At 39.1% G+C, this 72,089-nt stretch overlaps 4 non-coding genes across 4 annotated transcripts; all 4 read right to left on the bottom strand.

Annotated features, from left to right (window-relative positions):
• Positions 1-16,733: 16,733 nt before the first annotated feature.
• On the bottom strand, positions 16,734-16,841 carry LOC112700570 (small nucleolar RNA R71). Its single transcript, XR_003153476.1, has one exon. It is a non-coding gene; the product is annotated as a small nucleolar RNA R71 (small nucleolar RNA).
• Positions 16,842-32,887: 16,046 nt separating this feature from the next.
• On the bottom strand, positions 32,888-32,991 carry LOC112700293 (small nucleolar RNA R71). The gene has a single exon (XR_003153203.1). It is a non-coding gene; the product is annotated as a small nucleolar RNA R71 (small nucleolar RNA).
• A 7,487-nt stretch (positions 32,992-40,478) lies between these two features.
• LOC112700078 (small nucleolar RNA R71) lies at positions 40,479-40,587 on the bottom strand. The gene has a single exon (XR_003153000.1). It is a non-coding gene; the product is annotated as a small nucleolar RNA R71 (small nucleolar RNA).
• An 18,533-nt stretch (positions 40,588-59,120) lies between these two features.
• LOC112699690 (small nucleolar RNA R71) lies at positions 59,121-59,228 on the bottom strand. Its single transcript, XR_003152633.1, has one exon. It is a non-coding gene; the product is annotated as a small nucleolar RNA R71 (small nucleolar RNA).
• Between the last annotated feature and the right edge of the window lie 12,861 nt (positions 59,229-72,089).

Here is a 72,089-nt window from a genome sequence, read left to right as displayed (position 1 = left end):
TGAATGTCTTAGAATGAAGTGTGAGTATGCATGTGTTTCAGCAAGCAAGGTTAAGGATACAATAAAGACACAAGAGATACAAACAGAGACATTTTGATTGCATTAATAAGTGGTGTTGGCATGGTACTTACATGAAAGTTAAGTGGCAACACCAAACTTAGTGTGCCACTATCAATTTAGAATGTTGCAAGTACCCAGTGAAGATTGAAAATCAAATTGTTGCATAGCAACACCAAACTTAGAATGCAATCATATGCCAAATTATTGAAAGTAAGCTAAGCAAAGCAAGGAAATGTTACCTACGGTTGGGTTGCCTCCCAACAAGCTCTCTTTTAATGTCATTAGCTTGACATGTTGTTCATGAATTTCTTCCTCTTCTTCCAGTTTGTTAAGAGGAATGACCTCAAGAGGAAAGAGGAGCCAGTTAATGACCCTTGTTTTGAGTGCCTCTCCCCAGCAAGCATTCTTTTGTTGTTAGCTTGTGTAAACTTGCTTGTTGGGGTAGGGGTGGGATGGCTTTTGGTTGACCTTTTCTTCTTCATGGATATTGTCCTTCTTTTCTTGGTCACCATCCTCTTTTTAGTGCTCATGTTGATTGCTTCACCACCTTAATTTCAGTACTTGGGTGTTGTATAATGGTCGGAGCATCCTCTTCATCAAGAGCTTCTTGAATTGGTGGTTCAATGAACTCACCCTTTATGCAACTCTATGTTTCATTGGAGTGTGGGCTCCCTTGATTGACTTCCTCCCTTTCTTCTACATGATGTTGCATTGAGTCTTTTGGGAGTGAGTTTGCATGTTCTTTTGTCCCCACTAGTAACCTCTGTGGGTATGGAGCCTTAGGCTTATATATTCTCACAACCTCCTCTTCCTTCATATGAATCTCACTTGGTATGGGTGCCTCTTTTTCTTGTTCTTCTGATTCCTCCCTTGGGTTTGCCATGGTACCACTGAGAAAATTGTGGGTAGTGATTTCCTTTGATAGAAACCCAACTTGTGCCTCAAGCTTCTTAATGGCAACCCATCGGTTCTGCATAATGGTTTTTACTTCCTCTTGGAAGGTCCTTGTGTCCTTAGATTCTTCCAAGAGCATTGCCAGTAGGTTCTCTATCCTTGATAGCTTATCCTATAGGGGAGGGTGTGCAGCTGGGGTGAAATTTGGAGGTTGAGGGTGGCTACTTTGTGAATGGAATTTGTTGTTTTGTGGTTTTATGTTCTGAGAGTAGTATGACTTTTGTGGGTAATGATATGGGTCTTGTGGACTGTGAGAAGAGTTTTGTGTGTAATGGCATGAATTGTGTGAGTGGTGAGATGAATTATATGGATGTGGGAAGGAATTTTGTGTTGAGGCATATCCAAGTGGTGAGGGGTTTTGATGCGAAAAGCTAGGAGGTGAGGTTGAATAATTAAAGGATGATGGCTCTTGATGAATGGGATATGAATAAGTGAAATTTCTTTGGTTTTGATCTTCCCAGGCACAGCTTGAGTAGTGATTGATGAGCGGATAATTTATACGCTTTTTGGCATTGTTTTCATATAGTTTTTAGTAAGTTTGAGCTACTTTTAGGGATGTTTTCATTAGTTTTTATGTTAAATTCACATTTCTGGACTTTACTATGAGTTTGTGTGTTTTTCTGTGATTTCAGGTAAATTCTGACTGAAATTGAGGGATTTGAGCAAAACTCTGAAGAAGGCTGACAAAAGGACTGCTGATGCTGTTGGAATCTGACCTCCCTGCACTCGAAATGGATTTTCTGGAGCTACAGAACTCCAATTGGCGCGCTCTCAACGGCGTTGGAAAGTAGACATCCAGAGCTTTCCAGCAATATATAATAGTCCATACTTTATTCGAAGATTGACGACGTAACTTGGCGTTGAACGCCAAGTACACGCTGCTGTCTGGAGTTAAACGCCAGAAAAACGTCATGATCCGGAGTTGAACGCCCAAAACACGTCATAACTCAGAGTTCAACGCCAAGATATGCCTTAGCACGTGAATTCATCAAGCTCAGCCCAAGCACACACCAAGTGGGCCCCGGAAGTGGATTTATGCATCAATTACTTACTCATGTAAACCCTAGAAGCTAGTCTAGTATATATAGGACATTTATCTATTGTATTAGACATCTTTTGACCATCTTTTGACCACTTTAAGTCTTTCATTATTCGGTCACTTGATCATGGAGAGGGCTGGCCATTCGGCCATGCCTGAACCTTTTGCTTATGTATTTTCAACGGTGGAGTTTCTGCACACCATAGATTAAGGGTGTGGAGCTCTGCTGTACCTCAAGTATTAATGAATTTCTATCTTCTTTTATTCAATTCTCTTTTATTCTTATTCCAAGATATTCATTCGTACCCAAGAACATGATGAATGTGATGAGTCAGATTACCCTCATTATCATTCTCAATTATGAACGCGCGTGATTGACAACCACTTACGTTCTACATGCAACAGAGCTTGAATGCGTATCTCTTAGATTCCCCAACAGAATCTTCGTGGTATAAGTTAGATAGTTGGCGGCATTCATCTGGATCCGGAAAGTCCAACCTTGTCTGTGGTGTTCCGAGTAGGATCCTGGGAGTCCGGAAAGTCCAACCTTGTCTGTGGTGTTCCGATTAGGATTCCGATCATGAATGACCGTGACGTGCTTCAAACTTTAACCTGCTGGGCGTTGGTGACAGACGCAAAAGAGGGATTCTATTCCAGTAGGAGCGGGAACCAACCGGTGATTAGCCGTACTGTGACAGAGTGCGTTGCATAGTTTTCACTGCGAGGATGGGATGTAGCCATCAGCCATGGGTGATGCCTCCAGACTGGTTAGCTGTGCGAGTGACAGCCGCACAGGTTATTTCCCCGTGAGGAATGAAAGTAGCCACAGTTGATGGTGAACCCCTATACAAAGCTTGCCATGGAAAGGAGTAAGAAGGATTGAGTAGAAGGAGTAGGAGAGCAGGCGTCCAAGAGCTCTACAGCATCTCCATCTGCTTATCTGAAATCCTACCAATGAATCTGCATAAGTGTTCTATCCTTTTTATTATATTCTATTTTATTATTTCTATTTTCGAAAACCCATAAACTATTTTAAATCTGCCTAACTGAGATTTGCAAGGTGACCATAGCTTGCTTCATACCAACAATCTCTGTGGATTCGACCCTTACTCACGTAAGGTTATTACTTGGACGACCCAGTACACTTGCTGGTTAGTTGAACGAGATTGTGAAGAAAATAAACAATGCCCTCAGAGTATACATCTTTTATAAATACATACAAGTGATCACAATTTCGTCCACCAAGTTTTTGGCGCCGTTGCCGGGGATTGTTCGAGTATGGACAACTGACGGTTCATCTTGTTGCTCAGATTAGGTAATTTTCTTTTCAAAAATCTTTTTCAAAATTTTTCTTTTATTTTTCGTTTTTGTAAACTTTATTTTCGAAAAAAATTAATAAAAAAATACAAAAAAAAAATTAATTAGAAAATCATAAAAATCAAAAATATTTTATGTTTCTTGTTTGAATCTTGTGTTAAATTTTAAGTTTGGTGTCAATTGCATGCTTTCAAAATTTTTCTTGCATTTTTCGAAATCCCATGCATTCATAGTGTTCTTCATGATCTTCAAGTTGTTCTTGACAAGTCTTCTTGTTTGATCTTGATGATTTTTTGTTTTGTGTTGTTTGTTGTTTTTCATGTGCATTTTTGCATTCATATTTTCCATGCATTAAAAATTTCTAAGTTTGGTGTCTTGCATGTTTTCTTTGCATCAAAAATTTTTTCAAAATTATGTTCTTGATGTTCATCATGATCTTCAAAGTGTTCTTGGTGTTCATCTTGACATTCATAGCATTCTTGCATGCATCTTGTGTCTTGATCCAAAATTTTCATGTTTTGGGTCATTTTTTGTGTTTTTCATTCAAAATTTGATTTCAAAAACATCTTTTCCTTATTTCCCTCCAAAATTTCGAAATTTTGGGTTAACTTGGTCAAAAATTTTTAAAATTAGTTGTTTCTTACAAGTCAAGTCAAAAATTTCAATTTTAAAAAATCCAAAAGGAGAAGGACCAAAAGGACAAAGGAGAAGAAAATCCAAAAGGAGAGTGCAAAGCCATTGACTTAGTCAACATGGCCGAAAGCACAAAGGAGGAGAAGGACGAAAATCCTAGTGAGGAAGACCTCCTAGGACGTCCTTCAAGCAAGAAGGAGCTTCCTATTAAGGATCCTGAGGAATCTGAGGCTCACACAGAGACCATAGAGATTCCACTAAATCTCCTTCTGCCATTCATGAGCTCTGACTATTATTCATCCTCTGAAGAGGATGAAGATGTGACTAGTGAGCAAGTTGCTCAATATCTAGGAGCTATCATGAAACTGAATGCCAAGCTGTTTGGTAATGGGACTTGGGAAAGTGAACCTCCCTTGTTCATTAGTGATTTGGATACTTGGATTCAGGAAACTTTACCTCAAAAGAGACAAGATCCTGGCAAGTTCTTGATACCTTGCACCATTGGCACCATGAGCTTTGAAAAAGCTCTGTGTGATCTTGGGTCAGGGATAAACCTTATGCCACTCTCTGTAATGGAGAAGCTAAGAATCATTGAGGTACAACCTGCCTTGTTCTCATTACAATTGGCAGATAAATCCATAAGACAAGCTCATGGGATAGTAGAGGACGTGCTTATAAAAGTTGAAAACTTTTACATCCCTGCTGATTTCATAGTCCTAGATACTAGGAAGAAAGATGATGAATGCATCATCCTAGGAAGACCTTTCCTAGCCACAGCAGAAGCTGTGATAGATGTCAACAGAGGAGAGCTAGTCCTTCAATTAAATGGGGAATACCTTGTGTTTCAAGCACATGGCCATCCTTCTGTGACAAAAGAGAGTAAGCATGAAGAGCTTCTCTCAGTTCAGGGTCAAGAAGAGCCCACACAGTCAAACTCTAAGTTTGGTGTTGTGAAGCCACAACCAAACTCTAAGTTTGGTGTTCAAGCCCCATATCCAAACTCTAAGTTTGGTGTTGGGACTAGACAACATTGACTTGATTGCTCTGTGGCTCCATGAGAGCCACTGTCAAGCTATTGACATTAAAGAAGCGCTTGTTGGGAGGCAACCCAATTTTATTTATCTAATTTTATTTTATTTTGTTTCTTTGTTATTTTTGTGTTTAATTAGGTACATGATCATGAGGAGTCACGAAAAAAATCAAAAAAATTAAAAACAGAGTCAAAAACAGAAGAAAAAAATTTTCACCCTGGAGGACGCACGGGCCGGCGTTCAACGCCCAGAAGATGCATCTGGCGGGCGTTCAACGCCAGAACAGAGCATCTTCCTGGCGCTGAACGCCCAAAACAAGCTACATCCTGGCGTTTAACGCCAGGATGCGCACGCAGAGGACAATCTGGCGCTGAACGCCAGAAACAAGCTTGAAACTGGCGTTTAACGCCCAGATCAAGCATCACATGGGCGTTTAACGCCGAGAACATGCACCAATGGGCGTTTGAACGCCAGAATGGTGCATGAAGGCAATTTACACGCCTATAGGGTGAAGGAATGGTATTTCTTTTCACCTCAGGACCTGTGGACCCCACAGGATTCCCACCTCAGGATCTGTGGACCCCACAGGATCCCCACCTACCTTTTAATCCTATTCACACTCTCCTAATCCAAATCTCATTCTCAATGTCACCCTTCCCAAAAACCTTCACCAATCACATCAATTTCTCTTCCCAATTACCCCATGCACCATTCACATCAACCTCCTCTTCCCCATAAGCCCCACCTACCTCCATTACATTCAAATTCAATTTCCCACCCAAAATGGCCGAAACCTAACCCTCCCCCCTCCCTATAAATACCTCTCCTTTCTTCTTCATTTTCACACAACACTACCCATTCTCCTCTCATATAGCCGAACCCACTTCTCTCCCTCTCTTCCAAATTCTCTTCTTCTTCTTCTACTCTTCTTTTCTTTTTGCTCGAGGACGAGCAAATTTTAAGTTTGGTGTGGTAAAAAGCCTAGCTTTTTATTTTTCATTCACCATCAATGGCACCCAAGACCGGAGTTTCCTCAAGAAAAGGAAAAGGGAAGGCAAAAGCTTCCACTTCCGAGTCATGGGAAAAGGAGAGATTCATCTCCAAGAGCCACCAAGACCACTTCTATGATGTTGTGGCAAAGAAGAGGGTGATCCCTGAGATCCCCTTCAAGCTCAAAAAGAATGAGTATCCGGAAATCCGACATGAGATCCAAAGAAGAGGGTGGGAAGTCATCACCAACCCCATGCAACAAGTCGGATTATTGATGGTTCAAGAGTTCTATGCTAATGCATGGATCACAAGGAACCATGATCAAAGTATGAACCCGAATCCAAAGAACTATCTCACAATGGTTCGGGGGAAATACTTAGATTTCAGTCCGGAAAATGTGAGATTGGCGTTTCATCTACCCATGATGCAAGGTGATGAACGCCCCTACACAAGGAGGGTCAACTTCAACCAAAGGTTGGACCAAGTCCTAATGGACATTTGTGTGGAAGGCACCCAATGGAGAGTAGACTCCAAAGGCAAACCAGTCCAACTAAGAAGACTGGACCTCAAGCCTGTAGCTAGAGGATGGTTGGAGTTCATCCAAAGATCCATCATCCCTACAAGCAACCGATCTGAAATTACTGTGGATCGGGCCATCACGATTCATAGCATCATGATTGGAGAGGAAGTAGAGGTTCATGAAGTCATAGCCAATGAACTCTACAAAATAGCTGACAAGCCTTCATACATGGCACGGCTAGCCTTCCCCCACCTCATATGCCATCTATGTTATTCAGCCGGAGTTATCATAGATGGAGATGTCTCCATTGAAGAAGACAAGCCCATCACCAAGAAAAGGATGGAGCAAACAAGGGAAGTCCCTCACGGCCCCCAAGGAGAACATGAGGAAGTTCATCAACAAATGCCTCATGGAATGCACTTTCCTCCCAACAACTATTGGGAGCAACTCAGTACCTCCTTAGAAGACTTGAGCCAAAACGTGGAACAACTAAGGGTGGAACACCATGAACACGCCCTCACTCTCCAAGAAATAAGAGAAGATCAAAGAGCTATGAGAGAGGAGCAACAAAGGCAACGAAGGGACATAGAAGAGTTGAAGAACATCATTGGTCCTTCAAGAAGAAGACGCCACTAGAGGTGGATTCATTCCTTGTTCTTTATTTTCTTTCTGTTTTCGGTTTTTAAGTGTTATGTTTATCTATGTTTTTGTGTCTCTACTTCATGATCATTAGTGTGTAAACCATGCCTTAAAGCTATGAATAAAATCCATTAGTCTTTCACCTCTCTTAAAAGAAGAATGTTTTAATTCAAAAGAACAAGAAGTACATAATTTTCGAAATTATTAGTGAATTTAATTTAATTATATTGATGTGGTGGCAATAATTTTTGTTTTCTGAATGAATGAATGAACAGTGCATATTTTTGATCTTGTTGTCTATGAGTGTTAAAATTGTTGGCTCTTGAAAGAATGATGAACAAAGAGAAATGTTATTGATGAACTGAAAAATTCATGAATTGATTCTTGAAGCAAGAAAAAGCAGTGAAAAAAAAAAAGTGGCGAAAAAAAATAGAAAGAAAAAGCAAGCAGAAAAAGCCAATAGCCCTTAAAACCAAAAGGCAAGGGTAGCAAGGATCCAAGGCTTTGAGCATCAATGGATAGGAGGGCCCAAGGAAATAAAATCCAGGCCTAAGCGGCTAAATCAAGCTGTCCCTAACCATGTGCTTGTGTCATGAAGGTCCAAGTGAAAAGCTTGAGACTGAGTGGTTAAAGTCGTGATCCAAAGCAAAAGAGTGTGCTTAAGAGCTCTGGACACCACTAACTGGGGACTTTAGCAAAGTTGAGTCACAATCTGAAAAGGTTCACCCAGTTATGTGTCTGTGGCATTTGTGTATCCGGTGGTAATACTGGAAAACAAAGTGCTTAGGGCCACGGCCAAGACTCATAAGTAGCTGTGTTCAAGAATCAACATGCTTAACTAGGAAAGTCAATAACACTATCTGAAATTCTAAGTTCCTAGAGAAGCCAATCACTCTAAACTTCAAAGGAAAAAGTGAGATGCCAAAACTGTTCAGAAGCAAAAAGCTACAAGTCCCGCTCATCTAATTAAATTAATATTCATTGATATTTTGGACTTTATAGTATATTCTCTTCTTTTTATCCTATTTGATTTTCAGTTGCTTGGGGACAAGCAACAATTTAAGTTTGGTGTTGTGATGAGCGGATAATTTATACGCTTTTTGGCATTGTTTTCATATAGTTTTTAGTAAGTTTGAGCTACTTTTAGGGATGTTTTCATTAGTTTTTATGTTAAATTCACATTTCTGGACTTTACTATGAGTTTGTGTGTTTTTCTGTGATTTCAGGTAAATTCTGACTGAAATTGAGGGATTTGAGCAAAACTCTGAAGAAGGCTGACAAAAGGACTGCTGATGCTGTTGGAATCTGACCTCCCTGCACTCGAAATGGATTTTCTGGAGCTACAGAACTCCAATTGGCGCGCTCTCAACGGCGTTGGAAAGTAGACATTCAGAGCTTTCCAGCAATATATAATAGTCCATACTTTATTCGAAGATTGACGACGTAACTTGGCGTTGAACGCCAAGTACACGCTGCTGTCTGGAGTTAAACGCCAGAAAAACGTCATGATCCGGAGTTGAACGCCCAAAACACGTCATAACTCAGAGTTCAACGCCAAGATATGCCTTAGCACGTGAATTCATCAAGCTCAGCCCAAGCACACACCAAGTGGGCCCCGGAAGTGGATTTATGCATCAATTACTTACTCATGTAAACCCTAGAAGCTAGTCTAGTATATATAGGACATTTATCTATTGTATTAGACATCTTTTGACCATCTTTTGACCACTTTAAGTCTTTCATTATTCGGTCACTTGATCATGGAGAGGGCTGGCCATTCGGCCATGCCTGAACCTTTTGCTTATGTATTTTCAACGGTGGAGTTTCTGCACACCATAGATTAAGGGTGTGGAGCTCTGCTGTACCTCAAGTATTAATGAATTTCTATCTTCTTTTATTCAATTCTCTTTTATTCTTATTCCAAGATATTCATTCGTACCCAAGAACATGATGAATGTGATGAGTCAGATTACCCTCATTATCATTCTCAATTATGAACGCGCGTGATTGACAACCACTTACGTTCTACATGCAACAGAGCTTGAATGCGTATCTCTTAGATTCCCCAACAGAATCTTCGTGGTATAAGTTAGATAGTTGGCGGCATTCATCTGGATCCGGAAAGTCCAACCTTGTCTGTGGTGTTCCGAGTAGGATCCTGGGAGTCCGGAAAGTCCAACCTTGTCTGTGGTGTTCCGATTAGGATTCCGATCATGAATGACCGTGACGTGCTTCAAACTTTAACCTGCTGGGCGTTGGTGACAGACGCAAAAGAGGGATTCTATTCCAGTAGGAGCGGGAACCAACCGGTGATTAGCCGTACTGTGACAGAGTGCGTTGCATAGTTTTCACTGCGAGGATGGGATGTAGCCATCAGCCATGGGTGATGCCTCCAGACTGGTTAGCTGTGCGAGTGACAGCCGCACAGGTTATTTCCCCGTGAGGAATGAAAGTAGCCACAGTTGATGGTGAACCCCTATACAAAGCTTGCCATGGAAAGGAGTAAGAAGGATTGAGTAGAAGGAGTAGGAGAGCAGGCGTCCAAGAGCTCTACAGCATCTCCATCCGCTTATCTGAAATCCTACCAATGAATCTGCATAAGTGTTCTATCCTTTTTATTATATTCTATTTTATTATTTCTATTTTCGAAAACCCATAAACTATTTTAAATCTGCCTAACTGAGATTTGCAAGGTGACCAGAGCTTGCTTCATACCAACAATCTCTGTGGATTCGACCCTTACTCACGTAAGGTTATTACTTGGACGACCCAGTACACTTGCTGGTTAGTTGAACGAGATTGTGAAGAAAATAAACAATGCCCTCAGAGTATACATCTTTTATAAATACATACAAGTGATCACAATTTCGTCCACCAGTGATCAAAGTCATCAGAATATGGACTATTTTGTGACCCTGGGAAGCAACCCATTTCATGTTCTTGATACTCCCATCCACCATGAGCATAGCAAAGTGAATCATTTTGTGGTAGTGGAGAGTTTCCCCTGAAATTTGATTGACCAATGGATGATCTATACTCCATTTTTCTACAAAATATTCTATATCAACAACGATCACCAAGATAAAGGAGATTTGGAATTCCCCTTGTCACAGATGAGGAAATTCCCAGTGAGGCAATATCACAAACAGTTGGTTAGCAAAAGAAAATAAAGAAACAAAAGAAAGACAAAAATAAAAGAAAAGTGTCTAATCTAGTAAGTCAATCAACCGGCAGTTTGTTAATCACAGTTAATCCCCGGCAACGGTGCCATAAACTTGATCGGGGGAAAATTTGTCTCTCAACAAATCTCCATTCGGCAAGTGTACCGATTTGTCGTCAAGTAAAACCCACAATAGAGTGGGGTCAAATCCCACAGAGATTAACGGATTAAGCAATCAATGGTTAATTGATTATCCTAGTTAGACGATTCAGATTTGGATGATGAGCAGCAGGAATTTTAAATTTACAGAAAAGTAAAGAAAGCAATAGAGTGCAGAGAAGTAAAATGGCAAGAAAAGTAAATGTAAGAACTAAAAATAAGATGAACATTGGGATCAAGAGATATTGCAATCCTCCGGATCAAGTTCATTCTCATCTCTTCCTCAATCATTCATTGATCTCCTTGGCAATCTTAAGTGATCGAATTACAATTACTTGTAATTCAATCTCTCAAATCTTGATCAATAGCCAATTCCTTGGTCAATTGCTCATGAGAAGAGATGAAGCATGGCCACTGATTATACCACATGCATTTCCCAAATCAAGTGTTGGAAGGATTATAGTCACATATCCATCCACACCCAATTTGGTCCAGCGTGAGAAAGCATTTCTAGCATGATCTCTTCATTCCTTTTTCAAGGTTCAGAAGAGATCCAAGTATGAATAGTTTCTTTTCCAAGATAACTACCCAATTGGATGAAGATCGAAAGCTCTCTAGTAAAATCAAGAGAAAAGAAAGAAGAAGAAGAAGAACTACACTTAATCCATTAAATCACAATAGAGCTCTCTAACCCAATGAAAAGAGTTAGTTGGTCATTGCTCTAACAAAATAGAAAAGAAAGAAAGTGCATAAAAGTAGAGATGAAGATTAAAACTGAAATTGAAACTTCAAAATTCATAAAATGAAAAGTACAAGAAAAGAAAGAAAAGTGTGTGAGGGGAGGGAGTCCGAAGACCCCTCCATTCCAGGATGCTTTCAATGTAAAGAATAATGCCTTTATATAGGCTCTCCTAAATTACAAAATGAAATTAAAAGCAAATTACAATTAAATGAAAATTCCTATTCTAGATGCTTCTTGTGGTCTTGATTGGTTGACAATTGTGGGCTTGCTTGCTTGGGCTTTGAAGTGGACTTGAGAGAGAAGTGAGTCAAGTTGAGGTCCAGGTGTTAAAGTTAGTGCTAAAGTTAGCCACTCTAACGCTACAAGTGTGGCGTTAGTGCTAAAGTTATTGTGGCTAACGTTGCACTTGCTGCCCAGTTGGTGTTTTTGGGGCTTAAAAGATGCCTCTTGTTTGTGCTCCAATTTCATGCCCACTATAGAGTATTATACATCATTGGAAAGCTCTGAATGTCAGATTTCTAACGCAACTGGAATCACCTCAATTGAACCTCTATAGCTCATGTTATGCTCCTTTGAAGTGGACATGGTCGCTGGCATATATGCCAACGTTACTGGAAATGTTGATTGCCAATAACGCTAGCGATCAGGGCTTCATTATTGCCAGTTTCTGAAGCTCAAACTTAGTGTCCACCCCATACTATTATATATTTTTGGAAAGCCCTGGATGTCTACTTTCCAATGTTTTTGGAATCGCATCATTTGAAGCTCTACAACTCGAGTTACACTTCTTGGAAGGTGAAGAGGTCAGTTGACCTTAATACAGGTTGATACCATGTTCATCATTGCACTTTCGAGGCAGGTTTTCTCCCTCAAATTTAGTGTCAACCATGTAGTGCCATATATGCTTGGAAAGCTCTGGAATCATACTTTCCAATACCACTGGAATCATCTCATTTGGAGTTTTGTGGCTCAAGTTATGCGTGTTTGAAGAAGGCATGATCAGGCTGTCTGGTACCACGTTAACTTCCATATTAACTAAGTTAACGTGGGAGTTAACATGGTTCATGGTGGCAAGTGTGGCTCCTTCCAACGTTAGTGACAATGTTGGGTGTCACTAACGTTGGCGAGCACCTTCTTTTTTCACACGTTAGCCTCCACGTTAACTAAGTTAACGTGGAAGTTAACGTGGCTCCTTGGGGGGTTGTGTGGTTGCTTCCAACGTTAGTGACAATGTTGGGTGTCACTAACGTTGTCGACCACTTTGTTCCTTCATGTTAGCTTCCACGTTAACTAGGTTAACGTGGGAGTTAACGTGGCTTAATGTGCTTAGGCCAACGTTAGTGACAATGTTGAGTGTCACTAACGTTGGCTTCCCCCCTTCCTTCTTAACGTTAGAGGCCACGTTAACTAGGTTAACGTGGACTCTAACGTGGCCACTCATGAGCTTGGTCCAACGTTAGTGATAATGTTAAGTATCACTAACGTTGGCTCCATTTCTGATGAGCGGATAATTTGTATGCTTTTTGGCATTGTTTTTAGTATGTTTTTAATATCTTTTAGTTAGTTTTTAGTATATTTTTATTAGTTTTTAGCTAAAATTCACTTTTCTGGACTTTACTATGAGTTTGTGTGTTTTTCTGTGATTTCAGGTATTTTCTGGCTGAAATTGAGGGACCTGAGCAAAAATCTGATTCTGAGACCAAAAAGGACTGCAGATGCTGTTGGATTCTGACCTCCCTGCACTCGAAGTGGATTTTCTGGAGCTACAGAAGCCCAATTGGCGCGCTCTCAACGGCGTTGGAAAGTAGACATCCTGGGCTTTCCAACAATATATGATAGTCCATACTTTGCCCAAGATTTGATGGCCCAAACCGGCATTCAAAGTCGCCTCAAGAAATCCCAGCGTTAAACGCTGGAACTGGCACCCAAATGGGAGTTAAACGCCCAAACTGGCACTAAAGCTGGCGTTTAACTCAAAGAGGAGTCTCTGCACGAAATTTGCTTCATTGCTCAGCCCAAGCACACACCAAGTGGGCCCGAAAGAGGATTTTTATGTCATTTACTCATTTCTGTACACCTTAGGCTACTAGTTCTTATAAGTAGGACCTTTTACTATTGTATAAGAAGACTTTGGTAGTTATCTTCATTTTGTATGCTATCTTAGATCATTGGGAGGCTGGCCATTCGGCCATGCCTAGACCTCATGCTTATGTATTTTCAACGGTGGAGTTTCTACACACCATAGATTAAGGTGTGGAGCTCTGCTGTACCTCGAGTATTAATGCAATTACTATTGTTCTTCCATTCAATTCCGCTTGTTCTTTGTCCAAGATATCACTTGTTCTTCAACTTGATGAATGTGATGATCCGTGACACTCATCATCATTCTCACCCATGAACAAGGTGACTGACAACCACCCTTGTTCTACAAGCGATCAAGGCCCTAGTGAATATCTCTTGGATTCCTGATTGCACGATGCATGGTTGATCGCCTGACAACCGAGTGCTCGTCTGACAAACGAGCCAACCATTCCGTGAGATCAGAGTCTTCGTGGTATAGGCGAGAACTGATGGCGGCATTCAAGAGAATCCGGAAGGTCTAACCTTGTCTGTGGTATTCTGAGTAGGATTCAATGACTGAATGACTGTGACGTGCTTCAAACTCCTGAGGGCGGGGCGTTAGTGACAGACGCAAAAGAATCACTGGATTCTATTCCGGCTTGATTGAGAACCGACAGATGAATTCCGCTATGCTGGGACAGAGCATATGCAATCGCTTTCACTGAGAGGATGGGAGGTAGCCACTGACAACGGTGAAACCCTTGCTTAAGCTTGCCATGGAAAGGAGTAAGAAGGATTGGATGAAGACAGTAGAAAAGTAGAGAGACGGAAGGGAAGGCATCTTCATGCGCTTATCTGAAGTTCCTACCAATGAATTACATAAGTATCACTATCTTTATCTTTTATGTTATTTTCGTTCATCACCATTACTATTTGAGTTTGCCTGACTAAGATTTACAAGATGACCATAGCTTGCTTCAATACTAACAATCTCCGTGGGATCGACCCTTACTCACGTAAGGTTTATTACTTGGACGACCCAGTGCACTTGCTGGTTAGTTGTGCGAAGTTGTGTAATGCCATGGTATTGAGCTACCACGTTTTTGGAGCCATTACCGGGGATTATGAGAGTTGTGAAAAAGTATTGTTCACAATTTCGCGCACCAAGTTTTTGGCGCCGTTGCCGGGGATTGTTCTAGTTTTGAGCAAGCTTTTGGTAACATCAGTGCCAAGATCCGGCAACAACATCAAGTTTTTGGTGTTATTGCCCGGGATTGTTCAAGGTTGGACAACTGACGGTTCATCTTGTTGCTTAGATTAGGTATTTATTTTTTTCGAAATTCTTGAAGATGAATTCTAGAGTTTCATGATGATTTGTTGAAGTCTGGCTGGCTGAGAAGCCATGTCTAATTTCATTGGACCTAGGTTTCAACTTATCACCACAAAAGCTTGTTGATTTTTATCAATCTTGCTTTTGGACCAATGATCTGCTAAGGCTTGGCTGGCCTCTGGCCATGTCTAGTGTTTTGGACCGAAGCTTTCTTTGAAAGCTTCGCTGGCTGTGAAGCCATGTCTAATTCCTGGACCGGAGTCTTAGACTAGCATTGCACTGATTCCTGGAATTCTCATTAAGAATTTTGATATCTTTTTCCACTTAATTTTCGAAAAACACAAAAAAAAATTACAAAATCATAAAATCAAAAAAATATTTCTTGTTTGAGTCTAGTGTCTCATCCTAAGTTTGGTGTCAATTGCATGCATTCATATGTCTTAGTGATCTTCAAGATGTTCTTGATGATTTACTTGCTCTGATCTTTGAAATTCTATTGACTTGAGTGTTTTGTGTGTCTCATATGCATTTTCATTTTGTTAGTGTCAGTAGTATACAAACTGCTAAGTTTGGTGTCTTGCATGCATTGTTATCTGATTCTTGTTGCATTTTGGTTTGTCCTTATTATTAAAAATCCAAAAATATTTTTAATTTGTGTCTTTTCAAGTCAATAATACAGAGAATTGAAGATTCAGAACATACAGCAGAGGAATTGCACAGAAAAAGCTGGGCATTCAAAACGCCCAGTGAAGAAGGACAGACTGGCGTTTAAACGCCAGCCAGGGTACCTGGTTGGGCGTTTAACGCCCAAAAGGGTAGCATTTTGGGCGTTAAACGCCAGAATGGATACCATTCTGGGCGTTTAACGCCAGGATGGCTAGAAGGGAAGATTCTATTTTCAAATCAAATTTTTTTATTAGTTTTCAAAATCTTTTCAAAATCAAATCTTTTTCAAATCAATTTTTCAATCAAATCTTTTTCAAAACCAATTTCTTTCCATTTTTAAAGATACTTACTATCAATTAATGATTTGATTCAACATTTCAAGTATGTTACCTTTTCTGTTGAGAAAGGTTTAATGTTTGAATCATATCTTTTCTTGTTAGTCAAGTTTCTAATTTTCAAACCAAATCTTTTTAAAATGTTTTTCAAATCATATCTTCTTAATCACATTTTTTTTAAATCAATCATATCTTCTTAACCACATCTTTTTCAAAATAGTTTTCAATCAAATCCTTTTGATTTCTAATTTCAAAATCTTTTTCAAAATTCACTTGATTTCTTTTTCATTTTCATTTTTTCGAAAATTAAGTAATGTTTTTCAAAAATGTTTTCAAAATTTTTCACTTAATTTTCGAAAATGACTTCCCTCCTTCTCACATCCTTATATTTATGGACTAACACTATCCCTTAATGCAAAATTCGAACTCCATCTCCTTTGTTAAGTTCGAATTTTCCACTTCTGTCTTCTACTCTTCTTTTCCTCTGACACCTTAAGGAATCTCTATACTGTGACATAGAGGATTCCACATTTTCTTGTTCCCTTATCTTTCTTATGAGCAGGAGCAAAGACAAAGGCATTCTTGTTGAGGCTGATCCTGAACCTAAAAGGACCTTGAAGAGAAAGCTAAGAGAAGCCAAAGCACAACTCTCTTTAGAGCACCTGAACGAACTCTTCAAGGAGGAAGAACAAATGGCAGCCGAAAACAACAACAATGCCAACAATGCAAGGAAGGTGCTTGGTGACTTTACTGCACCTACTCCCGATTTCTATGGGAGAAGCATCTCTATCCCTGCCATTGGAGCAAACAACTTTGAGCTTAAGCCTCAATTAGTTTCTCTAATGCAACAGAATTGCAAGTTCCATGGACTTTCACTGGAAGATCCTCATCAGTTTTTAGCTGAGTTCTTGCAAATCTGTGACACTGTCAAGACTAATGGGGTTGACCCTGAGGTCTACAGACTTATGCTATTCCCTTTTGCTGTAAGAGACAGAGCTAGAACATGGTTGGACTCTCAACCTAAAGAAAGCCTGGACTCTTGGGAAAAGCTAGTCAATGCCTTCTTGGCAAAGTTCTTTCCACCTCAAAAATTGAGTAAGCTTAGAGTGGAAGTCCAAACCTTCAGACAGAAGGAAGGAGAATCCCTCTATGAAGCTTGGGAAAGATACAAACAATTGATCAGAAAGTGTCCCACTGATATGCTTTCTGAATGGAGCATCATAGGTATTTTCTATGATGGTCTCTCTGAACTGTCCAAGATGTCTTTGGATAGCTCTTCTGGAGGATCTCTTCATCTGAAGAAGACGCCTACTGAAGCTCAAGAACTGATTGAAATGGTTGCAAATAACCAATTCATGTACACTTCTGAAAGAAATCCTGTGAACAATGGGACTAGTCAGAAGAAAGGAGTTCTTGAGATTGATACTCTGAATGCCATATTGGCTCAGAACAAAATATTGACTCAACAAGTCAATATGATTTCTCAAAGTCTGTCTGAAATGCAAAATGCACCAAGCAGTACTAAGGAAGCTTCATATGAGGAAGAAGCTTATGATCCTGAGAACCCTTCAATAGAAGAGGTGAATTACATGGGAGAACCCTATGGAAACACCTATAATCCTTCATGGAGGAATCATCCAAATCTTTCATGGAAGGATCAACAGAGACCTCAACAAGGTTTCAATAATAATAATGGTGGAAGAAACAGGTTTAGCAACAGCAAGCCTTTTCCATCATCTTCTCAGCAACAGACAGAGAGTTCTAAGCAGAAGACTTCTGATTTAGCAACCATGGTCTCTGATCTAATCAAGACCACTCAAAGTTTCATGACTGAAACAAGGTCTTCCATTAGAAATTTGGAAGGACAAGTGGGTCAGCTGAGCAAGAAAATTACTGAACTCCCTCCAAGTACTCTCCCAAGCAATATAGAAGAAAATCCAAAAGGAGAGTGCAAGGCCATCAACATGGCCGAATTTTGGGAGGAAGAAGAGGCAGTGAACGCCACTGAGGAAGGCCTCACTGGGCGTCCACTGGCCTCCAATGAGTTCCCTAATGAGGAACCATGGGAATCTGAGGCTCAAAATGAGACCATAGAGATTCCATTGGACTTACTTCTGCCATTCATGAGCTCTGATGAGTATTCTTCCTCTGAAGAGGATGAGTATGTCACTGAAGAGCAAGTTGCCAAATACCTTGGAGCAATCATGAAGCTAAATGACAAGTTATTTGGAAATGAGACTTGGGAGGATGAACCTCCTTTGCTCACCAAAGAACTGGATGACTTGTCTAGGCAGAAACTGCCTCAAAAGAGGCAGGACCTTGGGAAGTTTTCAATACCTTGTACCATAGGCACCATGACCTTCAAGAAGGCCTTGTGTGACTTAGGGTCAAGTGTAAACCTCATGCCCCTCTCTGTAATGGAGAAGCTAGGGATCTTTGAGGTACAAGCTGCAAGAATCTCACAAGAGATGGCAGACAACTCAAGAAAACAAGCTTATGGACTTGTAGAGGATGTTTTGGTGAAGATTGAAGACCATTACATCCTTGCTGATTTCATAGTCCTAGAGACTGGGAAGTGCATGGATGAATCCATCATCCTTGGCAGACCCTTCCTAGCCACAGCAAAGGCTGTGATTGATGTTGATAGAGGAGAGTTGATCATTCAAGTGAATGAAGAATCCTTGGTGTTTAAGGCCCAAGGATATCCCTCTGTCATCATGGAGAGGAAGCATGAAGAGCTTCTCTCAAAACAGAGCCAAACAGAGCCCCCACAGTCAAACTCTAAGTTTGGTGTTGGGAGGCCACATCCAAACTCTAAGTTTGGTGTTGAACCCCCACATTCAAACTCTAAGTTTGGTGTTGGGAGGTTCCAACACGGTTCTGAGCATTTCTGAGGCTCCATGAGAGTCCTCTGTCAAGCTAATGACACTAAAGAAGCGCTTGTTGGGAGGCAACCCAATGTTTTATATTTAATTATTTTCTTTTGTTATTTTATCTCTTTTGTAGGTTGATGATCATGAGAAGTCACAAAATTAATTGAAAAAGCAAAAACAGAATGAAAAACAGGAAGAAAAACAGCACACCCTGGAGGAAGATGCTGCTGGCGTTTAAACGCCAGTAAGCCTAGCAGTTGGGCGTTTAACGCCCAGTCTGGCACCATTCTGGGCGTTTAACGCCATAAAGGGGCACCAGACTGGCGTTAAACGCCAGGAAAGGGCAAGAACCTGGCGTTAAACGCCAGGAATGGGCACCAGCCCGGCGTTTAACGCCAGAATTGGCTCAAAACGTGAATTTTGATGCCATTTGGTGCAGGGATGACTTTTCCTTGACACCTAAGGATCTGTGGACCCCACAGGATCCCCACCAACCCCACCACCCTCTCTCTTCTTCACCCATTCACCAATCACCTCAACACCTCTTCCCCAAAAACCCCTCACCTATCAAATCCCATCTTTCTCTTCACCACCCACGTCCATCCTTCATTTTCTCACACCCTAAACACTACCTCTCCCCCTTTTGGCCGAACCACAAAGCCATCTCCCTCTCTTCCATTTCTTCTTCTTCTACTCTCTTCTTTCTTCTTTTGCTCGAGGACGAGCAAACCTTTTAAGTTTGGTGTGGTAAAAGCGTTGCTTTTCGTTTTTCCATAACCATTTATGGCATCCAAGGCCGGAGAAACCTCTAGAAAGAGGAAAGGGAAGGCAAAAGCTTTCACCTCCGAGTCATGGGAGATGGAGAGATTCATCTCAAGGGTGCATCAAGACCACTTCTATGAAGTTGTGGCCATGAAGAAGGGTCAAATTTGATCAAAGGTTGGACCAAGTCCTCATAGACATTTGTGAAGAGGGCGTTCAATAAAAGAGAAATTCAAGAGGGAAGCCGGTTCAACTGAGAAGGCATGACCTCAAGCCCATCACTAAGAAAAGGATGGAGCAACAAGAGATCCCACTCATCATGAAATTAGAGAAGATCAAAGAATCATGAGAGAGGAGCAACAAAGACAAGGAAGAGACATTGAGGAGCTCAAACACTCCATAGGATCTTCAAGAGGAAGAAAGAGCCGCCATCACTAAGGTGGACCCGTTCTTTAATCTCCTTGTTCTTTATTTTCTTGTTTTTCAAAATTTTCATGCTTATGTTTATCCATGTTTATGTCTTATGATCATTAGTGTCTTAGTGTCTATGCCTTAAAGTTATGAATGTCCTATGAATCCATCACCTTTCTTAAATGTAAACTGTTTTTATCACAAAAGAACAAGAAGTACAGGATTTCAAATTCATCTTTAAAACTAGCTTAATTAGTTTGATGTGGTGACAATACTTTTTGTTTTCTGAATGTATGCTTAAACAGTGCATATGTCTTTTAAATTTGTTGTTCATGAATGTTAAAATTGTTGGCTCTTGAAAGAATGATGAAAAAGGAGACATGTTACTGAGGATCTGAAAAATCATAAAAATGATTCTTGAAGCAAGAAAAAGCAGTGAAAAAAAAACCGAAAAAAAAAGAGAGAAAAAGAAAAGAAAACGAAAAAACAAAAGGGAGAGAAAAGAAAGAAATAAAGTTGTGATCCAAGGCAATAAGAGTGTGCTTAAGAACCCTGGACACCTCTAGTTGGGGACTCTAGCAAAGCTGAGTCACAATCTGAAAAGGTTCACCCAATCATGTGTCTGTGGCATGTATGTATCCGGTGGTAATACTGGAAGACAGAGTGCTTTGGGCCACAGCCAAGACTCACTAAGTAGCTATGTTCAAGAATCATCATACTTAACTAGGAGAATCAATGACACTATCTAGATTCTGAGTTCCTAAAGAAGCCAATCATTCTGAATTTCAAAGGATAAAGTGAGATGCCAAAACTGTTCGGAGGCAAAAAGCAACTAGTCCCGCTCATCTAATTTGGAGCTAAGTTTCATTGATAATTTGGAATCTATAGTATATTCTCTTCTTTTTATCTTATTTGATTTTCAGTTGCTTGAGGACAAGCAACAATTTAAGTTTGGTGTTGTGATGAGCGGATAATTTGTATGCTTTTTGGCATTGTTTTTAGTATGTTTTTAATATCTTTTAGTTAGTTTTTAGTATATTTTTATTAGTTTTTAGCTAAAATTCACTTTTCTGGACTTTACTATGAGTTTGTGTGTTTTTCTGTGATTTCAGGTATTTTCTGGCTGAAATTGAGGGACCTGAGCAAAAATCTGATTCTGAGACCAAAAAGGACTGCAGATGCTGTTGGATTCTGACCTCCCTACACTCGAAGTGGATTTTCTGGAGCTACAGAAGCCCAATTGGCGCGTTCTCAACGGCGTTGGAAAGTAGACATCCTGGGCTTTCCAGCAATATATGATAGTCCATACTTTACCCAATATTTGATGGCCCAAACCGGCGTTCAAAATCACCTCAAGAAATCCCAGCGTTAAACGCTAGAACTGGCACCTAAATGGGAGTTAAACGCCCAAACTGGCACTAAAGCTGGCGTTTAACTCCAAGAGGAGTCTCTGCACGAAATTTGCTTCATTGCTCAGCCCAAGCACACACCAAGTGGGCCCGGAAGAGGATTTTTATGTCATTTACTCATTTCTGTACACCTTAGGCTACTAGTTCTTATAAGTAGGACCTTTTACTATTGTATAAGAAGACTTTGGTAGCTATCTTCATTTTGTATGCTATCTTAGATCATTGGGAGGCTGGCCATTCGGCCATGCCTAGACCTCATGCTTATGTATTTTCAACGGTGGAGTTTCTACACACCATAGATTAAGGTGTGGAGCTCTGCTGTACCTCGAGTATTAATGCAATTACTATTGTTCTTCCATTCAATTCCGCTTGTTCTTTGTCCAAGATATCACGTGTTCTTCAACTTGATGAATGTGATGATCCGTGACACTCATCATCATTCTCACCCATGAACAAGGTGACTGACAACCACCCTTGTTCTACAAGCGATCAAGGCCCTAGTGAATATCTCTTGGATTCCTGATTGCACGATGCATGGTTGATCGCCTGACAACCGAGTGCTCGTCTGACAAACGAGCCAACCATTCCGTGAGATCAGAGTCTTCGTGGTATAGGCGAGAACTGATGGCGGCATTCAAGAGAATCCGGAAGGTCTAACCTTGTCTGTGGTATTCTGAGTAGGATTCAATGACTGAATGACTGTGACGTGCTTCAAACTCCTGAGGGCGGGGCGTTAGTGACAGACGCAAAAGAATCACTGGATTCTATTCCGGCCTGATTGAGAACCGACAGATGAATTCCGCTATGCTGTGACAGAGCATATGCAATCGCTTTCACTGAGAGGATGGGAGGTAGCCACTGACAACGGTGAAACCCTTGCTTAAGCTTGCCATGGAAAGGAGTAAGAAGGATTGGATGAAGACAGTAGAAAAGTAGAGAGACGGAAGGGAAGGCATCTTCATGCGCTTATCTGAAGTTCCTACCAATGAATTACATAAGTATCACTATCTTTATCTTTTATGTTATTTTCGTTCATCACCATTACTATTTGAGTTTTCCTGACTAAGATTTACAAGATGACCATAGCTTGCTTCAATACTAACAATCTCCGTGGGATCGACCCTTACTCGCGTAAGGTTTATTACTTGGACGACCCAGTGCACTTGCTGGTTAGTTGTGCGAAGTTGTGTAATGCCATGGTATTGAGCTACCACATTTTTGGAGCCATTACCGGGGATTATGAGAGTTGTGAAAAAGTATTGTTCACAATTTCGCGCACCAATTTCCTTTCTTCAAAGTTAATGCCACTAACTTTTCTCACTAACGTTGTGGCTTTCCTTCCTTCCACGTTAGTGCCACGTTAGTGTAACTAATGTAGCCACTAACGTGGCTCTTCTCTTCTTCTTTTGGCCTGAAATCTATCAAATAAAGTGCATCAAAGTCTTGCTCTTAATCATGGGATCATGCATCATCCAATTTATCATTCAATTTATGCATAATTCTCATGAAATCATTCAAAACTCACAATGTTTGCTTGAATCAAGATGTAAGTGAATATCTACTCAAAACTAGCTTATTTCCTAAGAAAATGCATGAAACTACTTTAAAAATAGTAAAGAAAAGGTCAGTAAAACTGGCCAAAATGCCCTGGCATCAGAAAGCTACTATTGAAACTAGTATAGCCAATATGTCCCGTGTCATATTTGCTAGGACAAAAAACTGATTCGAGTTAGCCTTCCACCATCATAAAATATCCAAGCGCTTATCATCTGGCTCACAGTCTTCATTCAAATAATGATCAAGCTCAGATTTAAGATTGGATTTGCGACCATTTGATCGGCGATATTACCCTATATCATAAATGCCTTTGGCTTTATCACTTACACTCGATTGGGAGAGGGTATGATTTCAGTTTCCTTCATCTGCACCTTGATATAAATTATAAAGTAAATGAAGACAAGAAGACAATTAACAAAAGAATTAACTAGGCACCACTCAGCGTAATCCAATTTATGGCAATGATATAGAACTACAGCAATTAACAACAACATGTTAATAGTTTTTGCATTTTCCCAATACTTATTGTATTTTTCTTTCATCTTGCTTGCCATAAGACTTATGCTCAAATCATCATCATCACAATATTGTTGAATCATCATTCCAAGAGAAAACACTTCTTTCATGTATAAATTACTAGTTACATAAGAGGATCAAAAAATGCGAAGTTTAGCATCGTAAAACATCTCTAAAAAATGGTAAGACGGACTTTGCATAATCCCAATCTTGAATTGAAGGTATCCCTCTTTCCCTTGTTTAATTCTTCAACAAAGTTTTTGTCTTGCATCTCTAATAGTTCAAATGCCTTTTGATGCTTTGAGGTTGCTACTAACATCAAGTATGTAGAGTTTCATCGTGTTTCAACATCTAAGCAAACAAGACTTTTATGTGGAATATTCTCTTGTGCAATACATGCCTTGAACCTAATTAATCTTGAATTTAAAGATCTAACATAGTTCACAGCATCTCAAATTTTGGCGACCGAATCATCAATGTCCTTCAATCCATCCTTCACAATGAAGTTTAAAATATGCACACAACATCGCATATGGAGATACTCTCCATTCAAAACTAAACTCTTCAAAGAAATTAGTCTTCTTTGTAAATACATAACTCCTACATCATTAGACGATGCATTATCAACTGTCAAACTTAAGATATTGTTCAACTTCCAGCTAATCAAGCAAGCTTCAACATTTTGAGCCATAATCTCTCCCGTGTGGCCGGTGACATAGCAAAAATTTAGTATTTTCTTTTGCAACTTTTAGTCCACATTGATGAAATGAGCAGTTAAACACATATATGCCATATTCTGACACGAACTCCAGTTATCTGTTGTAAGACAAACTCTTCCTCCGTATTTGGAAAAGTATTTTTGATGTTGAACCTTCTCTATTTCATAGAGCATCATGATGTCACGTGCCAATGTAACACGTGAAAGAGTGTTGAATCCTGGTTGCAAGGCCCCCAAATATTCTTTAGAACCTTGAGTTTCTACAAAAAAGAAAGGAAGCACCTCGCGAACAAACATTGATATCAATTTTTTTCCAAGCATATTCTGCATCAAACCTACCCACTTGTGCTTCTGGGCTAGGTGATGTGCCTGTGTTCTATCGTTTGCCTCTATCTGAAATGGGATTGCTTATGCAAATCTTCAACTGTGATCTCATTACACTTGTTCCATTCTGATGAGCAGATATTTTATACATTTTTTAGGTTCATTTTCTTGGTGTTTTCAGTACATTTTATCAACTTTTATTATGTTTTAGTAAGTTTTAGTGCAAAATTCACTTTTTGGATGCTACTTTGAGTTTTTGTGTTTTTCTTATGATTTTAGATAATTTTTTGGTGAATTTGGCAAGTTTTGACAAAGTCTGGTTCAGAGGCTAAGAAAGGATAGCAGATGCTGTCAGATCTTGATCTCCATGCATTCGAACGAGAATTTCTAGAGCTATAGAGGTCTAATTAATACGTTTTGAATGGTGTTGGAAAGCTAACTTTTTAGAGTTTTCCAGCAATATACAATAGTTTATATCTTTCTTTGGAAGTGACTGCCCAAAATGGGCGTTGAACGCCCAACCTACCCCCTTTCCGGTGTTCAACGGCCCAAAAGGACCAAGGCAAGCGTTGAACCCCCAAAACTGGTGTTCAACGCCACCAAGGTAGAAAGGAAGCAGCATGGACACTTCCTAGTGGGCGTTCAATGCTCACTCATCCAAGTTAGATGCTAGCTCAGCCCAAACACTCACCAAGTGGGCCTAGACATGGATTTTTGCACCTTTCTACTTAGTTTATTTTTTTGTAATTTTTAATTATTAGGTTATTATATATAGGCGAAGACCACCCATGCTTATGATCTTCAGTCTCTTAGAACCTATTTTCTATTTTCTCTGTAAACTATGAGCGGCTAAACCTCCAAAGTTAAGGATAGGAGCTCTGCTCATTCCTATGGATTAATATTATTAATTCTCCATTCTAATACATGTTTGATTCCAATCTATGATGTATTGTGATTCTTCATCTTTATGAATCTGGGGTGGAACGAAAGTATGACCTCTCATTCTACATGAGTTCTTTACAAGTCCTGACCTGGATAGTATTGAGCTACAGCTTAATAGTACATCACATGTTCCAACAAGTTATTTGGGTTAATTAGGATACGTGACATATAATCTTATTAGCCATGGGTAATTTAGGTCTCTGTGGTGCTAAGGCTATAATCATATAGCTTCATTCTCTGATCTAGAAGATCCGACCTTGTCTGTGGCATTTTAGGTAGGATCATCAAAGATTGAATTGCATGAGCTTTACCTTCTTCCAAATTGATTGACCTGTTCGGGCATTTGGTTTGGATCAGAGGAGATTAATGACCACTACCCCTGACTTAATCACTTACAGCCTTGCCATTGAATAAATCACTCATTGTTAAAGTAGTGAGTAAGAAGTATTAATCCGGAAGAACAAGCATCTCCGAGGCCTTAACTGATTTCTTATTATTGTTTTTACGTCTTTTTGTTATTGTTTTATTTATGCGCCTACAACAACAACAATCAACTTTCTATTCACCTAACTAAGATCTGCAGGATAACCACAGCTTGCTCAATCCGGCAATCCTCGTGGGATTCGACTCTCACTCACCTGAGGTATTGCTTGGACGACCCGGTGCACTTGCCGGTTCAGTTGTGCGAGTTTTATTTTCGCGCACCAAGTTTTTAGCGCCGTTGCCGGGGATTGTTCGTGATTGACAAGCTACTAGTTGTCTTGCTCCTTAGATCAGGTACTTTTTACTAGCTTTCTTTTAATTTCTATTTTGTTAATTTTCGAAAATCCTTTAAAAAATCTTTTTCAAAAATTCATATTTAGTCACCTTTTCTTTTGTTTGAGTCTTGTGTCAAGTCTTATGTTTGGTGTATTGTTAGTGTTTATTTTTGTTTTTTACAATTTTCAAAAATTTTTTAATTTAAAATTCAAAATTTTAAGTTTGGTGTCTTAATTAGTAATTGTTCATACACAGGTCCGAGCTATAGGGTCGGGTTGGCTGAAGACAAAGGGACCAACCTCATAAAAGGTTGGCCCACTACCGACCTCTTCACAAAAAGCTCGAAAAAAATGCAACAGAGGCGCAAGGAGGCCCAAAACGAAGAACCACCACCTACTAAGACGTGGTTGACAAAAGATACGATCTTACCCACAAAAGATAAGATAAGATAACAAACTTATCTCAAAGGAAGATCGTCAAACACCACTATAAATACACTAGAGCACCCAGGTATAACTCATACTCCAATTCTACAAAAAACCTGCCTAAAAGCCTATACTAGCTTAAGCATCGGAGTCTCTTGCAAGTACCACCACCCTCCGGCGAATGAGGATCAGCTGCACCACGCGCTCCAACAAGCCGGACACAACAAGTTTGATTAAGCCAGAAGATCTCGTCCGAGATCGACCTCAACGTTTCAAATAACCATCAGAACAGTAATCTTGTTTTCTTGTTTAACTTTTCTATCTTTAAAATCTTTATCTTATCTTTTTCAAAATTTGATTTTCAAAAATTTTGTTATCTTATCTTATCTCAAGTTTAAAATTTTAAGTTTAGTTATCTTGTTAGTTTTGCTTTCTTTTAAAATTTGAATGTTAAAATTTTTAAATTTTTAAAACTTATCTTATCTTTAACTCAAATTCAAAATTTAAAAGTTTAGTATTTTGTTTGTTTTCTTTCTTTTAAATTTGAATTTTAAAATCTTTAAATTTTTAAAATCTTATCTTATCTTATTTTCTCTCTCTTTTGACTTTTTCAAATTTTGAATTTCAAAATTTTTCTTTGACTTTCTCTTTTTAATTTCAAAATTTTTCAAAATCAAATTTTCCATCTCAAATTTTTAAAATTTGACTTTTTCTTTCCAAATTTAAATTTTAAAATCTTTGATTAGCTCTTTCTTTTTAAATTTAAAAAATTTTCAAAATCAAATCTTTTATTTTATTTTCAAATCTTGTTAGTTAGTTATTTGTTTTATCTTATTTTAATTGTAAAATTTTGGTGTCTCTTTAATTCTTCTTTCTCTCTTCTTTTTTGAAAATCTCTAACTCTTTTCTCTCTCTTTTTTTGAATTTCTCACTTCTTTTTCTCTCTTTATTTTTGAAAATTCCTTTAATTAAAAGACACCTTTATTTTTCTTTTCTCTTCATCTAACTATCTCACTAGGAGTCCTCTATACTCTGACATAGAGACTCTTTTCTTTTTCTCTTCTTGGTTTCTTTCTTCTTGTTTTTGAGTAGGAATAGGGATAAAGAACCTCTCTTTGATCCGGATCCTGAACCTAAAAGGACTCTAAGAAGGCATCTGCAACAAACTCAGGCTAGCAGAGCCGTAAGGAATCTCACAGGAGCTCTAAAACAAGAAGCCGAAGATACAACAATGGCAGCTGGTGCACGGAATTATGATTCACACTTTTCACAACTCCAATACAACTAACCAGCAAGTGCACTGGGTCGACCAAGTAATAAAAGCTTACGCGAGTAACGATCGATCCCACGGAGATCACCGGCTTGAAGCAAGCTATGATCATCTTGTAAATCTTAGTCAAGCGGATTCAATTGGTTATAAGTTTTGATAATTGAAAGATAAATAGAACGTAAATTAAAATAAAGATACTCATGTAATTCATTGGTGGGAATTTCAGATAAGCGTTTGGAGATTCTTTGTTGCTTCTGAACTTCTGCTTTCCTATTGTCTTCGTCCAATCATGCGTGTTCCCTTCCATGGCAAGCTGTATGTTGGTGGATCACCGTTGTCAATGGCTACCATCCGTCCTCTCAGTGAAAATAGTCCAGCTACAGTTTTTGTATGGCTAATCAACTATCAGATCTCTCGTCTCGGATGAAAAATACCAGGCACAGCTACCGCACGGCTAATCATCTATCGGTTCTCACTTATGTGGGAATAGGATCTCTTTATCCTTTTGCACTCTGTCAGTGCACCCAACATTCGTGAGTTTGAAGCTCATCATAGTCATCCCATCCCAGATCCTACTTGTAATACCACAGATAAGGTTTAGACTTTCCAGATCTCAGGAATGCTGCCAATTGGTTCTAGCTTATACCACAAAGGTTCTGATCTCACGGATTCAAATGCTCTGTTGTCAGGGGAGGCAAGTCAAATCCGTGGATTAGAGACCCAAAAGAATATATTCCGGCTGTCGTCTAATGACTACATTGAACATCATGTAGACCGCTAATGGTTGTCAGGCACGCGGATCTTGGCTAAGCGAGTAACGAAGATAGTGGGCGATTATCACCGGTCACCTCTTCATTCTGACTTAACTGAATTAAGTACAAGAGTATATCTTGGAGAAGAGAAACAATAATACTTGCATTAATTCGTGAAGAACAGCAGAGCTCCGCACCTTAATCTATGAGGTATAGAAACTTCACCGTTGGAAAATAAATAAGAGAAAAAGGTCTAGGCATGGCCGAATGGCCAGCCTCCCAAATGTGAAAAATGGCATAAGATGATCTGAATACAATAGTAAAAAGTACTATTTATACTAAACTAGTTAATAAGGATTACAGAAAATAAGTAACTAAGTGCAGACAATGCAGAAATCCACTTACAGGGCCCACTTGGTGTGTGCTTGGGCTGAGCATTGAGCTTTACACGTGCATAGGCCTTTTCCAGAGTTAAATGCCAGCTTGGATGCCAGTTTGGGCGTTTAACTCCAGTTTTGGTGCCAGTCACGGTGCTTTACGCCAGAAAAGGGTCTCTGGCTGGCGTTGAACGCCAGTTTGGGCCATCACATCTTGGGCAAAGTATAAACCATTATACATTGATGGAAAGCTGATGAGCGGATAATTTATACGCTTTTTGGCCTTGTTTTCATATAGTTTTTAGTAAGTTTGAGCTACTTTTAGGGATGTTTTCATTAGTTTTTATGTTAAATTCACATTTCTAGACTTTACTATGAGTTTGTGTGTTTTTCTCTGATTTCAGGTAAATTTTGGCTGAAATTGAGGGACTTGAGCAAAACTCTGAAGAAGGCTGACAAAAGGACTGCTGATGCTGTTGGAATCTGACCTCCCTGCACTCGAAATGGATTTTTTGGAGCTACAGAACTCCAATTGGCGCGCTCTCAACGGCGTTGGAAAGTAGACATCCAGGGCTTTCCAGCAATATATAATAGTCCATACTTTATTCGAAGATTGACGACGTAACTTGGCGTTAAACGCCAAGTACACGCTGCTGTCTGGAGTTAAACGCCAGAAAAACGTCATGATCCGGAGTTGAACGCCCAAAACACGTCATAACTCGGAGTTCAACTCCAGGAAATGCCTCAGCTCGTGGATTAATCAAGCTCAGCCCAAGCATACACCAAGTGGGCCCCGGAAGTGGATTTATGCATCAATTACTTACTCATGTAAACCCTAGTAGCTAGTCTAGTATAAATAGAACATTTAACTATTGTATTAGATGTCTTTTGACCACGTTTCATCTTTGGTCTCAGTTTTGTTTTATTCTTCATCTTAAGAGATCATTGATCACATTTCAGGGGGCTGGCCATTCGGCCATGCCTGAGCCCTTTGCTTATGTATTTTCAACGGTGGAGTTTCTGCACACCATAGACTAAGGGTGTGGAGCTCTGCTGTACCTCAAGTATTAATGAAATTCTATTATCTTTTATTCAAATCTCTCTTGTTCTTATTCCAAGATATTCATTCGTACCCAAGAACATGATGAATGTGATGATAAGTAACCCTCATTATCATTCTCACTTATGAACGCGCGTGATTGACAACCACTTCCGTTCTACATGCAACAGAGCTTGAATGCGTATCTCTTAGATTCCCCAACAGAATCTTCGTGGTATAAGCTAGATAGATGGCGGCATTTATGAGGATTTGGAAAGTCTCACCTTGTCTGTGGTATTCCGAGTAGGATCCTGGGAATCCGGAAAGTCTCACCTTGTCTGTGGTATTCCGAGTAGGATTCCGGTAATGAATGACTGTGACGTGCTTCAAACTTGCGAGTGCTGGGCGTTAGTGACAGACGCAAAAGAATCAAGGGATTCTATTCCAGTAGGAGCGGGAACCAACCGGTGATTAGCCGTACTATGACAGAGTGCGTGAGCATTAGTTTTCACTGCGAGGATGGGATGTAGCCATCAACCATGGGTGATGCCTCCAGACGATTAGCCGTGCGAGTGACAGCCGCATAGGATCATTTTCCCGAGAGGATTGAAAGTAGCCACAGCTGATGGTGAACCCCTATACAAAGCTTGCCATGGAAAGGAGTAAGAAGGATTGAGTAGAAGCAGTAGGAGAGCAGGCGTCCTTGAGCCATGCAGCATCTCCATTCGCTTATCTGAAATTCCCACCAATGAATCTGCATAAGTCTTCTATCCCTTTTATTATTTATTTTCTTATTTCTATTTTTGAAAACCCATAAACCATTTTAATCTGCCTGACTGAGATTTACAAGGTGACCATAGCTTGCTTCATACCAACAATCTCTGTGGGATCGACCCTTACTCACGTAAGGTTTATTACTTGGACGACCCAGTACACTTGCTGGTTAGTTGAACGGAGTTGTGAATTTAACCAAGAGCCACAATAGTTTTTGTGTACATACCAAAGAGCCAATATGAAGGATCACAATTTCGTCCACCATGTTTTTGGCGCTGTTGCCGGGGATTGTTCGAGTATGGACAACTGACGGTTCATCTTGTTGCTCAGATTAGGTAATTTTCTTTTCAAAAATCTTTTTCAAAAATTTTTCTTTTTATTTTTCGTTTTTCCAAACTATATTTTCGAAAAAAAAATTTAATAAAAATACAAAAAAATTAGAAAATCATAAAAATCAAAAATATTTTATGTTTCTTGTTTGAGTCTTGTGTTAATTTTTAAGTTTGGTGTCAATTGCATGCTTTTAAAATTTTTCTTGCATTTTTTTTCGAAAATTTCATGCATTCATAGTGTTCTTCATGATCTTCAAGTTGTTCTTGACAAGTCTTCTTGTTTGATCTTGATGATTTCTTGTTTTGTGTTGTTTGTTGTTTTTCATGTGCACTTTTGCATTCATATTTTCCATGCATTAAGGATTTCTAAGTTTGGTGTCTTGCATGTTTTCTTTGCATCAAAAATTTCTCAAAATTATGTTCTTGATGTTCATCATGACCTTCAAAGTGTTCTTGGTGTTCATCTTGACATTCATAGCATTCTTGCATGCATCTTGTGTCTTGATCCAAAATTTTCATGTTTTGGGTCATTTTTGTGTTTTTCTTTAAAAATTCAAAAATAAAAAAAATATATTTTCCTCATTTTTCTCCAAATTTTCGAAAATTTGAGTTGACTTAGTCAAAAATTTTCAAAATTAGTTGTTTCTTACAAGTCAAAGTCAAATTTTCAATTTTAAAAATCTTATCTTTTCAAAATCTTTTTCAAAAATCATATCTTTTTCATTTTTTTATATTTTTCGAAAATTTCAAAAATATTTTTTCAAATTATTTTCAAAATCTTTTTCTTATCTTTATATCAAATTTTCGAAAATTAGCTAACAATTAATGTGATTGGTTCAAAAATTTGAAGTTTGTTACTTTCTTGATAAGAAAAGTTCAATCTTTAAGTTCTAGAATCTTATCTTGTAGTTTCTTGTTAGTTGAGTCTTTTTAAAAATTAAATCTTTTTCAAAATATCTTTTTATTAAAATTTTTATCTTATCTTTTATCTTATCTTTTTCAAAATTTTATCTTTTTCAATATTTGATTTCAAAATATCTTATCTAACTTCTTATCTTCTTATCTTTTTCAAAATTTGATTTCAAATCTTTTTCAATCAACTAACTAACTTTTTGTTTGTTTCTTATCTTTTTCAAAACCACCTAACTACTTTTCCCTCTCTAATTTTCGAAATTTCTCCCCCTCTTTTTCAAAAATTCTTTTTGTTTTAAATTTTAATTTCAATTACATTTATCTCTATTTTTCGAAATCACTAACCTCTTTTCAAAAATTATTTTCGAAAATTCTCTTCTCTTTTCTTCTTCTATTTAATTATTTAATTACTAACACTTCTCATCACCTCTCCCCATCCAAAAATCCGAATCCATCCTTCTTCTTTCTTATACCCCTTTCTTCTTCTACTAACATAAGGGAATCTCTATCCTGTGACATAGAGGATTCCTTTTTCTTTTCTTGTTTTCTTCTCTTTCATATGAGCAGGAACAGGGAAAAGGGCACTCTTGTTGAAGTTGATCCAGAACCTGAAAGGACTCTGAAGAGAAAATTAAGAGAAGCTAAATTACAATAATCCAGAAACAACCTTTCAGAAATTTTCGAACAAGAGAAGGACATGGCAGCTGAAAATAATAATAATAATAATGCAAGGAGAATGCTTGGTGACTTCACAAAGCCAACATCCAAGTTTGATGGAAGAAGCATCTCCATTCCTGCCATTGGAGCCAATAACTTTGAGCTGAAACCTCAGCTAGTTGCCTTGATGCAACAAAATTGCAAGTTTTATGGACTTCCATCTGAAGATCCTTATCAGTTTTTAACTGAGTTCTTGCAGATCTGTGAGACTGTAAAGACGAATGGAGTTGATCCTGAAGTCTACAGACTCATGCTTTTCCCTTTTGCTGTGAGAGACAGAGCTAGAATATGGTTGGATTCACAACCTAAGGATAGCCTGGACTCCTGGGATAAGCTGGTCACTGCCTTCTTAGATAAATTCTTTCCTCCTCAAAAGCTGAGCAAGCTGAGAGTGGATGTTCAAACCTTCAAACAAAAAGATGGTGAATCCCTCTATGAAGCTTGGGAAAGATATAAGCAGTTGACCAAAAGATGTCCATCTGACATGTTTTCAGAATGGACCATGTTAGATATATTCTATTATGGTCTCTCTGAATTTTCGAAAATGTCACTGGACCATTTTGCAGATGGATCTATTCACCTGAAGAAAACGCCTGAAGAGGCTCAAGAACTCATTGACATGGTTGCAAACAACCAGTTCATGTATACCTCTGAGAGGAATTCCGTGAACAATGGGATACCTCAGAAGAAAGGAGTTCTTGAAATTGATGCTCTGAATGCCATATTGGCTCAGAACAAAATGTTGACTCAACAGGTCAACATAATCTCTCAAAATCTGAATGGACTGCAACATGCATCCAATAGTACTAGAGAGGCAGCTTCTGAAGAAGCTTATGATCCTGAAAACCCTGCCATGGCAGAGGTTAATTACATGGGTGAACCTTATGGAAACACCTATAACCCATCATGGAGAAATCACCCAAATTTCTCCTAGAAGGATCAACAAAAGCCTCAACAAGGCTTTAACAATGGTGGACGCAATAGGCTGAACAATAGTAAGCCATATCCATCATCTTCTCAGCAACAGACAGAGAACTCTGAACAAAATACTTCTAATTTAGCAAATATAGTCTCTGATCTGTCAAAGGCCACTTTTAGTTTCATGAATGAAACAAGATCCTCCATTAGAAATTTGGAGGCACAGGTGGGCCAGCTGAGTAAGAAAGTCATTGAAACTCCTCCCAGTATTCTCCCAAGCAATACAGAAGAAAATCCAAAAGGAGAGTGCAAGGCCATTGATTTAATCAAAGTGGCCGAATGCATAGGGGAGGAGGAGGACGAAAATCCTAGTAAGGAAGACCTCCTGGGATGTCCTTCAAGCAAGAAGGAGTTTCCCATTAAGGATCCTGAGGAATCTGAGACCATAGAGATTCCATTAAAACTCCTTCTGCCATTCATGAGCTCTGAAGACTATTCATCATCTGAAGAGGATGAAGATGTCACTGGAGAGCAAGTTGCTCAATATTTAGGAGCTATCATGAAGCTGAATGCCAAGCTGTTTGGTAATGAGACTTGGGAAAGTGAACCTCCCTTGCTCATTAGTGAACTAGATACTTGGATTCAGAAAACTCTACCTCAAAAGAAACAAGATCCTGGCAAGTTCTCAATACCTTGCACCATTGGCACCATGAGCTTTGAAAAAGCTCTATGTGATCTTGGGTCAGGGATAAATCTGATGCCACTCTCTGTAATGGAGAAGCTAGGGATCATTGAGGTACAACCTGCCCTGTTCTCATTACAATTGGCAGACAAGTCAGTGAGACAAGCTTATGGAATAGTAGAGGACGTGCTAGTAAAGGTTGAAGGCCTTTACATCCCTGCTGATTTCATAATCCTAGACACTAGGAAGGAAGATGATGAATGCATCATCCTAGGAAGACCTTTCCTAGCCACAGCAGAAGCTGTGATAGATGTTAACAGAGGTGAGTTAGTCCTTCAATTGAATGGGGACTACCTTATGTTTAAGGCACATGGCCATCCCTCTGTGACAAAAGAGAGTAAGCATGAAGAGCTTCTCACAGTTCAGAGTCAAGAAGAGCCCACACAGTCAAATTCTAAGTTTGGTGTTGTGAGGCCACAACCAAACTCTAAGTTTGGTGTTAAGATCCCATATCCAAACTCTAAGTTTGGTGTGGACAACTATACAACATTGACCTGATCACCTTGTGGCTCCATGAGAGCCACTGTCAAGCTATTGACATTAAAGAAGCGCTTGTTGGGAGGCAACCCAATTTTATTTATCTAATTTTATTTTATTTTGTTTCTTTGTTATTTTGTGTTTAATTAGGTACATGATCATGAGGAGTCACGAAAAAAATCAAAAAAATTAAAAACAGAGTCAAAAACAGAAGAAAAAAATTGTTCACCCTGGAGGCAGCGCAGACTGGCGTTCAACGCCAGTAAGATGCATCTGGCTGGCGTTCAACGCCAGAACAGAGCACCATTCTGGCGCTGAACGCCAGAAACAAGCAACAACCTGGCGTTTAACGCCAGGATGTGCACACAGAGGACAAACTGGCGCTGAACGCCAGAAACAAGCATGAAACTGGCGTTCAACGCCAGAAACATGCATTACATGGGCGTTTAACGCCCAGAACATGCACCAATGGGCGTTTGAACGCCAGAATGATGCATGGAGGCAATTTACATGCCTATATGGTGAAGGAATGGTATTTCTTTTCACCTCAGGATCTGTGGACCCCACAGGATCCTCACCTCAGGATCTGTGGACCCCACAGGATCCCCACCTACCATATTCCCACCTTACCTCCTAATCCTATTTTTGTGATTTGAATACCCCATGTCACAATTCCCAATATTCTTCATCAATCACCTCAATTCCTCTTCCCAATTACCCCATTCACCATTCACATCAACCACCTCTTCCCCATGAACCCCACCTACCTCCATAAAATTCAAATTCACTTTCCCACCCATTCCCACCCAAATTGGCCGAACCCATACCCTCCCCTCTCCCTATAAATACCCTTCTTTTCTTCTTCATTTTCACACAACACAAACCCCATCTTCTCCCAAATTGGCCGAACCTCCTTCTCCCCCCTCTCTACTCTATTCTCTTCTTCTTCTTCTACTTTTCTTTTCTTTCTTGCTCGAGGGCGAGCAAAATTTTAAGTTTGGTGTGGTAAAAGCCTAAGCTTTTTGTTTTTCCATCACCATCAATGGCACCTAAGGCCGGAGTATCCTCAAGAAAAGGGAAAGGGAAGACAAAAGCTTCCACCTCCGAGTCATGGGAGAAGGAGAGATTCATCTCCAAGAGCCATCAAGACCACTTCTATGATGTTGTGGCAAAGAAGAAGGTGATCCCAGAGGTCCCTTTCAAGCTCAAAAAGAATGAGTATCTGGAAATCCGACATGAAATTCAAAGAAGAGGTTGGGAAGTCATAACCAACCCCATGCAACAAGTCGGAATATTGATGGTTCAAGAGTTCTATGCCAATGCATGGATCACTAGGAACCATGATCAAAGTATGAACCCGAATCCAAAGAACTATCTCACAATGGTTCGGGGTAAATACTTAGATTTTAGTCAGGAAAATGTGAGGTTAGCGTTTCACTTGCCCATGATGCAAGGTGATGAACACCCCTACACAAGAAGGGTCAACTTTAATCAAAGGTTGGACCAAGTCCTAATGGACATATGTGTGGAAGGCGCCCAATGGAGAATAGACTCCAAAGGCAAGCCAGTCCAACTAAGAAGACTGGATCTCAAGCTTGTGGCTAGAGGATGGTTGGAGTTCATCCAAAGATCCATCATTCCTACTAGCAACCGATCTGAAGTTACTGTGGATCGGGCCATCATGATCCATAGCATCATGATTGTTGAGGAAGTAGAGGTTCATGAGGTCATCTCCAATGAACTCTACAAAATAGCCGACAAGTCCTCACCTATGGCACGGCTAGCTTTCCCTCACCTTATATGCCATCTATGTTACTCAGCTGGAGTTATCATAGATGGAGATGTCTCCATTGAAGAAGACAAGCCCATCACCAAGAAAAGGATGGAGCAAACAAGAGAAGTTCCTCACGGTCCTCAAGAAGAACATGAGGAAGTTCATCATCAACAAATGCCTCAAGGAATGCACTTTCCTCCCAACAACTATTGGGAGCAACTCAATACCTCTTTAAAAGATTTGAGTCATAATGTTGAACAATTAAGGGTGGAACATCATGAACACTCCATCATTCTCCAAGAAATAAGAGAAGATCAAAGAGCAATGAGGGAGGAGCAACAAAGGCAAGGAAGGGACATAGAAGAGCTTAAGGACATTGTTGGTCCTTCAAGAAGAAGACGCCACTAAAGGTGGATTCATTCCTTGTTCTTTATTTCTTTCTGTTTTCGGTTTTTAATGTTGTGTTTATCTATGTTTTGTGTCTCTACTTCATGATCATTAGTATGTAACCATGCCTTAAAGCTATGAATAAAATCCATTAATCCTTCACCTCTCTTAAATGAAAAATGTTTTAATTCAAAAGAACAAGAAGTACATGAATTTCGAATTTATCCTTGAATATAATTTAATTATATTGATGTGGTGGCAATACTTTTTGTTTTCTGAATGAATGCTTGAACAGTGCATATTTTTGATCTTGTTGTTTATGAGTGTTAAAATTGTTGGCTCTTGAAAGAATGATGAACAAAGAGAAATGTTATTGATGATATGAAAAATCATGAAATTGATTCTTGAAGCAAGAAAAAGCAGTGAAAAAGGAAGCTTGTGAAAAAAAAAAACAAAAAAAAGGTGGCGAAAAAAAAATAGAAAGAAAAAGAAGGAGCAGTAGAAAAAGCCAATAGCCCTTAAAACCAAAAGGCAAGGGTAAAAAGGATCCAAGGCTTTGAGCATCAATGGATAGGAGGGCCCAAGGAAATAAAATCCAAGCCTAAGCGGCTAAATCAAGCTGTCCCTAACCATGTGCTTGTGTCATGAAGGTCCAAGTGAAAAGCTTGAGACTAAGTGGTTAAAGTCGTGATCCAAGGCAAAAGAGTGTGCTTAAGAGCTCTGAACACCACTAACTGGGGACTCTAGCAAAGCTGAGTCACAATCTGAAAAGGTTCACCCAGTTATGTGTCTGTGGCATTGATGTATCCGGTGGTAATACTGGAAAACAAAGTGCTTAGGGCCACGGCCAAGACTCATAAGTAGCTGTGTTCAAGAATCAACATGCTTAACTAGGAAAGTCAATAACACTATCCGAAATTCTAAGTTCCTAGAGAAGCCAATCACTTTAAACTACAAAGGAAAAAGTGAGATGCCAAAACTGTTCAGAAGCAAAAAGCTACAAGTCCCGCTCATCTAATTAAATTAATATTCATTGATATTCTGGAATTTATAGTATATTCTCTTCTTTTATCCTATTTGATTTTCAGTTGCTTGGGGACAAGCAACAATTTAAGTTTGGTGTTGTGATGAGCGGATAATTTATACGCTTTTTGGCCTTGTTTTCATATAGTTTTTAGTAAGTTTGAGCTACTTTTAGGGATGTTTTCATTAGTTTTTATGTTAAATTCACATTTCTGGACTTTACTATGAGTTTGTGTGTTTTTCTGTGATTTCAGGTAAATTCTGGCTGAAATTGAGGGACTTGAGCAAAACTCTGAAGAAGGCTGACAAAAGGACTGCTGATGCTGTTGGAATCTGACCTCCCTGCACTCGAAATGGATTTTTTGGAGCTACAGAACTCCAATTGGCGCGGTCTCAACGGCGTTGGAAAGTAGACATCCAGGGCTTTCCAGCAATATATAATAGTCCATACTTTATTCGAAGATTGACGACGTAACTTGGCGTTAAACGCCAAGTACACGCTGCTGTCTGGAGTTAAACGCCAGAAAAACGTCATGATCCGGAGTTGAACGCCCAAAACACGTCATAACTCGGAGTTCAACTCCAGGAAATGCCTCATCTCGTGGATTAATCAAGCTCAGCCCAAGCATACACCAAGTGGGCCCCGGAAGTGGATTTATGCATCAATTACTTACTCATGTAAACCCTAGTAGCTAGTCTAGTATAAATAGAACATTTAACTATTGTATTAGATGTCTTTTGACCACGTTTCATCTTTGGTCTCAGTTTTGTTTTATTCTTCATCTTAAGAGATCATTGATCACGTTTCAGGGGGCTGGCCATTCGGCCATGCCTGAGCCCTTTGCTTATGTATTTTCAACGGTGGAGTTTCTGCACACCATAGACTAAGGGTGTGGAGCTCTACTGTACCTCAAGTATTAATGAAATTCTATTATCTTTTATTCAAATCTCTCTTGTTCTTATTCCAAGATATTCATTCGTACCCAAGAACATGATGAATGTGATGATAAGTAACCCTCATTATCATTCTCACTTATGAACGCGCGTGATTGACAACCATTTCCGTTTTACATGCAACAGAGCTTGAATGCGTATCTCTTAGATTCCCCAACAGAATCTTCGTGGTATAAGCTAGATAGATGGCGGCATTTATGAGGATCCGGAAAGTCTCACCTTGTCTGTGGTATTCCGAGTAAGATCCTGGGAATCCGGAAAGTCTCACCTTGTCTGTGGTATTCCGAGTAGGATTCCGGTAATGAATGACTGTGACGTGCTTCAAACTTGCGAGTGCTGGGCGTTAGTGATAGACGCAAAAGAATCAAGGGATTCTATTCCAGTAGGAGCGGGAACCAACCGATGATTAGCCGTACTGTGACAGAGTGCGTGAGCATTAGTTTTCACTGCGAGGATGGGATGTAGCCATCAACCATGGGTGATGCCTCCAGACGATTAGCCGTGCGAGTGACAGCCGCATAGGATCATTTTCCCGAGAGGATTGAAAGTAGCCACAGCTGATGGTGAACCCCTATACAAAGCTTGCCATGGAAAGGAGTAAGAAGGATTGAGTAGAAGCAGTAGGAGAGCAGGCGTCCTTGAGCCATGCAGCATCTCCATTCGCTTATCTGAAATTCCCACCAATGAATCTGCATAAGTCTTCTATCCCTTTTATTATTTATTTTCTTATTTCTATTTTCGAAAACCCATAAACCATTTTAATCTGCCTGACTGAGATTTACAAGGTGACCATAGCTTGCTTCATACCAACAATCTCTGTGGGATCGACCCTTACTCACGTAAGGTTTATTACTTGGACGACCCAGTACACTTACTGGTTAGTTGAATGGAGTTGTGAATTTAACCAAGAGCCACAATAGTTTTTGTGTACATACCAAAGAGCCAATATCAAGGATCACAATTTCGTCCACCAAAAGCCCAAGATGTTAGCTTTGCAACCCAATTAAGAACACGACAATTTGACTTTCATATCTCCAGAAAAACGAGTTTGAGTGCAGGGAGGTCAGAATCCAACAACATCTGCAGTCCTTTCTCAGCCTCTGAATCAGATTTTTGCTCAGGTCCCTCAATTTCAGCCAGAAAATACCTGAAATTACAGAAAAATACACAAATTCATAGTAAAGTCCAGAAATGTGATTATTGCATAAAAACTAATAAAGATATAATAAAAAGTAACTAAAACATACTAAAAACTATGTAAAAACAATGCCCAAAAGCGTATAAATTATTCGCTCATTTGCAGCTAATCCAAAAGTTGGGGGAGATGCAAGAAAGGTCCTTGGATCTTACACTACGCCCAATTCTGACTTCTATGGGCACAACATCTCTATTTCTTCCATTGGTGCAAACAACTTTGAGTTGAAGGCTCAACTGGTCACTATAGTACAACAGAATTGCCAGTTTCATGGACTTCAGCAAGAAGATCCTAACAAATTCATATATGACTTCCTACAGATATTTGATACTGTCAAAACTAATGGAGTCAATCCAAAGGTTTACAAGCTCATGCTCTTCCCCTTTACTGTAAGAGACAGAGCAAGGCTATGGCTGGATTCTCAGCCTAAAGAAAGCCTAGACACTTGGGAGAAAGTGGTCAATGGATTCTTGACCAAGTTCTTCCTTCCTCAAAAGCTGAGTAAGCTTAGGGTGGAAGTATAAACCTTCAAACAGAAAGAGGGTGAATCCCTCTATGAAGCTTGGAAAAGATATAAGCAATTGATCAGGAGATGTCCTCCTGACATGATTTCAGATTAGACCATGCTAAACATCTTCTATGATGGCCTATCTGAAGCATCCAAGATGTCATTGTACCACTCTGCAGGAGGATCCCTTCACTTTAAGAAGACACCTGAAGAGGCGCAGGAACTCATAGACATGGTTTCCAACAATTAGTATATGTACACTTCTGATAAGAACCATGTGAACAATGGGGTAGCTCAAAAGAGAGGTGTCTTAGAGGTGGACACCTTAGACTCCATCTTGGCTCAGAACAAGCTCATTTCCCAGCAGATCAACATGATCTCTTAGCACTTGAGTAGGATGCAGAGCTCAGATGCTTATTGTCCAGAAATAGTGTATGAAGTGGACACTGGTGATAACACCTGGACCACAATGGAGGAGGTGAACTACATGGGAAACTCCTCTAGAAACTCCAAAAAAAATTTCTATTCGAATACTTTCAATCAGGGATGGAGGAACCACCCCAATTTCAGGTGAAGAGATCAGCAGAAGCCTCAACAAGGCTTCAATAACAATCAGGGTGGAATGAACTAGAATTGGTTTAACAACAAACTATTCCATCCCTTTCAGCAGCAGACGGAGACTCCCACACAGAGCCTCTCTGACCGGGCTATTATAGTCTCTAACCTCTCCAAGACGACACACAATTTCATTACAGAAACTAGGTCATCCATCAAAAACTTGGAGACACAGGTGGGACAGCTGAGCAAGAGGATCCTAGAGATCCCCTCTAACACTCTTCCCAATAACACGGAAGTGAATCCAAGGGAAGAGTGCAAGGCCCTCAATATAGAAGTTGTGACCGAACCCAAAGAGGAGCCTGCTATTGAGGAGCTCAAGGAAATCAGAGCTCATGAGGAGCCTGGGAACGTCACCTTGCATGTCCTTTTACAAAGAGAGGGGCCTGAAGAATATCCCTCTTCAGACGAGTAGGAGAAGTCTAAGGAGGAGCAAATTGCTCGATTCCTGCAATCCTCAGGAAGCTGAAAGACAATTCCTCTCATGCAGAGGGATTGGAGAAGGATCCCCCTTCCAAGGCGTGTTTAAAAGCCTTAAAGGGAGATGAGACTATGGTGCTGACAAAGAAGTGCAGTTCCTTAGTCTAAAAGAAGCTCCCTCAAAAGCTACCTGATCTTGGAAGCTTCTTGATTCCCTACACTATAGGGAACATCATCTTTGAGAAGGCATTATGTTACCTTGGCACAAGCATTAACCTCATGCCTCTCTTTGTGATGAAGAGGCTGGAAATTCAAGAGGTGCAGCCAGCCAAGATCTTATTGGAGATGGCAGACAAGTCCCTGAAATGGGCTTATGGCATAATAGAAGATGTCCTTGTAAAGGTTGAAGACCTTTACCTCCCTACTGGTTTCGTAATCCTAGACACTAGGGAGGACAGAGATGACTCCATCATCCATGGAAGGCCTTTCCTTGCTACTACAAAGGCCTTGATAGATGTGGAAATAGGAGAGCTAGTCCTGAGGTTGTAGGAAGATCATATCCTATTCAAGATTCCTAACCCTTAGTCTTCTTTTGGCGAAAGAGGTACACTTGTGCAACACTTAGTGTTTCAGCCTTTACTTTCAGTATAGAGTTTTACAAAGCCCCCAAACACGAACTTTAAGTTTGGTGTTGGTCAACCATCATCAAGCACTAGGAAGGAAGGTACTAAGAAGAAGGTACCTAAAGGATGGAGGGATAAGAAGATTCCCACTGATGGCCTCTCACCTGGCATGAGAGTTGTCTTCACTAAGAGTCCATTCATTCCACATACTATGAACCGAATCCTATCTCTAGAGCATGTGGAGCTCATTCATGAGATGATAGGAAGAAAGTTTCCTATGAGGGGTGAGGATCCAAGCCCTTACCTGCCTTTGTAATGCAGCTGTCCATCAAGTTAATGACGGTAAAGAAGCGCTTGTTGGGAGGCAACCCAACCATTAGCTTAGTACTTTCAATTTTCTTTCATTTGTTTTAGTTTGATTTTATATTATAGATTTTCCTTTTCATTTTGACGTTTTGATCATGTGCAGCACTTAGAACAGAGATAGAGACATTTGGAAGTGAAAACAAAACACCCTGGGGAGCATCCCTTGTTGGCATTGAATGCCAGACAAGGAGGAAACTAGGCATTCAATGCCCAATTATGAGAGAAAAGCTGGCGTTGAACGCTAGAGAAGGAATACTCCGGGCATTCAATGCCCATAGAGGAGCAAGGAGCTGGCGTTGAACGCCAGTAATAGAGTATCAAGGGTGTTTAACGCCCCATGTGGAGCAGCTAGAGCCAATTTTTTCCCCCAATGGGCATTCAACGCCCATTCCTGGCATTTAATGCCAGGTAGGAGGCAGGGAACTCGAGTTTTGAGGCTATCTCAGCCAGTGGGTCCTACAGAATCTCCACCTACCCCACCTACCTTACCCTTCCTTCACTCTCCTACTTTTTCAACCTTGAAATCCACACCCCACTTTCCCTCTTCCCCATACACAATCACCTTTCCCTCTTCCCAAAACCCGCCATCAATTCCATCATTCAATTTCCCACCAATCCAACCCATTTCAAATTCAATCCTTTATCCACCATTCTTCCCTACCATACAACTGAACCCTAACCCTCCCACTGATATAAATGCCCCATCATTCTTCCCATTATCCTCACACCTACACAATCCTCTTACCTTCCCCCACATTACCCTTCATACACTTCTCTTCTTCCCTATTTCCCCTCACTTGGCTGAAGCCTTCTCATCACTTCCCTCTATATTTTCTTCTTTCTTCGACTGCACTTTTCTTTTGTTCATATTTGCTCGAGGACGAGCAAACATCTTAAGTTTAGTATTGGAAAAGCTCTGCTTTTTTTCCCTCCATTCCTAAGTATGGCACAAAAGGCCAGAAAATCCTCAAGAAAGAGGAAGGGAAAAGCCCCTGCTTCCACTTTCAAACCTTGGAAATCATGGAGATTCCTCACCAAGGTGCACCACGATCACTTCTATGATGTGGTAAGGCACAAAAAGGTAATTTCTAAGGATCCCTTCAAGCTCAAATAAGGGGAGTATCTGGAGATCCAACAGGAAATTTGGAGAAGGGATTGGGAAATTTTGACCAATCCTGTTTCAGAGGTCGGAACACTAACGGTGCAAGAATTTTTCGCCAATGCTTGGGTCACCAAAACTCGTGACCCGAGTGTGAACCCAAAGCCTAAAAACTGGCAGACCATGGTGAGAAAGCAACTCTTGGATTTTATCCTGAAAAGTGTGAGAGTGGCGCTACAATTGCCATAGATGCTAGGAGATCCACACTCTTACACAAGAAGGGTCAACTCCGACCAAAGACTGGAGAAGAGATGCACAAGGCAAGCGCTACCAACTGGGTAGGCTTGACCTCAAGTTCATGGCTAAAGGATGGTTGGAGTTTATCCAACGTTCTATCATCCCCACAATTAACTGATCTGAGGTTACCATTGACCGAGCAATAATGATTTATTGCATTATGCTTGGGAATGAGGTGGAAGTACATGTGGTGATACCTCAAGAATTGTACAAAGTGGCTGAAAAGACCTCTACTAATGCAAGGTTAGCATTCCCACACCTCATACATCGCCTATGCAGTTCAGCTGAAATTGGCATAGTTGAAGATACACTCGTAGAGATGGACAAGCCCATCATAAAGAGGAAGATAGAGCATGTGAGAGAGCAAGCGCATGAACCATAACATGAACCTGTGCAACCGCCTCCACCAGAAATCCTTGAGATGCCTCAAGGGATGTATTTTCTTCTCTGAGACTATTGGTATCAATTAAATACCTTAATAGTGGAGATGAGCTCAAGCGTGGATCAGCTGAGAGTGGAACACCAGGAGCATGACACTACCCTCCATGAGATAAAAAAAGATTAGAGAAGGTTGATGGAGGAACAGTTGAGACAGGGGCGGGATATAAAGAAGCTCAAATGCTCCATTGGTTTCTCCAGAGGGAGCAGCAGCGGCCATCACTGAGGTTGTTGAGTTCCATTCCATCTTTATTTGTTTTATTTTTTGTTTTCATTGTACTTTATTCTATTGTCTGTTTTCTCTTCTAAGTTCATGATCAAGTTTAGTATTTTGTTATTTTCTAGTTTTATTTTCTTGTTTTGTTTTGGTTATAAGACATCCAATGTATCACTCACCGTGCTTAAAAGAAAAAATTTTATTTCAAAAGGAATAGTGACATGCATAAGTTTTGAGTTATATAATAAGTTATTCCAATTATCTTGATATGGTGGCCTTGCATTTATCTTCTGAATGAATGAGTTAACAGTGCATAATTGATATTGAAGTTGAGTATGTTGGCTCTTGAAGACTAGTGAATCAAAGAAAAATATTGATTCTTGAAGCAAGAAAAAGCAGCTAAAGGAAAAAAATAATAAAAGAAAAATAAAAATAAAAAGCTCAAAAGAATAAGGATCCAAGGCTTTGAACATCAATGGTTATGAAGGTCAAAAATTGTCCTAAAAAGCTCAATTGAGTTGCTATCCCTAACTAAATGCTTGTAGTGTGAAGGTGTCAATCAAAGAACATGAGATTGAGCAGTTAAAGTCATGTTCCCAAACCTAAAGAGTACACTTAAGAACTTTGGGCACTGTCTAGGAATTTAAGCAAAGCTAAATTCGAATCCAAAGGGTTCCCCCAGTAAAGTGCCTATAGCGTTTATGTATCCGGTGGTAATATAGGAAAACAAAATGCTTAGAGTCACGGCTAGGCTCAAAGGTGCAAAGCACCAAAAGAAGCTGTGTTCAAGAATCAAGAAGAACTACCAGAAGATAATCAATAATATCATCCAGATTATAGTTCTGAGAGATGCCAATGCCTCTGAGCTTCAAAGGAAAGTGAGATGCCAAAACTGTTCAGAAGTAAAGAGCTAATAGCCCCACTGAATATTTGGAACTAAGCTTCATGGAAAACTCTAAGACTTATTGTATCTTTCTCTTCTCTTTAGTCCTACTTCATTTTTGGTTGCTTGAGAACAAACAACAATTTAAGCTTGCTGTTATGATGAGCAGATATTTTATACACTTTTTAGGTTTATTTTCTTAGTGTTTTTAGTATATTTTATCAAGTTTTATTATGTTTTAGTAGGTTTTAATGCAAAATTCATATTTTGGATGCTACTTTAAGTTTTTATGTTTTCTTATGATTTTGGATGGGTTTTGGGTGAATTTGGCAAGTTTTGGCAAAGTCTGGTTTAGAGGCTAAGAAAGGATAGCAGATGCTGTCAGATCCTGACTTCCATGCATTTGAGCGAGCATTTCTGGAGCTACAAAGGTCCAATTGACGCAATTTTAATGGCATTGAAAAGCTAACTCTCAGTGCTTTCTAGAAATATATAATAGTTTATACATTTTCTTGGAAGTGACTGCCCAAAATTGGCGTTCAACGCCCCATAAGGACCAAGGCCAGCGTTGAACGCCCAAAACTGGCGTTCAACGCTACCATAGGAGCAAGGAAGCAGCGTGGACACTCCCTAGTGGGCATTCAATGCCCACTCATCCAAGTTAGATGCCAGCTCAGCCCAAACACTCACCAAGTGGGCCTAGAAGTGGATTTTTGCACCTTTCTGCTTAGTTTATTTTCTTTTTATAATTTTTAATTATTAGATTAGTATATATAGGCGAAGATCACCCATGTTTAGGATCTTCAGCCTCTCAAAACCTACTTTCTATTTTCTCTATAAACTTTGAGTGGCTAAACCTCCTACGTTAAGGATAGGGGCTCTACTAATTTCTATAGATTAATATTATTACTTTTCTATTCTAATACATGATTGATTCAATTCTATGATGTATTGTCGTTCTTCATCTTTATGAATCTCGGGTGGAACAAAAGTATGATCCCTCACTTTACATGAGTTCTTTACGAGTCCTGATCCGGATAGTATTGAGCTACTGCTTGAGAGTACATCACAGGTTTCAACAAGTTATTTGGGCTAATTGGGATACGTGACATAAAATCTCGTTAGTCATGGGTAATTGAGGTCCCTGTGGCATCCAGGCTAAAATTATAGAGCTTTATTCTCCGATCGAAAGATCAGACCTTGTCTGTGGCGTTTTGAGTAGGATCATCAGAGATTGAATTGCGTGAGCTTCACCCTCTTCCAGATTTATTGACCTGTTTGGGCGTTTGGTTTAGATAAGAGGAGATTAATGACTACTACCCTTGGCTTAATCACTTACAGCCTTGCCATTGAATGAATCACTCAATGTTAAAGTAGTGAATAAGAAGTATTAATCCGGAAGAACAAGCATCTCTGAGGCCTTAACTGATTTCCTATCGTTGTTTTTACGTCCTTTTGTTATTGTTTTGTTTATGCGCCTACAACAACAACAATTAACTTTCTATTCGCTCTACTAAGATCTACTAATTTGTCGATTCATTTGTGCGAGTTTCATTTTCACACACCACATTCCCACACTTGATCACTTTCAAACAGTGCTCACATTGAGCCTAATTTTCATCATCAAGGGTTCTCTTGAAGTGATCCCAAATTGTTGATCAACTTTTGCGCTCAGATGATGTGGTTGGGAAAGGAAGTAATGTAGAAGCCGAATGCTCTACAGAATCTGACATGGGAACATCACGATCGGCTACCTCATTCTGAATAAAAGGCCATAAAATGTAATTATTAATAACTATTAATTAATTGGTTGTGGCTTTGTCTCACTTGCTTTGAGTTAAGATTGAAATACCAGGGTAAGACGCAAGGGTTTTGGCATTGTCCCACTTGCTCCGGGTTGGGATTTGAAACACTTGGGTAATATACAAGGTGATGCGTGGGCATCTTTGCTATCTTTTCCTAGTGAATTTGCATCTAATTTATGGAGTTTAATAAAGAATTAATTATGTTTTAGCCAATATGGATGCTACTTTGAGTCTTTTGCAATTTTGTTTATTTTAGGTAGCATTCGGCTGGATTTGATGTGGTTTCTACAGCACAAGAATAAAAGAAGATGGCAGCGAGGAGCGACGCGTATGCGTGACTGATGCGTGCGCGTGACTGACGCGTACGCGTGATTTGAAGATTTGCTCAGCGACGCGTGCGTGTGACCGACGTGTCCGTGTGACTTGCGAAGAAGATCAGTGACGCGTACGCGTGACATGCGCCACATGCAGAAAATGCAGAAAAATGCTGAGGGCGATTTCTGGGCTATTTTGACCCAGTTTTCAGCCCAAAAAATACAGATTAGAAGCTGCAGAATGGACAAAACATGTGGTCCCCACCCATCAACCGAAGACTTGCTGATTATTCTGATTTAAATTTAAATCTTATTTTTAGGAAAATATATTATTTTTAATTTTAGATAATTAGATTTTAAATTAATTAGGATTAGTTATAAAAAGGGATTCCATTAGTTAACTTGGGGGCCATCAGATTGGAACTCTGTACATTTTAGGAGAATCCTATTTTTCTCTGAACCATGAGCAACTAATCCTCTATTGTTAAGGTTAGGAGCTCTGTCTATTTGTATGGATTGATTTTATTGCTTTTTCTATTTTAATTTATGCATGAATTTATAATTTAAGAATTATTTTCGCTCTTTATTTTATGAATTTGGATGGAACGGAAGTATGACCCTCTTTCTATTTGAGTTCTTGTAAAACTTGGAAAAGCTCTTTACTTGAACAACAACTTGAAAACAATTTCTCCTAAATTTTAATTATTTAGATTTAACGGGATACGTGACATATAATCCCCTTATTTTGGGTAATTAGAATTTTTGTGGCATATAAACTAGAATTTGAACTTCACCCTCTAATTGGAATTAATTGACCAAGGAATTGGCAGTTAATGAATTTTAGAGGAGACTAGAAAGGTCTAAGGAATTAGGGTCTAGTCACATATATTTTGCCATAAATTAAATTCTACATGATTAAAATAGTTAGTAAGAGAAGTTAATCTGGAAAAATAGATAACTCTAAAGCCTTAACTATCTTCTCCATATTTTATTCCCAACTTAATTATTTGTCTATTCTTTTGATATTCTGAGTTGCTATTTAATGCTCTTTGAACACTCAACATACTATTTTGTTTATCTAACTAAGTAATTTAATCAACCATTGTTGCTTGATCTATCAATCCTCGTGGGATCGACCATTACTCACGTAAGGTTTTACTTGGTACGACCTGGTGCACTTACTGGTTAGTTTGTAGATTATAAAATCTGCACCGCAAGGGTTGTGGCTTTGTCCCACTAGCTCCGAGATAAGAAGTTAAACACTGCCTGGGTAAGATGAAAGGATTGTGGCTCTGTCCCACTTGCTTTGTGTTAAGCGGGTGATACGGAAAAGTTGAATCCATATAAACTACTGGCAAGTATACCGGGTCACATCAAGTAGTAAAACTCACAAGAGTGAGGTCGATCCCACATGGATTGATGGATCAAGCAACTTTAGTGAGGTGATATGTATAGTCAAGCAAAATTTTGAAAGAGTTTGGTGAAAGCTTACTAACAGAAAGTAAATTGTGAGAATTCTAAAGTGTTGAAAGTAAATGGTAGAATGTAAATTGCGGAAACATAAATGTTAAGAAACTTAAATTGCATGAAAAGTAAATTGCATGAAATGTAAATGGGGATTGGGTGCTGGGAAATTAAAAGAAGCAGTAAATTCAAAGCAATTATATGAAACTCAAGGAAATCAAAGTGACAAACACAAAGAGAAAGACTCATTAGGGATTGGAGATATCATAATCCATCATGAATCAAATGGGTCTCAACCTTCCCTCTCAATCATATGGGTAGATCTATAGCAAATTGTAATTTATTGGATCCTAATTCTTTGGCAACCCAATCTCTCTAATCACAATTAACCTTGCTAATTCCTTGATATAATTGTCATGAGAAGAGGTTACGTGCATTCTCTTATCCATAAGCCACACAAATTCTCAAGACCTTAATTCCTCCTGAATAGTGTTGGTCAAGAGAATTATGAAGGATAGAGCTCCAATTCTAATGCCCATGATTCCCCTTCCGAGGCTCACACAAGCATTCAATCAATTCAATCCCCCTTTCGGAGTGAGTGAATCTCAATGAGCATATAAGATATCCTATAGCTACACAAGCGGATTGAGAAGAAGAAGATGTTCATTCAATCATGTGAATTACAATAGAGCTCCTGCCCTAATGAAGTTAGGGTTTAGTTGATCATTTCTCTAAGAATACTTGTAGGAAATTTAAATTGCATGAAAGTAAATTGAACGCAATACGAACGGAAATGTAAAATTATGAAGAAGAAGAACTGTATGAATTTTAAATTACATAAGATAAATTAAACTCAATACAAGCTGAAATGTAAAAATTGCGTAAAAGAAAAGTGTATCTAAATAAGAATCCTATACTAAGCTCTCTGGAGTCTTAATCCTCCAGCCTTCAGAGCCTACTTTTCAACTTCAAAAACTCTTCTATTTATACTCTTCTTCTCATCTTCAAAATGGGTCTTCAAGTACTTGGATGTGGGCATTCGCCTTGATTGAAGCAGTTAGCAGTGACTCTTTTCTGACGTTGATATTGGGTTTAATTCACTAATGTTCACAAGCATGCATAGGTGCCATTGAGAATGAAATTGGCATTGGCGTTGGTACCCAGCGTTTGTGCACAAACATTGTGAGCATGAGCCACTCTAGGTGTTGCCACTAACGTTTGTACTCAACGTTGGTGCACCAACGTTCGCCTAGTCATACGTGCGCGTGGCCCACGCGTATGCGTCAAAGCTGTTTTTTGCCATTTCACGCGTGCGTATGACTTGCTATTTTTCCATTTTCACGCGTACGCGTCATCCTCGCGTACGCGTTCTGTCAAATTTTTCCAACTCTTTTATCGAAGACGTTGGTGTGCAATGTTTGTAGTAATGTTTGCACACCAACGCTGGCCTGGTCACGCGTGCGCATCTCCCACACGTACGCTTGGAGTGTCAATACGCTCACGTGTACACGTCGCCCACGTGTGCGTGTCGCAGCCAATTTTTCCAATGCATTTATCTTGAAGTTTTACCACCAACGTTGGTGGGCCACTTTGGGCCACCAACGTTGCTTTGTTGAGCCTTGGAGCGCTGGAGGGCAATATTGGTGAGCCAAATTTGGCCATCAACATTGCACCTCTTCTTGTGGCAATGTTGTTAGCAACGTTGGTGAGCCACTTTAGGCCACCAACGTTGCTTTGCAAGCTTGGAACATTTGAGGTAAAGTTTGTGGCAACGTTAGTGAGCCAACTTGGCCACCAATGTTGCTCTCCTTCCTTGATAAGCCTTCATAAGCCAACATTTGTGGCAACATTGGTGGACCAACTTGGCCACCAACATTGCCTTTTCTGCTTCTTCCTTGCCTTTCCTCTTCTTCTCTCCACCTATCATCAACCAAACAAATGCATCACAGCCTTGCCATAATCACAAGATTTTGCATCATTCATAGCATTAGCTAATTCTTGCATAAATCTCATGAAAATACACACAATTAAGAATGTTTGGTTGAATTAAGATATGCAAGAAATTCTCATCCAAATGCTTACTTATTGCCTAAGAAATGCATTAAAACCAAGTGAAAATTAATGAAAAAGACTTGTGAAACTAGCCTAAGATGCCTAGGCATCAGTAGGTAAGATGCAACGGTTGTGGTTTGGTCCCACTTGCTCCATTTGTGGTGTTTCGTATCCGGGTTAGCTACCGGATGTGTGTCGGGTTTGGCATTATAACTGACAAGTGAGCTCATAACCAGTAGGATAGCATGCATCATACTACATGTGTTTGCAATTGCTTAGGTGTGCATAATTATTTTAGTTTGCCTAATTGATATTCTGTTAATTACTAATTATACTACTTATTATAATTGTTTTCTATGTGTGATTGCTTGATTATTTGTGTTTGTAACTTGTTGGTTTGGATTATGGTAGAGTGAGGTGGTTTGTATGTGATTTGATTATGTTTTGAATTGGAGAACATGATTTGATTATGTTTTAGGCCAGAGACTGTGATTTGATTATGTTTTGGGTCGGAGGCAGTGGTTTGATTATGTTTGGACCAAAGGCCGTGACTGTTTGGGCCGGACGTTGTAATTGGGTAAGTTATATGCCTCGGTAAGTTAGTAAAAATTGGAGATGCATATTGACCTGTGGTGGCGTGATTGATGATTTTGGTTCTGAATGGATAATCGCATCACTTTGAAATAAAGATTGAGGTTAGGAAATTATTGAGTAAAGGATTGGATGGATTTGAAAACGAAATAAATTAAATTAACGACAAAGATTCATAAGATGAGCAATGTTCACTGCTTTTAAACGAATTTTGATTATATATATATATATATATATATATATATATATATATATATATATATATATATATATATATATATATATACCCTTCTACAACAATTCTAAAACTCTTGGTGAGACTGTGTGGTTAGGTTCTCATCCCCTACAGTCTTATCTTTTTCAGAAAACGGACGAGAAAGCTTAAGAAGAGTTTTCTGTGCTTTAAGGCTATGTTATCATAGATGTCTTTTCCCTTGCCTTTGTTATTGATATTTATATTTTGTAAAGAGGGATAGGAGTTGTATGACATGGTTTTGTATATATGTACATATATTTGAATGTGAATGTAATATTCTTTGTGTATATATATATATATATTTGTATGTATGTACGTATGAACAAAAGGAAAAAGTATATCCGGTTTTTCAAAGAAAAGTCACTATAGTTTCGAGTTAAACGCTCATATTTTATTACTAAATATATGAATGTTGTCGTAATATCTTCGCTATCAGTGTGGCGCAGCTAAAAGCGTTACATTCTGGCAATAAGGATATTACATTCTAGGTAACTCACTCACTAATTTGCTTAGAGTTGTTAAATCTTAAACCCTAATTTATCTAATTTTAATTTATTATGTGTTAGAAAATATGCAATTAGGATGTTTTTATTAAGTTATAAGTTGTTAATTTTTCTCATATTATTGTTTCCTTTATAAAAAGCAATAAATTTCATAGTGTTATAATTTTGGCATTTGTTAGTTGAAAAATATGAATAAAAAAAGAATAAAATTGTTTGTTATACTCTATTATAAAGTAATAGGATATTTCTAGTTACTTTTTTAGCTTAAAACATAAGATCAATTATAAATTTTTCATGTTTAAATTTGATGAAAGTAAATAGACTTTTATGGTTATTAACTTTTACATTTTACTTGCTTTATTAATTTTTCAGGTTAGATTTTTAAGTTTTGATTATTAGTTTCTACAGTTTACTTACTTCACTTCTATTTCAAGATTTTTTTTAAAGTCGTGTAGCTTTAATCGTGGGTTATTCATGTAGTACATATGTTGCTTTTCTATCTCTAAAAATGCTATATTGTTTATGTTTTATACTGGGCTTACTTTTTCTAGGATAGAGTTTTTGAACAGAAGTATGACAACGTTGTGTAGTGGCTCCTTCTCGAAACATTTGTTTGCTGAAAAATTATGGAGTAATAAGGGGTTGCGCACTAGAACGGTTAGGATTTGATATTTTATTGAATGCGTGTTTATTCTAATTTATGTCTGCAGTTGTTTATTCTGTGAAAAGTGATAAATTTATTTAGTGGATATCTCTAAATTTAGGAGAAGTTCTGCTGAATTTTCGTTTAATTTGTTTAAAACATGTTTGGTTTGTGAGAAATTGATAATTGAATTTGGTGAAAGATTCTAATTATAGAAAATACTCTGCCAAAGTTTCTCTAAAAATTTAATAAGTTGTGTTGTTAGTTGAATTTTAGCTTGTTTATTGCAAAATGATTCCAAGTCATCATCTGTGGATGTATGATAGGAATGACGATGGACAGGGGAGGTGGTTTAAAACCTGAGTTCTTTGAAGGAGTTGACAAGTTTGTTGTGTATATCTTCAACATAAAACCATTTAGGTCTCAAGAGGTATCTAAGTATCCGTACTATAAGTGTTGACTGACTAAGTGGTTAGGACCCTAGGATATAACACTTCATCTGTATCATAATGGGTTCAAGGATGGGTATTAGATGTGTACGGAATAGGAAGAAGTGGATGACCAGGGAAACAACTGGTCTGCATCGAATTCCAATAGGCTTGAGAGTCGATCAACAAGGGTTCGGGTGGTTAGAGAACTAAATATGGAACAAATGAATTGGGAAGGTAAGTGTTCATGCCCAGGGTCGAGCTGTACGACCCGGGTTGATTAAAGGATAAATCGACCGACCTCTTCAGGCCCAGAAGTTCCCGACCTCTTCTCAAAGAGCTCGGCCAAATTGCCAGAGAAGCCCAAAGAAGGCCCAAATGAAGGAATCCAGCCCAAATCTAAAGGCAGCTAAAGCTTAGAAAGATAAAGGCGGTTCCCCTTAAAGATAAGATGACTTCACTTAAAGATAAGATATGATAACTATCTTATCTCCAGAAAGGGCACTCCACACTATTATAAATACACTGGAGCACCCAGATATAACTCAAACTATGATTCTACTAAAAACCTACATAAAACATGTGTTAACTTAAGCATCAGCTGCACCATCAAGTCCAACAAGTCGGAAACGTTAGCTCCGACAACCACCACATATCTCGTCCGAGATCGACCTACAATTTCAGGTAACCCATGGAACATTGGCACTGTTGCCGGGGATCCTGGAAGTCATCCCATCATCATGGCAGACAACCTTGACAACGACCACGACTCTGATCTAGAGAACAGGATACCGCATAAGAATGCGGACACCACACCAAAAGATGCATCTCAACCAAATAAAGACAAAAATTCACCAAGTACAGAAATCATGGAGGCACTACAAGCTCAAACAAATCGTCTCTAACAACTCAAAAAAGAAGCCGATCATCAACGAGAAGCCTAGAGGGACCTTCGAAGAGAAACCAAGCGATGCCGAGAACAAGAGGATAAGCTCCTAAAGCTAGAGGCAGATCTAAAAACCAAAACCACTCAAATCGGTCACAGTGGCAACCCCCACAAAGATCAAGACCCCTTCGCCAAAGAAATCATGAAAGCTAAAGTTCTAAAGGATTTCAAAGCTCCTGACATGACCCCATACGATAGTACCTCCGATCCAAGCCATCATCTCAGCAATTTCAGAAGAAGAATGTATCTCACTGATGCCTTAGATGTTATTCGATGCAAAACCTTCCCAACTACTTTGACAAAGACGGCGATTAAGTGGTTCGACAGCCTACCTCCTAGGTCTATCACAAGTTTTGATAACTTAGCCAGGAAATTTCTCGCAGATTCTTTATCCAGAGGGATAATGCCAAACATGCCCCATGCCTATTAGAGATCAAGCAAGGAGATCAAGAGGGTCTTCGTAACTACATGGAAAGATTCAACAAAGCATGCCTGGACATACAAAGCCTACCAACAGAAGTAGCCATCATGGGTCTCATCAATGGCCTGCGAGAAGGGCCCTTCAGTCACTCTATATCAAAGAAACACCCAACATCTTTAAATAAAGTGCAGGAATGGGCAGAGAAGTATATCAACATGGAAGAAAATTCTCGGCTTAGAGAGACCTCAAAACCTGGATTCTCTTACTCCTCCCGGGATAAGGATAAAGAGTCTAAGAAAAAAGAAGATCAACATGGAGAGAAGCCTAAGAAATACCACAATTACACCCCTCTCTGGGTGTCTCTTGTGGATGTTTACCGAGAAGTTTGCCACACCGAGAAGATTCCCCTACCTTGTCCAATCAAAAGCAAAAAAGGAGGGGAAATCGGACAGAATATTGTGAATACCACCGAATCTATGGACATCCTACCAACGAGTGCTTTGACTTAAAAAATGTCATTGAGAAATTGGTAAGAGAGGGATGATGATGAGCGGATAATTTATACGCTTTTTGGCATTGTTTTTAGGTAGTTTTTAGTAGGATCTAGCTACTTTTAGGGATGTTTTTTTTTAGTTTTTATGCAAAATTCACATTTATGGACTTTACTATGAGTTTGTGTGTTTTTCTGTGATTTCAGGTATTTTCTGGCTGAAATTGAAGGACCTGAGCAAAAATCTTATTCAGGCTGAAAAAGGACTGCTGATGTTGTTGGATTCTGACCTCCCTGCACTCGAAATGGATTTTCTGGAACTATAGAACTTCAAATGGCACGTTCTTAACGGCGTTGGAAAGTAGACATCTAGAGCTTTCTAGCAATATATAATAGTTCATACCTTGTTTGAGTTTAGATGACGAAAATTGGCGTTCAATGCCAGTTTCATGCTGCATTCTGGAGTAAAACGCCAGAAACACGTCACAAACCAGAGTTAACCGCCAAAAACACGTTACAACTTGGCATTTAACTCCAAGAGAAGCCTCTTCACGTGTAAAGCTCAAGCTCAGCCCAAGCACACACCAAAGTGGGCCCCGGAAGTGGATTTCTGCATTTAGACTTATTTCTGTAAACCCTAGTAACTAGTCTAGTATAAATAGGACATTTTACTATTGTATTAGACATCTTTGGTCTCAGTTCTAATCAATTGTTCATCTTAGGAGACTATTGATCACGTTTTGGAGGCTGGCCTCTTGGCCATGCTGGACCACTATAACTTATGTATTTTCAACGGTGGAGTTTCTACACACCATAAATTAAGGTGTGGAGCTCTGCTGTACCTCAAGTTTTAATGCAATTACTACTATTTTCTATTCAATTCAGCTTATTCTTGTTCTAAGATATTCGTTGCACTTCAACATGACGAATGTGATGATCCGTGATACTCATCATCATTCTCACCTATGAACGCATGACTGACAACCACTTCCGTTCTACCTTAGAACGAGCATGTATCTCTTAGATTCGTTAATCAGGATCTTCGTGGTATAAGCTAGAATTATTGGCAGCCATTCTTGAGAATCCAGAAAGTCTAAACCTTGTCTGTGGTATTCCAAGTAGGATTCAAGGATTGAATGACTGTGACGAGCTTCAAACTCGCGATTGTTGGGTGTGGTGACAGACGCAAAAGAATCAATGGATTCTATTCTGACATGATCGAGAATCAACAGATGATTAGCCGTGCTGTGACACAACATTTGGACCATTTTTACTGAGAGGATGGGAAGTAGCTATTGACAATGGTGATGCCCTACATACAGCTTGCCATGGAAAGGAGTAAGAAGGATTGGATGAAAGCAGCAGGAAAGCAGAGATTCAGAAGGAACACAGCATCTCCATATACTTATCTGAAATTCCTACCAATGATTTACATAAGTATCTCTATCTTACTCTATGTTTTATTTATTATTATTTTTGAAAACCATTTATAACCATTATAATCTGCCTAACTGAGATTTACAAGATGACCAAAGCTTGCTTCATACCAACAATCTCCGTGGGATCGACCCTTACTCGTGTAATGTTTATTACTTGGACAACCCAGTGCACTTGCTAGTTAGTTTTGCGAAGTTGTGACAAAGTGTGATTCACGTTTGAGAGCTCCAAGCCTTTGGCGCCATTGTTGATGATCACAATTTTGTGCACCAAGTTTTTGGCGCCGTTGCCGGGGATTGTTCGAGTTTGGACAACTGACGGTTCATCTTGTTGCTCAGATTAGGTAATTTTCTTTTCAAAAAAGTTTTCAAAAACCTTTCGAATTTTTTTCTCTTTTTCGTTTTTCTAAAGATTATTTTCGAAAAAAAATCCAAAATTTTTTTTTATAAAATCATAAAAACCAAAAATATTTTGTGTTTCTTGTTTGAGTCTAGTGTCAATCTTTAAGTTTGGTGTCAATTGCATGTCTTTAAAAATTTGGGAATTTTTCGAAAACTCATGCATGATGTTCTTCATGATCTTCAAGTTGTTCTTGGTAAGTCTTCTTGTTTGATCTTGAAATTTTCTTGTTTTGTGCCTTTTGTTGTTTTTCATATGCATTCTTGCATTCATAGTGTCTAAACATGAAAAATTTCTAAGTTTGGTGTCTTGCATGTTTTTCTTTTCTTGAAAATTTTTCAAAAATAAATCTTGATGTTCATCTTGATCTTCAAAGTGTTCTTGGTGTTCATCTTGACATTCATAGTGTTCTTGCATGCATCATGTGTTTTGATTCATAATTTTCATGTTGTGAGTCATTTTTGTGTTTTTCTCTCTCATCATTAAAAATTCAAAATTAAAAAAATATCTTTCCCTCATTTCTCTCAAAATTTTCGAAAATTTGAGTTGACTTAGTCAAAAAAATTTTAAAACTTAGCTATTTCTTATAAGTCAAGTCAAATTTTCAATTTTAAAAATCTTATCTTTTCAAAATCTTTTTCAAAAATCAAATCTTTTTCATTTTTTTATTATTTTCAAAAAATTTTAAAATTTATTTTCTAAATCTTTTTCTTATCTTTATTTCAAAATTTCGAAAACTTTACTAACAATTAATGTGATTGATTCAAAAATTTGAAGTTTGTTACTTTCTTATTAAGAAAGGTTCAATCTTTAAATTCTAGAGTCATATCTTTTAGTTTCTTGTTAGTCAGGTAATTAATTTTAATTTTAAAAATCATATCTTTTCAAAATATCTTTTTCAATCATATCTTTTTTCTTCAAAATTAATTTCAAAATCTTTTCTAACTTCTTATCTTTTCAAAATTGATTTTAAAATCTTTTTCAACTAACTAATTGACTTTTTGTTTGTTTTAGCATTTCTTATCTTTTTCAAAACCACCTAACTACTTTCCTCTCTCTAATTTTCGAAAATTACCTTCCTCTTTTTCAAAATTCTTTTAATTAACTAATTGTATCAAATTTTAATTTTAATTTTATTTCTTCTCTCAAATTTCGAAAATCACTAACTGTTTTTCAAAAACAAATTTTGAATTTCTCCCTCTCTCATCTTCTTCTATTTATTTATTTAATTACTAATACTCTTCTCATCATCTTAAAATTCGAACCCTCTTTTCCTCTCTGAGTTCGAATTTTTCTCTCTTCATTCTTCTATTCTTTTCTTCTTCTACTAACATAAAAGAATCTCTCTACTGTGTTAAAGAGGATCCCTATTATTATTTTCTGTTCCCTTCTATTTCATATGAGCAGGAGCAAGGACAAGAATATTCTTGTTAAAGCAGATCCTGAACCTAAAAGGACTCTGAAGAGGAAACTAAGAGAAGCTAAATTACAACAATCCTGAGACAACCTTACAAAATTTTTTGAAAAGGAAGAGGAGATAGTAGCCGAAAATAAATATGCAAGGAGGATGCTTGGTGATTATATTACACCCACTTCCACGTTTGATGGAAGAAGCATCTCAATCCCTGCCATTGGAGCAAATAATTTTGAGCTGAAACCTCAACTAGTTGCTCTAATGCAACAGAACTGCAAGTTCCATAGGCTTCCATCAGAAGATCCCTATCAATTTTTAACTGAATTCTTGCAGATCTGTGAGACTGTTAAGACTAATGGAGTAGATCCTAAAGTCTACAGGCTCATGCTTTTCCCTTTTGCTATAAGAGACAAGGCTAGAACATGGTTGGACTCACAACCCAAAGATAGCCTGGACTCTTGGGATAAGCTGGTCACGGCCTTCTTGGCTAAGTTCTTTCCTCCTCAAAAGCTGAGCAAGCTTAGAGTGGATATTCAGACCTTCAAACAAAAAGATGGTGAATCCCTCTATGAAGCTTGGGAAAGATACAAGCAGATGACCAAAAGGTGTCCTTCTGACATGCTTTTAAAGTGGACCATTTTGGATATATTCTATTATGGTCTATCTGAGTTCCCTAAGATGTCACTAGACTATTCTGCAGGTGGATCCATTCACCAAAAGAAAATGCCTGCAGAAGCTCAAGAACTCATTGACATCATTGCAAATAACCAATTCATGTACACTTCTGAGAGGAATTCTGTGAGTAATGGGATGCCTCAGAGGAAGGAAGTTCTTGAAATTGATGCTCTGAATGCCATATTAGCTCAGAACAAAATGTTGACTCAGCAAGTCAATATGATTTCTCAAAGTCTGAATGGATGGCAAAATGCATCCAACAGTACTAAAGAGGCATCTTCTGAAGAAGAAGCTTATGATCCTAAGAACCATGCAATGGCAGAGGTGAATTACATGGGTGAACCCTATGGGAACACCTATAACTCCTCATGGAGAAATCATCCAAATTTCTCATGGAATGATCAACAAAAGCCCCAACAAGGCTTTAATAATGGTGGAAGAAACAGGCTCAGCAATAACAAGCCTTTTCCATCATCTTCTCAGCAATACACAGAGCATTCTGAGCAGAGCTCTTCTAGCTTAGCAAACATAGTCTCTGATCTGTCTAAGGCCACTTTAAGTTTAATGAGTGAAACAAGGTCATCCAGCAGAAATTAGAGGCACAAGTGGGCCAACTGAGTAAGAAAATCACTGAAACTCCTCCTAGTACTCTCCCAAGTAATACTGAAGAGAATCCAAAAAGAGAGTGCAAGGCCATTGACATAATCCAAATGGCCGAACCTAGAGAGGAAGGGGAGGACGTGAATCCTAATGAAGAAGACCTCATGGGACGTCTCCCATACAAGAAGGAGTTCCCTATTGAGGAACTAAAGAAATCTGAGGCTCATATAGAGACCATAGAGATTCCATTAAACCTCTTTCTGCCATTCATGAGCTCTGAGAACTATTCTTCCTCTGAAGAGGATGAAGATGTAACTGGAGAGCAAGTTGCTCAATATCTAGGAGCTATCATGAAGCTGATTGCCATGTTGTTTGGTAATGAGACTTGGGAAGGTGAACCTCCCTTGCTCATTAGTGAACTAGATACATGGTTTTAGCAAACTCTACCTCAAAAGAAACAAGATCCTAGTAAATTCTTAATACCCTGTACCATAGGCACCATGACCTTTGAGAAGGCTCTGTGTGACCTGGGGTCAGGTATAAATCTTATGCCACTTTCTGTAATGGAGAAACTGGGGATCTTTGAGGTACAGGCTACCACATTCTCATTAGAGATGGCAGACAAGTCAATAAGACAAGCTTATGGATTGGTAGAGGACGTGTTAGTAAAGGTTAAAGGCCTTTACATCCCTGCTGATTTCATAATCCTAGACACTGGGAAGGAGAAGGATGAATGCATCATCTTAGGAAGACCCTTCCTAGCCACAGCAGGAGCTGTGATTGATTTTGACAGAGGTGAATTAGTCCTTTAATTGAATGGGGACTACCTTGTGTTTAAGGCCCAAGGGTATCCCTCTGTAAACATGAAAAAGAAGCATAAAAAGCTTCTCTCAATACAAAATCAAACAGAGCCCCCACAATCAAACGCTAAGTTTGGTGTTGGAAGGCCACAACCAAACTCTAAGTTTGGTATTAAACCCCCACATTCAAACTCTAAGTTTGGTGTTGGGAGGTCCCAACAATGCTTTGAACATATGTGAAGCTCCATGAGAGCTCACTGTCAATCTATTGACATTAAAGAAGCACTTAGGAGGCAACCCAATTTTTATTTATCTATATTTTTAATTGTGCTTTTATGTCTTATTAGGTTCATGATCATGTGGAATCACAAAACAAATACTAAAATTAAAAACAGAATCAAAAACAGTGGAAGAAACGGCGCCATAAACTTGATGCTAGCATAAACTTGATATGCTACGATTTAGGAAATTGCACAATCGGCAAAATTCCTTCCGGCAAGTGCACCGGTTATCGTCAAGTAAAAACTCACAATAGAGTGAGGTCGAATCCCACAAGGATTGGTTGAATGAGCAATTCGGATTAGAAGTTTGTTCTAGTTGAGCGGAATCAAGATTTAGATGAGAATTGCGGAATATTATGTTGCATGAATTAAAGAGCTAGAAATTAAATTGCTGAAATTAAAAGGGATGGGGGTGATTGCATGAAATTAAATTGCAGAATGTAAAGAGAAAGGGATAGATCAGAGAGAGGGGTTCATTGGGGTCAGGAGATATTGAAATCTCCGAATCAAAACATTTTCATCTCTTCCTCAACCAATGCATTCATTGAATTTTGCTTGGCAATCTTATATGATTGGATCCCAATTTCTTGGCTCACCAATTCTCTCTAAAAACAAACAAATTCCCAATCCCTTGGTTTAAATGTTCATAAGAAGAGATGATGCTCGATCACTGATTATACCACACAGTTTCATGAACCACAATTTGGTAGGATTACATGTCACAATATCCATCCAAACCCCAATCCAATTCACTGTGAGAAAGCTTCTCTAGCATGAATCCTCCATTCCTTTCCCAAGGTTCCGAAGGATTCCAATTATGGCTAGTTTCTTTCCCAAGACAACTAACCAATGGAATTAGATCGAGAAGCTTTCTAACAAAATTCAAGAGAAAAGATTGAAGAAGATAAAACTATTATTGATTCATTGAATTACAATAGAGCTCCCTAACCCAATGAAAGGGGTTTAGTGATTCATAGCTCAGAATTCAATTACAAAGTATGAAAAGTGCTAAAGTGTCAAAAAGTTCCTCTCAACTAACTTCAATTCTATCCTATTTATACACTTTCTAAATTGAGCTTCTGTTGTGTTTCTTGGGCTTTGAGGCCTTTCCTTGATTTTCTTTTGCTTTGGGTTTATGGTCCATAATCCTGATGAGGCTGTGATCCAATTCTGTAACATTCATTGAGCAAACTTAGTGATAAACAAGTAATGACACAAGACTCAACAAATTGAAGTTCCAGACTCATCAATTCTTCAGGCCCAATCCCATAAACCATGATATTCAATTGGGTTTCATACCATAATAGGTTTAAGTTAATATTTGTGCTCAAATGCTAACTTAAACCTCAATATAATTGGCCCAGAAACCCTTTCAAAGAGTGGCGTTTAAGTTGAAGTTTAAGTTTCAGTTTAAGGTTAAACTGAAACTTAAACGTGGAATAGGAAGAAAGCAACCCAGGAAGGTAATTAATCGAACACGTTTAAGCTTCAGTTTAAGGTTAAACTGAAGCTTAAACGTGGAAATGAAGATTGCAACCCTGGAGGCAATTCTGGTTCGAACACGTTTAACCTCCAGTTTAAGGTCAAACTGGAGGTTAAACGTGGAAATGAGAAGGCAACCCTGGAGTAGCAAAAACGCCGAACACGTTTAAGCTCCAGTTTGACCTTAAACTGGAGCTTAAACGTGGGAATGAAGAAGGTAGCCCAGGAGTGTGAAGGTCGAACACGTTTAAGCTCCAGTTTGAGGTTGATGACATGTCATCATATACCCATTTTCTATGCTTTTTCATACAAGAAATTGATGATTTGTGCATAAATATTGAATGCTTTTTGTACTTAAATGATATATTTTCTTGATATTTTAATTTTATAAATCTTGTAGGAAATAAGAAGAAAAAGAAGCAAAGAAGCACAAAAAAAGGAGAAAAAAAAGAGCTTTGGGGTACACTTTGAAGTTGGGGTACACTTTGGAGCCTTAGGCCACGCTTTTAAAAGCGTGGCCCATGGCCAAATCAAGGAAGGAAGCAGCCAGCACGCACACTGCCCTGCTCTTGCCAAGGGTAGGGCAGAATCGTGATGCACATTGAGGTTGGAAGCAAGATTTTCGCTAAGTTAAAATCTGGCCGCTCACAGCATGACCATGCCTACTTCAAAGGGCTATAACTTGAGCTACAGACGTCCGATTGATGTGCTTCCAGTTGCGTTGGAAAGCTGACATTCAGAGCTTTCCAACGATATATAGCAATCCATATTTGGTGTACAATTGAGGCAGGAACGAAAGGCATCTTTAAGGGGCAAAAATAAGCAAAATTAAACAAAGGAAAAGGAGTAGCGTGTGCATCCACCAAGTTTCGAACTTGGAACTTCATCTTTTGGAAACACTGCCCTGCCCTCCGCGAGGGCAGGGCAGCATTTTGTGGTGCACACACACGCACCAGATTGGCGCACCAAGGAAGGCTTCGGCAGCACCAGCAGCACGCACAAGCACCAAATTGGCGCACCAGATTTTTCTGCCCTGCCCTCCGCAAGGGCAGGGCAGCATCTTCACACTCCAAGCCCACACCATGCTCGCACCAAGGACGCACGCACCAAATCCTGCCCTGCCCTCCACAAGGGCAGGGCAGCCTCCTGGGAACCCATGGGTCAAAATTCAACTCAAATTCCCTTTGAACCCAAATCTTCACCAATTGAACTAAGGCCATCCAAGACCCATCTCTCCTCAAATCCAAAGCAAGCAAAGCCCACATCATCACTCAAAGGCACATGGATAAATCAGATTAGGATTTTTATTTTAATTGTAATTTGTTTTAATTTCATTTTCACTTTGAAAAGCCTATATAAAGGCATCATTCTCATTTCAAAAGGGGAGCTCCATTAGAAAGAGGCTAGCACACTAGGGAATATTAGGATTTGAGAGCTCTCTCTCTTAGTTTTGCATTCTGTTTTGAATCTTGGGTGGAGATTGGAAGGAATTCTGTTTTCATTCTCCATCTGCAACATCTCTGCTTTGTTCTTTTGCATAATTGAGAATTGGATTTACATTTCACTACTTCTCTTATGCTGATTATTTTCTACTTTGATCAAGGAAGGAATTGAGATCTAGACTTGTTTTCTAGTCTCTTTGATTTCCTGAGATCTTCATTTTGATTTTCCAATTGAGTTGAATTTAATTTCTGTTTGCTTCTTCAAGAAATTCTGCTTTCTGTTTGAGATCGGTTGCAAGTTACTGCACCTTTTACTTCTCTGTTTGATTGCCATTTATAATTTCTTGTTTGATTTCTTGAATCCCAGCTCCCAAAATCCTTTTATTCTTCCTGCAATTTAAATTTTCAGTTGCTTGATTTATTGCTTCCTTTAATTTCTAGCACCCACTCCCCTTTACATTTAATGCAATTTACATTTCTTGTCATTTAAGATTCTTGCAATTTACAATTCTTGCAATTTAAGTTTCTGCAATTTACATTGCTTGTTCTTTAAGCTTCCTGCCAATTTACATTCTGCACTTTAAGTTCATTGCTATTTACATTTTGCTGCCATAATTCTCACTTAAATGTTAGCTTGACTAAACTAATCACCCACTAAAGTTGCTTGATCCATCAATCCCTGTGGGATCGACCTCACTCTTGTGAGTTATTATTACTTGATGCGACCCGGTACACTTGCCGATTGGATTTGTGTGTTGGAAATTCATTTTTCCACAAAAACACCATCAAGTTTTTGGCGCCGTTGCCGGGGATTGATTAGATCAACAATGACTAAGTGGGTGAGAAGTCTAGATCAAGCATTTTCTTTGTTTTTGTTCTCAGTTCTAAGTTGAAACCAAGGTGTTTGTGTTTTTGCCTCACTAAGAAATTCTGTCTCTGTGACATGACTTTCAATTTTCAATGGTGCTGTGTTTTCCAAAATTTAAATGGAGTTCAACTCATCTTATGATCAAACAAATTTTATGGGATATTACCCACCATCACAAATCTCTAATGGTGGTTGGGAATATCACCAAGAAACTTCAAATTCTGGGCACTCCAATTCGTGGAGCTATGCTTCAGAACCACAAGATGAGAAAGAAAATCATATGGGATATTTTCCTCCACCACAAAATGATGCAAGTCATGATTCTAATGGTGGCTGGGAAGGGAATTCTAGTGCTCCATGTGATATTCATCCAAAGACATCATCACTTGACCAAACTTCAACAGAAAGCCCCTTTCAAAACTCACCACCCACACAAACTTCCATGAACCACTCAAGGCTCTCAAAGCTTGAGTCCATGTTCAAAAAATATGAGGAGGAGACAAAGAAATTATGGAAAAGAAAAGAAAACTTCTTCACAAACATGGAAGTGCACGTAGCTCAAGTGGTGAGTGCAACGAAAAAGGAGGAAAAACAAGAGGAAGAGGCTACTGCATCAAGTGAAATTGCAAAGAAGGAAGAGGTGGTGGAAACATTTGAACCTAAAACTGCACTTGAGATGACAAGAGAACCTGAACACTCACAACCTCCTCAAACTCCCCTGGACCAAAGATGCTCAACACTGATCGAAAAATATGAAGAGGAGATGAAGAAAGCTTGGGAAAATCAACAAACCTCCTCCATGAAAGAGCTATTAAAGCAAATGTTGAGTGTAAAAGAGGAAGTGGAGGAGCGAGAAAGTGAGGAAGTCATTCCAAACTCAAGTAAAACAGAGAGGCACATGAAGGACAAGCTCATTGAACCACCAATTCAAAAGGCTCTGGATGAAGATCAAACTCCAAAAATCACACAGCAACCATGTCTTGACATCCAAGAAGTGAAGGCAACTAACAAAAGCACCAATCCTGCCCCTGATCAAGCAAGCAAGCTCAACCAAGCCAATTTCAAAAGAAAGCTTGATGAGAGGAAACCAAGAAAGGGGACAAAAGCTGAAACTTCTCCCCCCTTGAAGTCATTCCTCTTAACCAATTGGAAGAAGAGGAAGAAAGTGAAGAACAACATGTCAAGCTAATGACACTAAAAGAGCACTTGTTGGGAGGTAACCCAACCGTAGGTATAATTTCTTCTCTTCTTTGTTTTCGTTCTTTACTTTGTTTAAATTCAATAAATGGGCATATGGTTACATTCTAAGTTTGGTGTTGTCTTGCAACAACTTGTTTTCAATCTTTTTGGATGATTGCATCAAATCAAAAATAGAAGTGACATACTAAGATTCTAAGTTTGGTGTGCCACTTAATTCTCTATGCAATTCATTAAGCAACACCACTTGTCTGCATAATCATAAAGCCTTTGCAGTGTTGTTTTTCTTTTGGTTTGACATTTTATTATTCTGTTTACTTTAGTTATTTCCTTATTTTTAATGCTTCGACTTATTTTGCTCCTTAACTGTTTTTGTTAATATATCACCAAGAGATCTTTATTCATGACATATTCTTGGCTTGGTGATTGTATTCAACAAATAACAGTTTCTTTTGTTTAGTCTTAGTTCAAATAAATTGACATATGGTTGCATTCTAAGTTTGGTGTTGCAATGCAACAAAATTTGGTTCCAATGCTTACTAGATACTTGTATTAATTTCAAGTGAAAGTGTCACACTAAGTTTGGTGTGCCACTTATTTTTTTATGCAATGTATCATGCACACCCTCTTATGTTTGCAATCAAAATGTCTTTGTCTCTTGTGCCTTGATTGTTATCTTTAATTTTGCTTGCTTCAAACACATGTGCTACTAACATATCATTGTGTAAGACACTCATGATCCATCTTAGCCCCATAGCCATTGTTCCAATTATTGCTTGAGGATGAACAAGCATTCTGAGTTTGGTATGGGAAGGAGGAAAATGGGAGGAAAATGACAACAATAGAGAAGATGAACTACAAGGTTGTAAAGTTCCTTTTCCTTTCATTTGTTTCATAAACTGCATGATTGTCTTTACTTTCTCTGTATACATGTGTGTATGAATAAGCATAGCTTGAATTTTGATTTATAATATGTTGCTGTGGCATTATAACTACCAACTTGAGCTTTGTGAATTCAAAAGCAATAAAGCATCATGATCATAAACAAACAAGGCATTAAAGAAGATTTTAGCATGTGCATACAAGTATTGGAAAGCTAGTATGATTAATTGTTGCTCAATTGCATTGGATTTTATTTAATTGAAGTTTTTCATCTAGTACATTTTGTGAAATCTTTTGAAATCATGAAAACCTTGAAGAAGCAAATATAATTAAGGCAAGAAAAGAAAAAGGGAAAGAATGAGAAAGCTGAAGGCTCTGAGTACCAATGGCAATTTATTTGCTAAGTGCTTGTGGTGTTTATGTATCAAGCCAAATGCTTGAAAACAAAACACTTAGAAGTCAAGGCTAGGCTCAAGTGCAAAAGCACTCCCTCAAAGCTCAAGGCTCTGAGCATCAATGATTAGAGAGTCAAGAAAAGAAAAGAAAAATGAGCTTAATGAAGTCCTCTAATTAAATGCTTGTGGTGCTTATGTATCAAGTGGTAATACTTGAAAACAAAGCATTTAGAAGTCGTAGCTTTGTTATTAACTCATGGGGCAAAGCACCCAAAAGGAGAAAAAAAAATCAAAAGCTTGTTTCAAGGAAGAATTATAAGAAAAAGATTTCATAAAATAAGCTAGATAGAAGCATCAATCATTTACATCTCTTTTGTAATTGTAGCATGCATAGAAAACTAGCTTGCCATGAACATTGAGTTGCTATTCTTCTTACCTTGGATTGTCAATCTTTATTGCATGATTCTTTTCTTGCTTGGGGACAAGCAAGATTTAAGTTTGGTGTTGTGATGACATGTCATCATATACCCATTTTTCAAGCTAATTTCACTTGTTTTGTTAGCATTTATGCACTTTCTTGTATCCTAAGTAAGTGATTTGGAGTGAAAATGCATAACTTTTCTAAATCAAGCAACCACCATGGAATTAATGTTAAATCATGAGGTTTAAGCTAATTTTAATTGAATTTTAATTGATTTATAAGCCTCTTGAATTTAGTGATACTTGGAGTGTTGTTTTGGTTTATTATAGGTGAAGAAAAGAAAAGAAAAGGAAAAGCGTGGCCAAGGAGAGAAGAAGCGTGCCGCAGGCAAAGGGGGAGGCAACATTGCCCTCCACAAGGGCAGACTGCCCTCAAGGAGGGCAACACAAGAGAACCAAACAAGGAAGGCAAATCTGCCCTGCCCACTACAAGGGCAGAGCACAAAATGTGCCTTGGGACCAAGAGAAAGAGAACCTTGCCCTGCCCTTGTGGAGGGCAGAATCGGGCTCTCTAAGGAAGAAATTCAAGGGAAAAAGGTCACCCATGCATGCTACAAGGTTCGAACAAGGAACCATGAGGAAGCTAGGACTTAAGGAAGAGTGCCGTGCCAAGAAGCCAAGGAAATTAATTGAATTTGTGCTTCCTCCGTGTTTCGAACACGGGACGTGGAAGAGGGAACTCTGCCCTGCCCTTGGCGCGGGCAGGGCAGCATTTGGATTGGCGCAGCACCTTGCGCACCAAGAAGCAAATCTGGCGCACCAAATCCTTCCCTGGCAGCACCAGCGCGCACCACGATCCTCTCCTGGCAGCACCACAACTTTCTGCCCTGCCCTTGGCGCGGGCAGGGCAGCGTTTTGCAATCCTGGCGCACCACGCATGAATTCTGGCGCACCAATCTTCGACCCTGGCAGCACCAACGTGCAACGCTCGTCCCTGGCAGCACCACAACTTTCTGCCCTGCCCTTGGCGCGGGCAGGGCAGCGTTTTGCGTTCCTGGCAGCACCAAGGCCGCACCAACTCGCGCCAGACTCGCACCACGCCGCACCAGCTCGCACCACCATGCATCAATTTTCTGCCCTGCCCTCCACAAGGGCAGGGCAGCCTCCTGGGAGTGATTTTTAATGGGCCAAAAATTCAAATTAAAAATCCATTTGAATTCATTTCTTCACCAAATCAAAAGCCCATCCAAATCCCAAAATCCAAGAATAGAAAGTGTATAAATAGAAGTTAGTTTGATGTAATTAGGACCTTTACTTGACCTTTTACCACTTTGATTTTTACCTTTACTTTTGAATTTTACTTTCACCTTTCTTTTGAGCTTTTGCAATTGTTCTTGAGAAACTTGTCCGAGCACCAAGAGGATCAAGGGAGAATTGATTGATCTCCTTCCTCATTCTTACTTGGGCAATTCTACTCTTCTGTTTTTGAGTTTTGGGTGTGTGAAATTGAGGAAATTCTGTCTCAATTCCCATTCAAACTCTTTTCAATTTGTTTTCTGCATAATTGAATCTAATTTCTATTCTTCTACTGCTTTCTCTTCTAATTCTTGTCAATTGCTTTGTTAACTTGGATCTAGGAAGGGAAATAGAGATCTAGGCTCTGCTACCTAGTCTCTTGAGACCTAAGACCCAATTTTACTTTTGGTTCTTCTGTGAACCTCTGCTACATTTTATTTTCTTTCTGTTTGAATGCTATTTGCTTCTGATTCAATTTCTGCTCAATTAATTGCTGCAATTTACTTCTCCTTTGTTTAGATTTTGCAATCCCAGTCCTCAAACCCCTTTTATATTCAAGCCATTTATCTTTCTTGCCATTTAAGTTACTGCAATTTAAGTTTCTTGCACTCTAAGTTTCAGTCATTTACTTTCTTGCTCTTTAAGATTCTGCTAATTTACAATTCTGTTCTCTAATTTACTGCACTTCTCCCTTCCCCCTTTACATTTACTGTCATTTACTTCCTGTTAAACACAAATCACTCAACCAATACTTGATTCGCTTGACTAAATCACCCACTAAACTAAAATTGCTCAATCCTTCAATCCCTGTGGGATCGACCTCACTCATGTGAGTTATTATTACTTGATGCGACCCGGTACACTTGCCGGTGAGTTTTGTGTTGGATCGTTTTCCACACATCAGAGGTCAAACTGGAGCTTAAACGTGAAAATGGCTTCCTGGTGCCTCATATAGTTCGAACATGTTTAAGCTCCAGTTTGAGGTCAAACTGGAGGTTAAACGTGGAATCACTCCCTTGGTGCCATTCTCATTCTGGCGTTTAACCTTCAGTTTGAGGTTAAACTGGAGGTTAAACGCCAGTTTCCTCTTTTCTCAGCTTTCATGATTCTGGCGTTTAACCTTCAGTTTAACCTTAAACTGAAGGTTAAACGCCACTTTCAGCATTTGGTGCATTCCTTATTCTGGCGTTTAACTTCCAGTTTAAGGTTAAACTGGAGGTTAAACGCCACTTTCAACATTGTACTCCACATGTGATCTTCAAGCTTCCTTTATTGATTTTGTTGCTTCCTTGCCTAGCCTCTTCTTCCCTGAAATCATCCACACAATTGCATCAAAGTCTTGCAAAATTTCATGAGAATTCTTCCATTCATAGCATTCAAGTAATATAACTAAAAACTCATGGAATTTGCATCAAAATTACACTGTTTGGATGATTCATTACTTTGTTGTTCATTTAACCATTCTTGGTTAATTTAAGCTCAAGAAAATGCACAAAACAACTAAAACTAACAGAAAAATGCTAGTGAAACTAGCCTAAGATGCCTTGGCATCACAGCACACCCTGGAGGAAGAGCTTACTGGCGTTTAAACGCCAGTAAGGAGCATCAGGCTGGCGTTCAACACCAGAACAGAGCATGAATCTGGCATTGAACGCCAGAAACAAGCAGCAGTCTGGCGTTCAAACGCCAGGATTACACCCTGAGGAAAGCTGGCGTTCAACGCCAAAAACAAGCATGGAACTGGCGTTTAACGCTAGAAACATGCTGCAGATTGGCGTTGAACGCCAAAAACAAGCATCAATCTGGCGTTGAACGCCAGGATTGCATGCAGAGGGCATTTTACACGCCCCATTGGTGCAAGGATGATAAATCTTTGACACCTCAGGATTTGTGGACCCCACAGGATCATCTCAGGATCTGTGGACCCCACATGATCCCTACTTACTTCAACTCATCTTCTCTCTTCTTCACACATTCCAATAACACTCTTCCCCAAAAACCCTTCACCAATCACCTCAATCTCTTTTCCCCATCACCTATTCACCACTCACATCCATTCACTATTTCCCATAAACCCCACCTACCTTCAAATTCAAAATCCCTTTTCCCACCCAAACCCTCCCTAATGACCGAACCTACTACCCTCTCCCTCCACTATATAAACCCCTCTATCCTTCTTCGTTTTCACACAACACAACCCTCTCTTCCCCCCTTGGCCGAATACACATCCCTCTCCCCCTCCTTCATATCTTCTTCTTCTTCTTCTTCTTCTATTCTTTCTTTTCTTTGCTCGAGGGCGAGCAACATTCTAAGTTTAGTGTGGTAAAAGCATAGCTTTTTGTTTTTCCATAACCATCTATGGCACCTAAGGCCGGAGAAACCTCTAGAAAGAGGAAAGGGAAGACAAAAGCTTCCACCTCCGAGTCATGGGAGATGGAGAGATTCATCTCAAAGGTCCATCAAGACCATTTCTGTGAAGTTATGGCCAAGAAGAAGGTGATCCCTGAGGTCCCTTTCATGCTCAAGAAAAATGAGTATCCGGAGATCCGACATGAGATCCAAAGAAGAGGTTGGAAAGTTCTGACCAGCCATTCAAACAAGTCAGAATCTTAATGGTTCAAGAGTTCTATGCCAATGCATGGATCACTAGAAACCATGATCAAAGTATGAATTCGACTCCAAAGAATTATCTTACAATGGTTCGGGGAAAATGCTTAGATTTTAGCCCGGAAAATGTGAGGTTGGCATTCAACTTGCCTATAATGCAAGAAGATGCACGCCCCTACACTAGAAGGTCAACATTGATCAAAGGTTGGACCAAGTCCTCATGGACATATGTGTGGAAGGAGCTCAATGGAAAAAAGACTCAAAAGACAAGCCGATTCAATTAAGAAGACTGGACCTTAAGCCTGTGGCTAGAGGATGGTTGGAATTCATCCAATGCTCCATCATCCCCACTAGCAACCGATCAGAAGTTACTGTGGATCAGGCCATCATGATCCATAGCATCATGATTGGAGAGGAAGTAGAAGTTCATGAAGTCATCTCTCTTGAATTCTACAAAGTAGCTGAAAAGTCCTCCACCATGGCAAGGCTAGCTTTTCCTCATCTTATTTGCCATCTATGCTACTCAGCTGGAGTTGTCAT

The sequence above is a fragment of the Arachis hypogaea genome, chromosome 6 (assembly GCF_003086295.3).
Source record: "Arachis hypogaea cultivar Tifrunner chromosome 6, arahy.Tifrunner.gnm2.J5K5, whole genome shotgun sequence".
Lineage (NCBI taxonomy): Eukaryota > Viridiplantae > Streptophyta > Magnoliopsida > Fabales > Fabaceae > Arachis > Arachis hypogaea.
The sequence above is the reverse complement of the archived record's forward strand: the minus strand, read 5'-3'. Positions and strand labels throughout refer to the sequence as shown.